General features: G+C 46.8%; 2 protein-coding genes and 1 pseudogene across 2 annotated transcripts; 2 read left to right on the forward strand and 1 right to left on the reverse strand.

The window, feature by feature from the left end:
* Positions 1 to 30,795: 30,795 nt before the first annotated feature.
* LOC125519124 lies at positions 30,796 to 41,725 on the forward strand. The gene is made up of 4 exons (XM_048684000.1): positions 30,796 to 30,947; positions 31,137 to 31,230; positions 32,406 to 32,944; positions 41,623 to 41,725. Exons 1-4 carry the CDS (start codon positions 30,796 to 30,798, stop codon positions 41,723 to 41,725), a joined length of 888 nt encoding a protein of 295 aa, XP_048539957.1.
* A 427-nt stretch (positions 41,726 to 42,152) lies between these two features.
* LOC125525282 lies at positions 42,153 to 45,787 on the forward strand (annotated as a pseudogene).
* Positions 45,788 to 49,496: 3,709 nt separating this feature from the next.
* LOC125521186 (protein NRT1/ PTR FAMILY 8.3-like) lies at positions 49,497 to 51,863 on the reverse strand. The gene is made up of 5 exons (XM_048686239.1): positions 51,628 to 51,863; positions 51,410 to 51,509; positions 51,048 to 51,265; positions 50,429 to 50,967; positions 49,497 to 50,339 (listed from the first exon to the last, which is right to left on the reverse strand). Exons 1-5 carry the CDS (start codon positions 51,709 to 51,711, stop codon positions 49,535 to 49,537), a joined length of 1,746 nt encoding a protein of 581 aa, XP_048542196.1. The 5' UTR covers positions 51,712 to 51,863; the 3' UTR covers positions 49,497 to 49,534.
* Positions 51,864 to 72,089: the final 20,226 nt, after the last annotated feature.

A 72,089-nucleotide genomic window follows, 5' to 3' on the forward strand; every position in this document is an offset into this window, starting at 1 on the left:
CTCAAGGTCCGACTACGGAACCAAAATGAAGATAAACCCCAAATGCAACATAGTCCCCGATCGCCCCAACTGGGCACCACTACTGATCATCTGGGAAAGACACGTAGTAACGACGAGAGTCTTCATCGAACTCCCACTTGAGCTCGGTCATATCATCTGGAGCGGTATCATCGGTCCCTGCATCTGGTTTTGGAAGTAATCTGTGAGTCACGGGGACTCAGCAATCTCACACCCTCGCGATCAAGACTATTTAAGCTTATAGGTAAGGCAAAGGTATGAGGTGGAGCTGCAGCAAGCGACTAGCATATATGGTGGCTAACATACGTAAATGAGAGCAAGAAGAGAAGGCAAAAGCACGGTCGAACAACTATGATCAAGAAGTGATCCTAGAACAACCTACGTCAATCATTAATCCAACACCGTGTTCACTTCCCGGACTCCGCCGAGAAGAGACCATCACGGTTACACACGCGATTGGTGCATTTTAATTAAGTTAAGTTTCAGGTTATCTACAACCGGACATTAACAAATTCCCATCTGCCCATAACCGCGGGCACGACTTTCGAAAGTTCAAATCCCTGCAGGGGAGTCCCAACTTAGCCCATCACAAGCTCTCACGGTCAACGAAGGATATTCCTTCTCCCAAGACAATTCGATCAGACTCGGCATCCCGGTTACAAGACATCTCGACAATGGTAAAACAAGTCCAGCAACACCGCCCGAATGTGCCGACAAATCCCGATAGGAACTGCACATATCTCGTTCTCAGGGCACACTCAGATGAGACTAGCTACGAGTAAAACCAACCCTCAAGTTTCCCCGAGGTGGCCCCGCAGGCAGCTTAGTTTGCACCAACACTCAGAGGAGCACTGGCCCGGGGGGTTTAAATAAAGATGACCCTTGGGCTCCGGAAACCCAAGGGAAAAAGAGGCTAGGTGGCGAATGGTAAAACCAAGGTTGGGCATTGTTGGAGGAGTTTTATTCAAGGCGAACTGTCAAGGGGTTCCCATTATAACCCAACCGTGCAAGGAACGCAAAATCCGGGAACATAACACCGATATGACGGAAACTAGGGCGGCAAGAGTGGAACAAAACACCAGGCATAAGGCCGAGCCTTCCACCCTTTACCAAGTATGTCGTGGTTTTGTCACGGCAGATGTCCTAGAGAAAGGACTTAGTCGTGGAGCCATCACGACGGGTTAGCTTGAAGGGGTTAAAGCGGACACAGGGACGCAAGAGAGTTTATACTAGTTCGGCCCCTTCGATGAAGGTAAAAGCCTACGTCTAGTTGTGATGGTATTGATGTTGGGGAACGTAGTAATTTCAAAAAAATTCCTACGCACACGCAAGATCATGTGATGCATAGCAACGAGAGGGGAGAGTGTTGTCTACGTACCCAACGTAGACCGACTGCGGAAGCACTGACACGACGTAGAGGAAGTAGTCGTACGTCTTCACGATCCAACCGATCAAGCACCGAAACTACGGCACCTCCGAGTTCGAGCACACGTTCAGCTCGATGACGATCCCCGGACTCCGATCCAGCAAAGTGTCGGGGAGGAGTTCCGTCAGCACGACGGCGTGGTGACGATCTTGATGTACTACAGCAGCAGGGCTTCGCCTAAACTCCGCTACAGTATTATCGAGGAATATGGTGGCAGGGGGCACCGCACACGGCTAAGGAATAGATCACGTGGATCAACTTGTGTGTCTAGGGGTGCCCCCTGCCCCCGTATATAAAGGATCCAAGGGGGAGGGCTGGCCGGCCAAGGAGGAGGGCGCAGGAGAGTCCTACTCCCTCTGGGAGTAGGATTCCCCCCCCCCCAATCCTAGTCGGAATAGGATTCGTGGAGGGGGAAAAGAGGAGGAGGGGGCCGGCCACCTCTCCTAGTCCTAATAGGACTAGGGGAAGGGGGAGGCGCGCAGCCCATCTAGGGCAGCCCCTTCTCTTTTCCACTAAGGCCCACTATGGCCCATATAGCTCCCGGGGGGTTCCGGTAACCCTCCCGGTACTCCGGTAAAATCCCGATTTCACCCGGAACACTTCCGATATCCAAACATAGGCTTCCAATATATCAATCTTTATGTCTCGACCATTTCGAGACTCCTCGTCATGTCCGTGATCACATCCGGGACTCCGAACAACCTTCGGTACATCAAAATGCATAAACTCATAATATAACTGTCATCGTAACCTTAAGCGTGCGGACCCTACGAGTTCGAGAACAATGTAGACATGACCGAGACACGTCTCCGGTCAATAACCAATAGCGGGACCTAGATGCCCATATTGGCTCCTACATATTCTACGAAGATCTTTATCGGTCAGACCGCATAACAACATATGTTGTTCCCTTTGTCATCGGTATGTTACTTGCTCGAGATTCGATCGTCGGTATCCAATACCTAGTTCAATCTCGTTACCGGCAAGTCTCTTTACTCGTTCCGTAATACATCATCTCACAACTAACATATTAGTTGTAATGCTTGCAAGGCTTATGTGATGTGTATTACCGAGAGGGCCCAGAGATACCTCTCCGACAATCGGAGTGACAAAACCTAATCTCGAAATACGCCAACCCAACATGTACCATTGGAGACACCTGTAGTATTCCTTTATAATCACCCAGTTACGTTGTGACGTTTGGTAGTACCCAAAGTGTTCCTCCGGTAAACGGGAGTTGCATAATCTCATAGTTATAGGAACATGTATAAGTCATGAAGAAAGCAATAGCAACATACTAAACGATCGGGTGCTACGCTAATGGAATGGGTCATGTCAATCAGATCATTCAACTAATGATGTGACCTCGTTAATCAAAATAACAACTCATTGTTCATGGTTAGGAAACATAACCATCTTTGATTAACGAGCTTGTCAAGTAGAGGCATACTAGTGACACTTTGTTTGTCTATGTATTCACACATGTATTATGTTTCCGGTTAATACAATTCTAGCATGAATAATAAACATTTATCATGATTATAAGGAAATAAATAATAACTTTATTATTGCCTCTAGGGCATATTTCCTTCAATTGATGGGGTTTCGATGACTAGGGAGCAAACAAGCTTCACCTATGTCTTGAGTTGTTGTCTGTTGTCCTTGAACCGCCGCCGAGTCGTCCCATTATATACGCGGGTGACTCCCGTCGGTTCACAGAGTCCCGACACCGGTCGATATTCGTATCCGGGTTGGTCTCTCCTTATTCCTAACTTACAATACAAGTTTATATACAAATTCCGGTTTACAGGTACTAGTCTTGAACCGGCTACGGGCCTTAGGCCCTCATCTGCCTTCTTGGGCTTTATCACTTTTGGAGCTACTAATGAAGTTGACCCGGCCCAGATAGGCTGGTTTACGCCCAGCAGTAATATCCCCAACATTAGGCCCCAGATTGATTTGAACGGGTTCATGTCAATCCATTAACAAAAACTTCATCTTCAACGTCTTCTCTTAAATTGTTAAACCGCCATGATGTCATCTTCTCTGATTACTGCAAACTGGAGTGACGTCATCTGTCATAATGAAGCTATCCATTACGCTTCTTTGTTTAATAGATCGGCGGAAATCAAGGCGACAGCTCCATTTCGTGGCCCCTTGATTGTCGCGCCTGACTCATGTTCTTTCGCCTTATAAATAGGACCGAAGGGTCATTTCTTTTCTCCTTCCGTTCCTTCTTCATCTTCCTCGCGTCGCCCGCCTCGGAGCTCCGCCGCCGCCGTCGACCTCTGCCTCATCTTTGGCCGCTGCATCAACCTGAACGCACCAGAGCATCGCGGCAACCTTCCGCATCTTCCTCAGCTTCGGTAAATCTTCTATCCTTTCCCCCGCAGATCTGACCTAGGGTTTCGCAGTTCTTCAGTGTTCATCTTCTACCTCTTGCTCATACGATAGGTCTTTAGCTGAATCCGCAAATCTTTACTCTGTGCAATGGTAGTTGTTTGACCTTCGCCTTCACTTATGCATCTCAAAACCATAGATCTATATGAACGTTTTGCTCATTGGTTCGGTACTGCTCCTTTGAACCTCTAAGTATTTATCTCTTTTCTGAATTTGCTTCAGATCCAATGCCATAAGGAAATCTTGTGAAACCTGTTTCTGCGTACTTGTCCATCCGCAATGCCTAGATCAGGCGGTTTAACCTTATAGAAATTTTTTCCAAACTAGTATATGCCATTAGTCCCCTTATTGAACCTCCAGATGCTTCCATTCTTGCTGATTCTCCTAGCCCCCAAGGGCCGGTTTGTAATATTCTTTCAAACCGGGACTTACCAATATAAATCTTGATGCTTTGAAATTCGCTGATGTAGCCCCCAAGGGCCGGTTCAACTTAACGTAGTTAAACCGGTACTTCAAGTAATTGAAATTGCCGCATCAGAATATATACGAGCAAATAGCCATTAGCCCCCAAGTGCCAAGTTGAATACTTGTATTGATCTTGGGACTTTGTAAGCAATTGAAAGATGAAGATCGAATATGCATTAGCCCCCAAGTACTAAGTGCATAACTTGTTATGTGATTGGTACTTGAATCCTTATACCGAGTTGTTGAAGCATATATCTATATGCATGCAGGCGGAGCTGAAGACGAAAGAAAACCAAGTCATCGATCTCCAAGAAAACCTGAAAACCCAACAGGCTGAAACCTCCAAAGCAAAAGAGGAATTGGCCAGCGCTTTAAGCGCCATGGAACAGCTTAAGGAGAGCTTCAAGAAGAAGCGGGCGGATTGGGCCACTGAAAAGTCTGCTTTGATCAAACGAGCAGAGGATGCCGAGGCTGCACTAAAACCAGTGGCGGATGAACTGACCAGCATAAAGCGGCACGTGCATGCCATGACTACTGCTATCTTTGGTAAGCCACTTTGCCTTCTGAATTGGCTCTGCCTCCTTACAGAGTCGCCGGTTTATTAACCCTTTATGGTATTTCAGGGACACACATTGGTCACTTGGGGTCAGATGTGTGGAAGAAACTGAAAGCCGCCTATACATTGGTTGAACAATTGTGTACTGGTGCCCAACGGATCATCTGTACCGCATCTCATAACAAACCGGCGCCCACTTTGATTCAAGATACTCTGATGAAACTGTCGGTGCTTCCTGCCCGGGTTGAAGAGCTGAAGAAATCTGCTGCTCGAACCGGTGCAATCAATGCCTTAATCCGGGCAAAAGCCTGGGTGCCGGATTTTGATCCTATTGAAGCGGCTCAGGGCTATCCCAGCTTGAAGGAATACGGGTCAGAATTTGGTGAAGCGGATCTGCGAGCAATAAACCGGGAAGTACGTCCGCTAGCTTGTCAATTGGCTGAGGAAGCAGACTTGTCTCATTATCAAGCCCAATATGACAGCCAGAACAAGCGAATAGCCGCACCAATCCATGAATCGGGAAATCTGATCCCTCCAATCCGTAAGCATACTTACGATCTCGATATTGACCCGTCATTGCTGATCCATGATGAAGCTGTTTTTCAAGCATTAATGGGAATCGACTGGACAACTGTGGATTTCCAGCCATTGGGTAGAGAAACGGAGGCTGAAGCGGAGCAGGATGACCCACAACCATCAGGCCAGGCTGGTGACCAAGCTTGAACCGGAAGCCGGTTTGAAAACTGCCTCTCCTTTGCGAAAAACAATTATATTATTATGGGCACCATGTTGCCTTGTAATAGGCTAGCTGATACCTTTGATGTTGATATGCCTTCGTGCCTAATTTGTTCTTCCTGTGGTAATGAACCTTCCAAAACACTTTCTGAAATGAAAAATTCGTCAAGTGCCACCGCGGTTGTACCGTCAGGCGGAATATGATGTCTTCATATATGAAATCAAAACATCCAAATTTGAAGTGTATGATCAAATTTTTGAGATACATACTACCTGCCATCGTTGAGCGTGAAGTTGGCTTGGCCAATCTTGAAGCGGAGTTTTGCAAACCCACACTGTTGGAGGAGATAACAGCTCCTGTATATATATGATGCTGGTTTTACCATGTAAACCGTGCCGGATTATAATAAACACCGTGTTACTCCATAGGAGGATGTTAACAACAAGGATCAAACCGGGCAAATAGCCCCCAGATTGACGTGAACTGTGTTCCGTCAATTGATTGGTTAAAAAACTTTGTCGGTTTAAAAAACGCAATAAAAAGCAAAAAAAACCCTTCAAAGAAAAGTGTGAAGCAAAAGCAATGACAAAACCGTTTGCCAAAAAGGTTTATTTAAGCTGATCAAATGGTGTTACCATGGCCAAAACACGACCAAGCTCCCGTTAGGTGTAACTATGGTTCTAGTCAGCCAGGTCCCCAAATGAAACCGTGGCATTTATGCCGACCAAATGGCATGGTCATGGTTCGGGTTCGACCAAGCCCCCAAGTGATTTTGTGGCCTTAGGCCGATCAAGAGGCATGACTGGTTCAGACATGACCAAGTCCCCAAGTGATCTGGTGGCTCTCGCCTATCAAGAGGCATGGTATTGGTTCGGATACGACCAATCCTCCAAGTGATATAACACGATGCTTTTAGCAAAGCGGACTCAAGGGGTAAACCGGAAGCCGCTTTAGAATAACTCCGTGTAACCACACATGATGTAAAAGAACAGATACCCCACTTTTAGCTGAGGTTCCGGTTTATTATAGTTAATATATACATCGTTGTAATATGTACATAAGTAGAACCAATGGCTCAGGTATAATAAGGCCGAAGATGAGCTATGTTCCACGGCCTGTTGATCTCCTCCTCCGATGTACGTGAGTCCTTATGTTCTCGAATATCGATCAGATAGTATGACCCGTTGTGCAGATTCTTGCTGACCACGAAAGGCCCCTCCCAAGGTGGGGATAACTTATGCATATCAGTCTGATCTTGGATGAGCCGAAGCACCAAATTTCCCTCTTGAAAGGTTCTGGTTCTGACCCGGCGACTGTGATAACGACGAAGATCTTGCTGGTAAATCGCCGATCGGGCGGCTGCGATATCACGCTCTTCATCCAACCGGTCCAAAGCATCTTGCCGTGTTGTCTCGTTGTCCGCTTCAATATAAGCCGTTACACGAGGTGAGTCATGACGGATATCATTGGGGAGAACCACCTCCGCTCCATAAACCATGAAGAACGGTGTGTATCCTGTTGATCTGTTAGGCGTTGTATTGATGCTCCATAACACAGATGGTAATTCTTCTACCCAACAGCCCGGCGTTCTCTGCAAAGGAACCATGAGCCGGGGCTTGATGCCTCTCAAGATCTCTTGATTAGCTCTTTTTGCTTGACCATTGGACTGTGGATGTGCCACTGATGAAACGTCGAGCCGGATGTGCTCCCGTTCGCAGAACTCCTTCATAGCACCTTTGGAAAAATTGGTACCATTATCTGTGATGATACTGTGTGGAAAGCCAAACCAGAAAATCACTTTTTTAATAAATTGAACTGCCGTGGCCGCATCACACTTGCTGACAGGTTCTGCCTCCACCCACTTTGTAAACTTGTCAACCGCAACCAGGAGGTGGGTCTTCTTATCTTTGGACCTTTTGAAAGGCCCAACCATATCCAGCCCCCAAGTCGCAAACGGCCAAGTAATTGGAATCATTCTCAATTCTTGAGCCGGTACATGAGCACGTCTTGAAAACCTTTGGCAACCATCACATCGTCTGACCAGATCCTCCGCATCAGTATGAGCAGTTAACCAATAGAAGCCATGGCGAAACGCTTTAGCCACCAGAGACTTTGAATCGGCGTGGTGACCACAATCTCCTTCGTGGATCTCACGCAAAATTTCACGGCCTTCTTCAAGAGACACGCAGCGTTGAAAAGCTCCTGATACACTGCAATGACGCAACTCGCCGTTGATAATAGCCATGGACTTGGATCGCCGGATATCTGCCGGGCCAGAATCTCATCCTCTGGCAACTCGCCCCGGTTCTTGTACGCCAGGTAAGGAAGCGTCCAATCCGGAATAACATGAAGAGATGCCACCAATTGAGCCTCCGGATCAGGAATAGCCAAATCCTCTTCACCAGGGATCTTGACCGATGGGTTGTGCAGCACATCCAAAAAAACATTGGGCGGGACCGGTTTGTGCTGAGAGCCCAGCCGGCTTAAAGCGTCCGCCGCTTCATTTTTCCGCCGGTCCACGTGGTCCACCTGATAGCCTCTGAAATAACCTGCAACAATATCCACCTCACGACGATATGCTGCCATGAGTGGGTCCTTGGAGTCCCAAGTTCCAGACACCTGCTGAGCCACAAGGTCCGAGTCACCGAAGCACTTAACTCGACTTAGATTCATCTCCTTAGCCATCCGGAGACCATGGAGCAAGGCTTCATACTCAGCTGCATTGTTAGTGAAAGGGAACATTAAGCGGAGAACATAACAAAACTTATCACCTCGTGGGGAAGTTAATACGACTCCAGCCCCTGAGCCTTCCAATTGCCTGGATCCATCAAAATGGATGGTCCAATGCATATGATCCGGCTTTTCTTCAGGTGCTTGCATTTCCGTCCAATCATTGATGAAATCAACAAGTGCTTGAGACTTAACCGCTGTCCGAGGCACGTACTTCAAACCGTACGGCCCCAGCTCTATAGCCCACTTTGCAATCCGGCCAGTTGCTTCCCGGTTCTGGATGATATCTCCCAAAGGAGCAGAACTGACCATTGTAATTGGATGCCCTTGGAAGTATTGTTTAAGCTTCCGGCTTGCCATAAAAACTCCATACACCAGCTTCTGCCAATGTGGATACCTTTGCTTGGACTCAATGAGCACCTCGCTGATATAATAGACCGGACGTTGAACCGGATGCTCCTTACCTGCCTCCTTTCGCTCTACCACAATAGCCATGCTGACCGCCCGAGCATTACCAGCAACATATAGCAGCAACGGCTCCTTGTCAATGGGAGCAGCGAGCACAGGCGGATTGGCCAATTGCCGTTTTAAGTCCTCAAACGCTTCATCAGCAGCAGAACTCCAGACAAACTGATCCGTCTTCTTCAACATCTGATACAAAGGGATTGCCTTCTCACTGAGGCGACTGATAAACCGGCTTAACGCAGCAATCCGGCCTGCCAGGCGCTGAACATCATTGATACACTTCGGTTTGGCGAGGGAGGTGATTGTTGTGATCTTCTCCGGATTAGCCTCAATTCCCCTATTGGACACTAAAAAGCCTAATAACTTGCCCACCGGTACACCAAAGACACACTTGTCCGGATTAAGCATCATCTTGTATGTTCTCAAGTTATCAAAGGTTTCCTTCAAATCATCAATCAGAGTCTCCTTCTCCCTAGACTTAACCATGATATCATCCACGTAAGCATGTACATCACGGCCAATCTGCTTGTGAAGACAATTTTGTACACACCGTTGGTAAGTTGCTTGGGCACTCTTGAGCCCGAAGGGCATAGACACATAGCAGAAGGCTCCAAAGGGAGTTATAAATGTCGTCTTCTCCTAGTCCTTAACTGCCATTTTAATCTGATGATAGCCAGAATACGCATCCAAAAAACTTAAATGCTCACAGCCCGCCGTAGCATCAATAATTTGATCAATACAGGGGAGGGCAAAAGGATCTGCTGGACAAGCCTTATTAAGATCTGTGTAATCCACACACATGCGCCAGGTGCCCTTTTTCTTGAGGACCAGCACCGGATTGGCAAGCCACTCAGGGTTAAAAACTGCAACAATAAAGCCAGCTGCTAAGAGCCTGGCTACCTCTTCTCCAATTGCCTTGCGTCTTTCTTCGTTAAACCGGTGGAGGAACTATTTCACCGGTTTATACTTAGGATCCACATTAAGTGTGTGCTCAGCGAGTTGCCTCGGTACACCTGGCATGTCAGAGGGTTTCCATGCAAAAATGTCCCGATTCTCACGGATGAACTCGATGAGCATGCTTTCCTATTTCGGATCCAAGTTGGCACTCATGTTGAACTGCTTGGACGAATCACCAGGTACGAAGTCAACAAGCTTAGTTTCTGCTGCCGATTTGAACTTCAGGGCCAAATCATGCTCCGTAGTTGGCTTCTTCAATGGAGTCATGTCCGTCGGATCAACATTGTCTTTATAATACTTCAACTCCTCGGTGGCACAAACCGACTCTGCATAAGCCGCATCTCCTTCCTCGCATTCCAAAGAGATTTTGCGGCTTCTGTGAACTGTTATTGTCCCCTTGTGACCCAGCATCTTGAGCTGCAAATACACATAATAGGGCCGAGCCATAAACTTGGCGTAGGCCGGTCGCCCAAACAGGGCATGATATGGACTTTGGATTTTCACCACTTCAAACGTTAAAGTCTCCGACCTGGAATCATGATCATCCCCAAAGGCCACTTCCAGAGCTATCTTACCAATGGGATATGCTGATCTGCCAGGCACTACACCATGGAATACTGTATTAGACGGTTTGAGATTCTTATCTGTTAGTCCCATACGACGGAAGGTCTCATAGTACAGGATGTTAATGCTGCTCCCTCCATCCATGAGCACCTTGGTGAACTTATAACCTCCCACCTGAGGCGCCACGACCAAAGCCAATTGACCCGGATTATCGACCTAGGGTGGGTGATCCTCTCTGCTCCATATGATTGGCTGTTCAGACCAACACAGATAACGGGGTATGGCCGGTTCAACAGAGTTGACTGCCCGCCTCTAAACCTTCCGGTCTCGCTTGTCCAAGCTAGTGGTGAAGACATGGTACTGCCCACTACTCAACTGCTTTGGGTTGCTTTGGTAACCTGACTGTTGCTGATGTTGGTTGTAACCACCCTGGTTGTTCTGACTATTTTGACCATTATGTCCGCCCGGATTGCCATTGAATCCTGAACCGGAACTTCCTCCACCGTAACCCGGCCCGGATCCTGAGCCACCGCCGGATTTGTGATCATACCGGAAATTATTAGAATTCTTGAACTCCTGCATAATAAAGCAATCCTTCCAAAGGTGGTTTGCTGGCGCCTCCTTCGTCCCATGTCTTGGACAGGGCTGGCTTAGCAGATAGTTTAGGCGGTTTGGGTTAGGGTTGGGTGCTCCATTACGATTTTTCGGTCTACCCTTGCGTCGCTGGCCATCGTCCTGTGCGTTGGTATTAGCCACAAAGTCCATGTTACCATCTGCTTTACGCTTGCCTCCACCACCATTGCCTGCCCAGTGATGCTGCTGACCTTTGGAGCTTCTGTTCTTCTTCCCTTTCCCTGTCTTGTCATCATCAGATTCAGGATCCTTGGTACTATCAGAATCAGCATATTTCACCAAAGAGGCCATGAGGGTCCCCATGTTAGTGCAATGACGCTTCATCCGTCCCAATTTCAGCTTCAGGGGCCCAAACCGGCAGTTGCCTTCTAGGGTTAATACTGCGGTGTCAGCGTTGATGCGGTCTGAGGAATGCAACACTTGTGAAACCCGGCGCACCCAATGAGTCGTTGATTCTCCTTCTTCCTGGATGCATGCAGCTAAGTCCACTATCGACATAGGCTGTTTACAGGTATCCTTGAAATTGCTGATAAACCGGGCTCGTAATTGGGTCCATGAACTGATAGAATTAGCCGGCAAGCTTTTGAACCAAGTACGGCCGTTCCTTCAAGCATCATGGTGAAGTATTTCGCACACGCCGCGTCATCCACATCAAGCATCTCCATGGCCATCTCATAGCTCTCCACCCATGTCTCTAGAGGTTGATCCGCCGTGTAATTTGGTACCTTGCGCGGGCCTTTGAAATCCTTGGGCAGGCGTACATTGCGTAAAGCGGGGATAAGGCAAGGCACCCCCAAAGAACTAGAAGTAACACCAGGTTCAGTCGAGGTGGTTGGACGAACCGGCGTGAGCTGCCGAGCCTGATGCTGTGTGGCTAACTCGGCCTCCCTGCGCGTGCGGGCCCGGTCCACCACTCCCTGAGCGTTATCAGCACCACCCGCCGGGTTGTTGTCACGGGGTGCCCCACGTCGTTCATTACTCGACACTGCTGGTTCATCCATATGTCTGCTATAGCTCCGGCTTGGACGGGGGGTCGAGTGGATCCCGTCGCGGCTGTACGAGTACGCTTCCTATTGGGCCAAAGCTGTCCTCAGAAGTTCCTTGACCCATCGCGTCTCTACTGCCTGCGATGAGTTACCTTCAATTGGAATGGCCTCCAGCCGTGCAGCAGTGGCAACAAGATTGTCCATTGGGTTGGAGTAGTGACCCGGAGGTGTTAAGGCAGCCTGAGGTATAACGGTGTTTTGATGAGGCGGGTCCATCTGACGAGGATGAACCGGTGCACCGGCCGCAGGGGCTTCTGCCCGGTTTCCCTCCAGCGGATTGCCGGCTCTTGGTCCTGAGTGTTGAAAAGGTCTCTGGCCTCAAAAACCGGAGGTAAGCGGGATCGGTGCTTCCTCCTCATGACTTCATGCGACGCGCTCTGGTCCAACATAAGCCTGTAGGCCTGTGCGTCTAAAGCGGCCCGCTCTGCGGCCATCCTGGTGTCCTCAGCCGCCAGATCCGCCTTGGCCTGGGTGATCTGTTCCATTATCTTTGCAATCTCCGCGTTTTGAACGTCCTGATCCGGCGGATTGACCTCCGCCATAAGCACAGCCAACGCATCAAATAGTTCTGATAGAACCTGAGCCAGCGGGCACACAGGGCCTCCTGCCCCGGCAGCCGTTGCCGCTGCTGAACCGGAGGTCATTGCCGCAGCGGTCGAAGAATGAAGCGCTGCTTGTGTGCCAGTCATGAATATCCCAACCCGGTTGGGCAAATCAGAGGGGTCCAGAATACTGTCGCCATCGGAACAGCCCCAAATCCGACCGTCTTGAAGCTGATAAAGAGATTCGGTTTCTCCGGTCGATGACTCGTCATCGGAACAAACGGCGGCATCGCTGCGAGATTCCGATCCATCCTCATAACTTCCTCCATGGATGACTCCCACGAAGGCAAGCTTCATGGCCGGTTTAACCCGGGCGGATCGCGCACGCTGAGCCGTCTCGACGAGGTCGGTGCAGATGTCCGGCTCAGGGCCCGGTTCACCGATCTTGCCGATGAAAACGTGAATGCTACCAAAGGGGACCTGATATCCGTACTCAATTGAGCCGGCCTCGGGGCCCCAGCCTGCGTCGTCGATGTAGAGCTTGCCGCGACGACTCTTAGTCATCCGGCCTACAGCGTAGCCCTCGAGTCCTTCAAAGCGGCCCTCCAAGAACCGGAAACCATCGTGCGATAGCCCCACGGTGGGCGCCAACTGTCGTGGTTTTGTCACGGCAGATGTCCTAGAGAAAAGACTTAGTCGTGGAGCCATCGCGACGGGTGAGCTTGAAGGGGTTAAAGCGGACACAGGGACGCAAGAGAGTTTATACTAGTTCGGCCCCTTCGATGAAGGTAAAAGCCTACGTCTAGTTGTGATGGAATTGATGGGGTTTCGATGACTAGGGAGCAAACAAGCTTCGCCTATGTCTCGAGTTGTTGTCTGTTGTCCTTGAACCGCCGCCGGGTCGTCCCCTTATATACACGGGTGACTCCCGTCGGTTCACAGAGTCCCGACACCGGTCGATATTCGTATCCGGGTTGGTCTCTCCTTATTCCTAACTTACAATACAAGTTTATATACAAATTCCGGTTTACAGCTACCAGTCTTGAACCGGCTACGGGCCTTAGGCCCTCATCTGCCTTCTTGGGCTTTATCACTTTTGGAGCTACTGATGAAGTTGACCCGGCCCAGATAGGTCGGTTTACGCCCAGCAGTAATATCCCCAACAAAGTATATAGGTGCATTAAGATAAAAAAAGATAATATGATGATATCCCAACAATAAACAAGTTCCAATAAGGAACGATCTCCAATCTTCACCTGCAGCTAGCAACGCTATAAGAGGGGCTGAGCAAAGCGGTAACATAGCCAAACAACGGTTTGCTAGGACAAGGTGGGTTAGAGTTTTGACATGGCAATATAGGAGGCATGATAAGCAAGTGGTAGGTATTGTAGCACAGGCATAGCAAAAGAGCGAGCATCTAGCAAGCAAAGATAGAAGTGATTTCGAGGGTATGGTCATCTTGCCTGCAAAGTTCTCAAAGTTGTCTTGATCCTTGTAAGCGTACTCAACAGGCTCCTCGTTCACGTACTCATCTCCCGGCTCTACCCAAGCAAGAACAACAAGCAAAAGGAACACAATCAACCACGTGCAATGCATAAACAACATGATGCAAATATGGTATGATATGCGGGATGCAACATGTGATGCATATGCATGATTTGGAAAGGAATGATTGAACCTGGCCTCAACTTGAAAATCCAAGAGTTCCACTAGAAAGATGAGTTGATTTCGGTCGAAATCGGTATAAAGATCACCGGAATCGGATGCTTGGTTTGGAAATGACAAGCAAAACAAATATGGCACCGGTCTGCGATAATCAGCACGAGACCATCTAAAAGCATCAAGATAAATAAGCTACTGCACTCAAACATGACAACAAAATACATGGGAGGGATCCACTCATGATGCTTGAAAAAATATGAACACTGAGCTACGGCTAATTCACTCAAAAGCAGGTTCAAACAAGCATGGCAAAAGTGCAAAAGATAACAGGTTTCAGACTTAGTGAAATTAACAGCATGTCAGGAATTTATCATCAGGAAGCAATGTTTAGAGCACGATAACTATATGATACAGGAACATATCATGGCAACTCAAGGCATGGCATGAAGCTACTCAAAGCATACAACAAAAGTCCCTTAGTGACCATGAGCTAAAAGGGATCAGAAAATACAATTGCAACCATGTGAACATAGCAAAAACATAAACAGATTCAGACTTAGTGAAAAACTGGAGCATGCAAAACAGACATCAAGTAGGCATGTTTACGAGCTCGATGCACTCACTACAAGGCATTGCATGACAAACTAAGCATACACCCAGCAAATAGACATGGCATCGAAGCTAGACATGGCAAGAACAACATCATAGAATGCACAGATCAACTACAACAAGCTCGGCAAAATTGTTAAACATGTTAACAATCTGCCAGGAACATTTTATAGCAAAAGTAGAGCTTGATTGACTCAAGCTAGGGTGCTCCATAATTGCAAACAAAGACATGGATGGATAGAGCACAACATTATCTACAAAACATCCTTACTGATCATGCTCAAAAGAGGCACGAATCACTAGGAAACAACATAAACATATGGCATAAAAATAATGATAGGGCAAGGACTTAGTGAAATTCTAAGTCCCTGAAATCAGCATCATTGAGTAAGCTACTTTGCATGCTTGTGCTAGTCACCACAAAGATCACACAAATACATGGCATACACACCTGTAAAGATGGCATGGCATTCTTCAAAACACATGTAGAGTTCAGGATCATAGCATGCACACATTAATCATGGCAAAAATGACAAAAGTGCATTTGTTGAAAAAGATTTGAAACTATCATCACATAGCCCTCTTCCAACAGCATTTCAGGCATCAAGATGAGCTCAAATGAAAATGATTCAATGAGATGAAATGGTGTACTCTTCTAGACGGACATTTGATATGCTACACGCATGAATCGGAGCTACGATGAGAAAGTTATGGCATGTCAAAGTATGCAAAAAAAATAGGGTTAGGGACAAAAAAGTCAACCGAGATGGGATCTAGATCTCAGATCCAGATCGCACGGATTTTGAGGCGACGGCGCTCTCGCCGGAATTGACGACGACGGCGGCGGCTCGTGGAGCTTGGGCGCGGGAGAGTCGGGGTCTCGCGGGACGGCGCCGGCGCTCGGCGTTGGCGGCGTCGGGCGTCTCCGGGCAGAGCGGGCGGCGCGGCGATGGGCTCCGGCCCGAGAAGCGAACGGAGGCGAGGTCGGCGGCCACCAGCGACGAGGCAAGGCAGGGCGGCGCTGGCGGACTCGGGCGGCGCGCGGAGGAGAGGAGCGGCGTGGGGCGCAGTGGAGGAGAGGCCCGGGAGGCGGTGGAGGAGGGCCGGCCGCGGGCTTCCGCGGGCCGCGGCGGCGGCGGGCGCCGGGGTGCCACGTGGCACGCTGTGGCTGGCTGGGCGCGGCGGGTGGACGCGTCCGGTTGCGGCCGGACGTGTCCGATGGCGGCGGATCTGAATTTTTAGGGTTAGGGGGGAGAGGAGATCCGGGATTTTCGAGGGGAGACCTATTTATAGAGGTAGAGGGAGCTATGAAGCTCCAAATGAGGTGCGGTTTGTGGCCACGCGATTGTGATCGAACGGCCTAGGTGATGGAGGAGGTTTAGGTGGGTTTTGGGCCACTTTGGAGGGGTGTTGGGCTGCAACACACACGAGGCCTTCTCGGTCCCTTGGTTAACCGTTGGAGTATCAAACGAAGTCCAAATGGTACGAAACTTGACAGGCGGTCTACCGGTAGTAAACCAAGGCCGCATGGCAAGTCTCGATCCAATCCGGAAATTTTTAACGCCCACACACGAAAAGAGGTAGAAAGGACCGCCGGAGGACATAGGAGCGCCGAAATGCAAAACGGACAACGAGGAAAATGTTCGGATGCATGAGACGAACACGTATGCAAATGCAATGCACATGATGACAAGATATGAGATGCATGACAAAGACAAAACACACGGAGACAAAAACCTGACAACGAGGAAATGAAATAACTTAGTGCCGGAAACGGCAAGAGTTGGAATACAATTAAGGTAAATTACATCCGGGGTGTTACAACACTCCACCACTATGAAAGGATCTCGTCCCGAGATCTAGGACTGGAAAAACACCGGGTACTCAAAACGGAGGTGGTCCTCGCGTTCCCAGGTGGCTTCACGGTCGGAATGGTGTGACCACTTGACTTTCAGGAATTTGATTGACTTGTTGCGAGTCTTGCACTCAGTTTCTTCAAGAATAGCAATGGGGTGCTCACGATAAGACAAGTCTTCTTGGAGATCAATGTCTTCGAAGTTGACGGTGCGATCAGGGGTCTTGAAACACTTGCGGAGCTGAGAGACATGAAACACGTCGTGCACGTTTGCAAAATTGGATGGAAGCTCAAGTTGATAGGCGAGATCGCCTCTTTTGCTGACGATCTTGAAAGGACCCACGTATCTAGGGGCAAGCTTCCCTTTGATACCGAAGCGACGAGTACCTTTCATTGGAGAGACGCGGAGGTAAACATGGTCTCCGATCTCGAAAGCCAAGTCACGATGCTTGCTATCATAGTAACTCTTCTGGCGCGATTGCGCGGCTTTGATATTATCACGAATGACTTTGCACATCTCTTCTGCCTCTGTGATCAAGTCATTTCCAAGAAGTTGGCGTTCACCAGTCTCTGACCAGTTAAGAGGCGTACGACACTTCCTGCCATAGAGAATTTCAAATGGGGCCTTGCCCGAACTCGCTTGGAAGTTGTTGTTGTAGGAGAACTCGGCATATGGAAGACAATCTTCCCACTTCATATCGAAAGAGATGACGCAAGCCCTGAGCATATCTTCAAGAATCTGATTTACTCTCTCGACTTGGCCACTAGTTTGAGGATGAAAAGCTGTGCTGAAACGGATGTTGGTGCCCATGGCCTTCTGAAAAGAATCCCAAAACTTGGAGGTGAAGATGCTGCCACGATCTGAAGAAATCAACTGCGGAATGTTGTGCAGAGAGACAATCCAGGAGGTATATAGCTCTGCCAACTGAGCTGATGTGATAGATTCTTTCATAGGAAGGAAATGAGCCACTTTAGTGAGTTTGTCGATGACAACGAAGATAGCATCATTGCCACGCTTGGACTTTGGAAATCCAGTCATGAAGTCCATCTCAATATGGTCAAACTTCCATTCTAGAATGGCAAGAGGTTGGAGGAGACCAACTGGTCGTTGGTGTTCTGCCTTCACTCTTCTACGGACATCACATTCATTCACGAACTGAGCAATCTCGCGCTTCATTTGAGTCCACCAATACGACTGCTTGAGGTCATGGTACATCTTTGTACTACCAGGGTGAATGGAGAGGAGTGAATTGTGAGCTTCGTTCATAATGACTTTACGAAGGTCACCTTTAGGCACAACAATGTGATCCTCGAAGAATAGAGTATCCTTGTCATCAAGACGATAGCACTTGTACTTGGGTTGACTCTTGGCAATCCCAATCTTCAACTTCTTCACCATAGCATCAACAAGTTGAGCCTCGCTAATCTGATCTTCCAACGCAGGAGAGACTTGGAGGTTGGCCAGAAATCCTTGAGGAACAACTTGCAGATTGAGTTTGCGGAAAGCTTCACAAAGCTCGGGTTGGTAAGGCTTGAGAATCAAACTGTTGCAGTAAGCCTTCTACTCAATGCGTCAGCAATTACATTGGCCTTGCCTGGAGTATATTCGATACTCGGATTATACTCTTGAATCATTTCGACCCAACGAGTCTGCCTGAGGTTGAGATTTGGCTGAGTGAAGATGTACTTGAGACTCTTGTGGTCAGTGAAGATGTCCACTTTCCTTCCCAATAAGAGATGTCTCCAAGTTAAAAGAGCATGCACAACTGCCGCCAACTCGAGGTCATGAGTGGGGTAGTTCTTTTCATTGGGCTTCAACTGGCGAGAGGTATAGGCCACAACTTTCTTCTCTTGCATCAACACTGCACCAAGACCTTGAAGGGAAGCATCACAGAAGACCTCAAACGGTTTGGATTCATCAGGAGGAGTCAGAACTGGAGTAGTGACTAACTTCTCTTTCAGGGTGTTGAAAGCGATGTCACATTCAGGAGACCAGACGTACTTCACATGCTTCTGGAGAAGGTTAGAAAGAGGCTTCGCGATCTTAGAGAAGTTCTCAACGAACCTTCGACAATAGCTTGCGAGCCCAAGGAAGTTGCGGAGTTGCTTCACGTTCTGAGGTGGTTCCCAATTCACAATTGCAGACACCTTCTCAGGATTAACCGCTATGCCCTTGGCAGAGATGATATGCCCAAGGTAGAGAACCTCATCAAGCCAAAACTCGTACTTTGAAAACTAGGCATAGAACTGATGTTCTCTGAGCTTATCCAGCACCGAACGCAAGTGCTTGTCATGATCTTCCTTGTTCTTGGAAAAGACCAAAATGTCATTGAGGTAGACCAAGACGAAGTCATTTGTGCAGGCGTTGAATATGAAATTCATCATGCGAGAGAATGTCGGAGGAGCGTTGACGAGGCCGAAAGACATGACAGTGTATTCATATGAACCATAGCTTGTTCTGAATGCTGTCTTGGGGATATCTTGTTCACGAATGCGAATCTGATGATAGCCCATACGGAGATCAAGCTTGGAGAATACTTGAGCACCTTTGAGTTGTTCAAACAGCTCATTGATGTTGGGAAGTGGGTACTTGTTCTTTATGGTCTTCTTGTTCAACGGACGGTAGTCGACACAGAGTCGGTCTGTTCCATCCTTCTTCTTGACAAAAAGAACACCACAACCCCATGGAGAAGAACTTGGTCGGATGAGACCCATACACTCTTGAATATCGAGTTGTTTCTTCAGCTCCTTCAACTCTTCAGGTCCAAGCTTGTAAGGACGTTTGCAAACAGGTTCCGTGCCAGGCTAAAGATCGATGACGAATTCAACTGGCCGGTGCGGAGGCATTCCTGGAAGCTCTTATGGAAAAACGTCTTGATATTCGCAAACGACTGGAATCTGAGAGATGGCATCCAGCTCGCCCTTCTCATTGAGAGAAAACAGTCGGATGGTATTATCCCGAGCGGTAAAGACGATTACATCCTCAAACGAATGAGTCAATTGAATCTGTCTGGCAGCACAATCAAGCTGAGCCTTGTGCTTAGAAAGCCAGTCCATACCAAGAATAAGATCGATATCCGAGTTACCAAGGACCATTGGAGAAGCCAGAAACTTGAAATCACCCATCATGATAGAAATATCTGGGACCATCATGCTAGAACTCAAACGCTTCGCCGGAGAAACAACTTGCAATGCTTTAGGTAATGCCTTAGTGCCAAAGTTGTGCTCCGATGCAAATGGGAATGACATGAAAGAATGCGATGCACCAGAGTCAAAAAGAACTTTTGCTGGAATATCGTTAACAGGAAGGTTACCCATGATGACATCTGACAAGTCCTCTGCCTGAGCTGTATTCATCATGTTGACCTTGGCGTGCTTGGGATTATGCTTGACCACTGCATTGCTAGCAGATCTCACAGGAGGAGGAGGAGGAAGATGCCTTTGATTGAAGCATTTGTTGGCATAGTGACCCTTCTGCTGACATTTGTTGCACGTGACCTCCGAGAGCGGACGGTGATACAGAGCACTTGATCTTGGAGCTTGAGACGAAGTCTTGTTCTGAAAGTCTGGGTTGGGTGGGTGGGAAGATCCACTGCCACCTTTGCTCTTCTGCTAATAAGGCTGACGGAACAGAGGAGGAGGCAGCCAATACTTTTGCTGCTTAGCCACTTGAGTTGAGGAAGAAGGAGTTGCATCTCTGACTCGCTTCTTGGAAGCATCGCACTTGAGTTGAGCAGTCTCTTGCTTCATTGCCATGTTGTAGAACTCATCGTACTTCTTCGGCTCAAAAAGGAAGAGAGCTAGTTGGAGATCTTCTCTGAGGCCACCCCCGAACTGATAAATCATGCTCTTCTCGTCAGGGACGTCCTGCTTGGCGAAACGAGCGAGCCTCTGGAACAGAATGTTATACTGGTAAATAGACAAGCTGCATTGCTTTAGGTTGCGGAATTCCTCACGCTTGCTCTCAACCACACTCTGAGGAATGTGATGAGCTTTGAAGTCTTGACGTAATTCATCCCAGGTAATCGCACGGCCTCCTCTGGAATCTTTGTATTGCTGAAACCATTCTGCAGCTTGGTCTTTGAGTTGGAAGGAGGCAAACTTGACAAAATCCTCAGGCCTGACGTTACTGCACTCGAAATGCTTGCAGATATCCACGAGCCAATCATCAGCGTCTGAGGCCTCGACACAGTTGCTGAAGGTCTTTGGCTGGTTAGCAAGGAACTGGTTGAGTGTAGCAAACTGATTCTGATTGTTGCCATGGCCATGATTCCCTTGGTTGCGCTCTTGCAAGAGCTGCATGATCAGTTGCGTGTTTGCATTGGTAGAGGCCATCACAGCTTTCCATGCCTCCGGAGGTGGAGGTGGTGGTGGCGGATCAGGATCCGGAGTCGTCCGCGTTGGAGGAGCCATCCTGGAGAGGGTGACATCCGTTAGCATCTTGACAGACAAATATTGATGCTGAATCAAATGGATCGAAATTGTAACATATAGTCTTCTCCGAACAAAATGAACGAATGCATTCCAATTGAAATGGTCACATTTCCATAAATTGAGAAGCCACTTAGATAGAGGTAGAAGAATAAAACAAGGTACGGACATGAACAAATACCTGGTGAGGATTACCCAATCCCAAACCAAATATCCGTGGAAGAAGAACTAGAGCTACAAGAATTCCTACCTATGAAACTCCCGAACCTTTCCGGTTATGCAATCAGGTGTTGGGGATACAGGGGAAGCATAATATCTCACCCAAAGCTAGCAAATTCTACATCCAGCTGTATCCATCCTTCAACACATAACCAAGAAACCTTCGGAAATCATTTACCTCAACCTTTGAAAAGCATCCGTTATACGAGTTATGGCAATACTCCCGAACTCCCGCCCCAGTACTGGGTGGCGTCGAGGTTATCTCACCAACAACTGCATAAAAAAGATTTTCGATGTCGGCGAAACTCAGGTATTCTAGAATCTCAACGATAAAATTGTGACGACAACACCTCGGAGCTCAACTCCCCGGGACACTGCCACAACCCCTAAATGTCAGGAGGCACCAAGAACAATGTTCTCGTCACAAAACCATCGGAACGATTCCAAGATACCCGCGTGATCCTAAAAAAAATTTTAGTGAAATTTGAGAAGAGAAGAGTCAAAACTCTACGTCAGGATGCCTCACCAGAGCGACGAAGGGACTGAGGAGTAAAAAGAAGTCCTACTCTCCTATATATATAATCCTAAATGACTCAAAACATTTTTCTAGACTCAACAACGCCAACGATTCGATCAAGCAGGGAGCTCCTAAGGTCGGGGAAGGCTCCCACGTGTCGAAGCACGACTTAGAGGCATAACCGCATTGAAAGCTATGTCGCAAGTGAGGTAATCTTCACAATAACCCATGTAATATAATAAAGGGAAAAGGATACATAGTTGGCTTACACTCGCCACGTCAAACAAATATCATAAATAACATTACATTCATCAAAATACACTCAAGGTCCGACTACGGAACCAAAATGAAGATAAACCCCAAATGCAACATAGTCCCCGATCGCCCCAACTGGGCACCACTACTGATCATCTGGGAAAGACACGTAGTAACGACGAGAGTCTTCATCGAACTCCCACTTGAGCTCGGTCATATCATCTGGAGCGGTATCATCGGTCCCTGCATCTGGTTTTGGAAATAATCTGTGAGTCATGGGGACTCAGCAATCTCACACCCTCGCGATCAAGACTATTTAAGCTTATAGGTAAGGCAAAGGTAAGAGGTGGAGCTGCAGCAAGCGACTAGCATATATGGTGGCTAACATACGCAAATGAGAGCGAGAAGAGAAGGCAAAAGCACGGGCGAACAACTATGATCAAGAAGTGATCCTAGAACAACCTACGTCAATCATTACTCCAACACCATGTTCACTTCCCGGACTCCGCCGAGAAGAGACCATCACGGTTACACACGCGGTTGGTGCATTTTAATTAAGTTAAGTTTCAGGTTATCTACAACCGGACATTAACAAATTCCCATCTTCCCATAACCGCGGGCACGGCTTTTGAAAGTTCAAATCCCTGCAGGGGAGTCCCAACTTATCCCATCACAAGCTCTCACGGTCAATGAAGGATATTCGTTCTCCCAAGACAATCCAATCAGACTCGGCATCCCGGTTACAAGACATCTCGACAATGGTAAAATAAGTCTAGAAACACCGCCCGAATGTGCCAACAAATCCCGATAGGAGCTGCACATATCTTGTTCTTAAGGCACACTCAGATGAGACTAGCTACGAGTAAAACCAACCCTCAAGTTTTCCCGAGGTGGCACCGCAGGCAGCTCAGTTTGGACCAACACTCAGAGGAGCACTGGCCCGGGCGGGTTTAAATAAAGATGACCCTTGGGCTCCGGAAACCCAAGGGAAAAAGAGGCTAGGTGGAGAATGGTAAAACCAAGGTTGGGCATTGCTGGAGGAGTTTTATTCAAGGCGAACTGTCAAGGGGTTCCCATTATACCCAACCGTGTAAGGAACGCAAAATCCGGGAACATAACACCGATATGACGGAAACTAGGGCGGCAAGAGTGGAACAAAACACCAGGCATAAGGCCGAGCCTTCCACCCTTTACCAAGTATATAGGTGCACTAAGATAAACAAGATAATATGATGATATCCCAACAATAAACAAGTTCCAACAAGAAACGATCTCCAATCTTCACCTGCAGCTAGCAACGCTATAAGAGGGGCTGAGCAAAGCGGTAACATAGCCAAACAACGGTTTGCTAGGACAAGGTGGGTTAGAGGTTTGACATGGCAATATAGGAGGCATGATAAGCAAGTGGTAGGTATCGTAGCATAGGCATAGCAAAAGAGCGAGCATCTAGCAAGCAAAGATGGAAGTGATTTCGAGGGTATGGTCATCTTGCCTGCAAAGTTCTCAGAGTTGCCTTGATCCTCATAAGCGTACTCAACGGTCTCCTAGTTCACGTACTCGTCTCCCGGCTCTACCCAAGCAATAACAACAAGCAAAAGGAACACAATCAACCACGTTCAATGCACAAACAACATGATGCAAACATGGTATGATATGCGGGATGCAACATGTGATGCATATGCATGATTTGGAAAGGAATGATTAAAACTGGCCTCAACTTGGAAATCCAAGAGTGCCACTAGAAAGGTGAGTTGATTTCGGTCGAAACCGGTATAAAGATCACCGGAATTGGATGCACAGTTTGGAAATGGCAAGCAAAACAAATATGGCACCGGTCTGCGATAATCAGCATGAGACCATCTAAAAGCATCAAGATAAATAAGCTACTACACTCAAACATGACAACAAAATACATGGCAGGGATCCACTCATGATGCTTGACAAAAGATGAACACTGAGCTACGGCTAATTCACTCAAAAGCAGGTTCAAACAAGCATGGCAAAAGTGCAAAAGATAACAGGTTTCAGACTTAGTGAAATTAACAGCATGTCAGGAATTTATCATCAGGAAGCAATGTTTAGAGCATGATAACTATATGCTACAGGAACATATCATGGCAAAGAAAGGCATGTAATTAAGATACTCAAAGAATACAACAAAATTCCCTTAGTGACCATGAGCTAAAAGGATCAGAAAATAAAATTGCAACCATGTGAACATAGCAAAAACATAAACAGATTTAGACTTAGTGAAAAACTGGAGCATGCAAAACAGACATCAAGTAGGCGTGTTTACGAGCTCGATGCACTCACTACGAGGCATTGCATGACAAACTAAGCATACACCCAGCAAATAGACATGGAATCGAAGCTAGACATGGTAAGAACAACATCATAGCATGCAAAGATCAACTACAACAAGCTCGGCAAAATTGTTAAACATGTTAACAATCTGCCAAGAACATTTTATAGCAAAAGTAGAGCTCGATTGACTCAAGCTAGGGTGCTCCATAATTGCAAACAAAGACATGGATGGATAGAGCACAGCATTATCTATAAAACATCCTTACTGATCATGCTCAAAAGAGGCACGGATCACTAGAAAACAACATGAACATATGGCATAAAAATAATGACAGGGAAAGGACTTGGTGAAATTCTAAGTCCCTGAAATCAGCATCATTGAGTAAGCTACTTTGCATGCTTGCGCTAGTCACCACAAAGATCACAAAAATACATGGCATACACCCCTGTAAAGATGGCATGCCACTCTTCAAAACACATGTAGAGCTCAGGATCATAGCATGCACACATTAATCATGGCAAATATGAGAAAAGTGCATTTGCTGAAACAGATCTGAAACTATCATCAGATAGCCCTCTTCCAATAGCATTTCGGGCATCAAGATGAGCTCAAATGAAAATGATGCAATGAGATGAAATGATGTACTCTTCGAGGCGAATATTTTGATATGCTACACGCACGAGTCGGAGCTACGATGAGGAAGTTATGGCATGTCAAAGTATGCAAAAAAATTAGGATTAGGGATGAAAAAGTCAACCGAGAGGGGATCTAGATCTCAGATCCAGATCGCACGGATTTCGAGGCGGCGGCACTCTCGCCAGAATTGACGACGACGGCGGCGGCCGGTGGAGTTTGGGCGCGGGAAAGCCGGCGTCTCGCGGGACGGCACCGGCGTTGGGGGCGTCGGGCGGCTCCGGGCAGAGCGGGCGGCGCGGCGATGGGCTCCGGCCCGAGAAGCGAACGGCGGCGAGGTCGGCAGCCACCGGCGACGAGGCAAGGCAGGGCGGCGCCGGCGGACTCGGGCGGCGCGCGGAGGAGAGGAGCGGCGCGGGGTGCGGTGGAGGCGCGGCCCGGGAGGCGGTGGAGGAGGGTCGGCCGCGGGCTTCCGCGGGCCGCGACGGCGGCGGGCGCTGGGGTGCCACGTGGCACGCTGTGGTTGGCTGGGCGCGGCAGGCGGACTCGTCCGGTTGCGGCCGGACGTGTCCGATGGCGGCGGATCTGAATTTTTAGGGTTAGGGGGAGAGGAGATCTGGGATTTTCGAGGGGAGACCTATTTATAGAGGTAGAGGGAGATAGGAAGCTCCAAATGAGGTGCGGTTTGCGGCCACGCAATCGTGATCGAACGGCCTAGGTGATGGAGGAGGTTTAGGTGGGTTTTGGGCCACTTTGGAGGGGTGTTGGGCTGCAACACACACGAGGCCTTCTCGGTCCCTCGGTTAACTGTTGGAGTATCAAACGAAGTCCAAATGGTACCAAACTTGACAGGTGGTCTACCGGTAGTACAAGGCCGCATGGCAAGTCCAGAAATGTTTAACGCCCACACACGAAAAGAGGTAGAAAGGACCACCGGAGGACATAGGAGCGCTGGAATGCAAAACGGACAACGGGAAAAATGCTCGGATGCATGAGACGAACACGTATGCAAATGCAATGCACATGATGACATGATATGAGATGCATGACAAAGACAAAACACACGGAGACAAAAACCCGACAACGAGGAAATGAAATAACTTAGTGCCGAAAACGGCAAGAGTTGGAATACAATTAAGGTAAATTACATCCGGGGTGTTACACAGCCACCTTCGGGAGGTCTGCCTATGCCCTAGCCAGCACGGCCCTAACTAGTTCGGATTTGGCGTCTACACTGCCACGTAGCAGCACGAGCTCTCTGGCCAGCACGACATAAGCAACAAGCTGGGCCGCTCCACGACGGGAAGATGTCGGGCAAACATCAGATGAGCCTATCAGAGGACCAGAGGGGCAATAGCCGCGACGTATCTCATGGGGGTGGGGGTTCGGAGAGACACACCTCATTGGCGGGAACAAGTGCCATGTCGTCGCCTTCATTGGGATCGACCACAGCTGCTCTAGTGGACACCCTCCAATGATGTGAGACGAGGAGGGGCATGGGGATGTGGTGGCGGGAGCTTAGGGTTACTCCCCCGAGCTCGGGATCGTGACTTCGTGAGTAAAAAATCATTACATTTTAGTTTACCAAGGAATTTTCCGTGCCGCTCAAACCCTAGCCTAGAGTCACTATTATACCTAAGAGATTCATCCCCACTGTCTTATTTATCTTGACATGCAACTATCCACATCATCAAGTCATTGCATCATGTAAAAACATTTGCCACTAACTCTTCGTGTGCATGCTCCCACTACCGCTTTGTGCGCATGCACACTGCCACAAATAACCATTTATTGGTGCACTCTCAAGCAGCACACTATCCTAAAGTTTTTTTTACTATCCGTATATGTCTTGGCGTCATCCGATCACACTCCAAACCATGAGTCCTTGTCCAATCATTTGTTTAGACTTCACGCATTGTTAATGCGATGGTCTAATTCTACAATCCCAAACGCCGATATTTTTTCATTCCCATTCTCTTGCACTCCCTGTCCATGTTTCGTTTGCCTGCACATTTTTTTTTGAAAAGGAGGTTATCCTCCGGCCTCTACATAAGAAAGATGCATGCGGCCATTTATTAATAAGCAAATAGTCTAACAAAGTGTGTAGGTCTCAACAAGCAAAAGGGCTCTCAAAGAGCTAAAAATAGAAAAACGGGGTAGCCACAACCGGCGGAATAAAGATAGATAGAAAACTAAGCTATCCTATTACATCACCGTCATCCAAACCGGTTGAACATAGCCTGCGCTACCGTCTTCTAATGGATAGACCCAGTAACCATATGCTCCCTGACATCTGTTGGAGTGAGTAGCGACCACATACGGATCAGTGTAGTGGCCCAAAAAATAACCTACAAGAAATGAATATGTGTTGTTCAGTTAAAAACCAAATCGTTCCTGCAGTTCCATATAGCCCATAATAAAACACATACTCCTACACGGATATATTTCGCTGTTTCTGACTCAACTCCATCTAGCCACGTCCCAAATAACGTGTCGATGGTATTCGGAGGAGTAATGTTAAATGCTATGTGAACAGACCGCCATAAAATTTTGGCCACTGGACAATCAAGAAAGAGGTGTTTGATAGATTCATCATGATCGCAGAAGCTACATCTTCGAGATCCTATCCAGTTACATTTTGCCAAATTGTCCTTGGTGAGAATGACTTGTTTGTGGACAAACCACATAAACACTTTAATTTTTAAGGGCACTTTGACTTTCTAAATATGAATAGATTGAGGGATAGAGCCAGAGTTGATAGTATCCAAATACATGGATTTTACCGAAAACACTCCATTCTTGGTTAGTTTCCAGTGCAACTGGTATGGCTGTTGAGAAAGGTGAACATCCATCAATCTTCTCACGAGATGGAGCCAAGTTCCCAACGGTTTGCCGCTAAAGTCCTCCTGAATTGAATATTGAGAGGATTGGACTGTAATACTGTTGCAACGTACGCATCTCTATGCTGAACAATATTATAGAGATAAGGATACTGGATAGCTAGAGGCGTCTCCTCTAGCGATGTATCCTTCCAGAATCTCATGGAAGTACCATCACCAACGATAAATTTTGTCCTTTGGAAGAAGGCTGATTTCATTCTCAGCAGTCCTTCCCAAAACGACGAATCGGTTGGTCTAACCATCACTTGGGATAAGGTTCTAGAATGAAGGTACTTATTGCACAGAATCTGGACCCATGTGGCATCAGTCTCTACGGATAGCTTGTACAACCACTTGTTAAGAAGGCATCTGTTCTTCACCTTTAAATTTTCAATGCCAAGACCACCTTGTGTTAGATGCCTTCGTTCCCTCAAAGCAATCTTTAATCCCAATTTGATTTCATTGCAAACACAGAGGTAACTCATCAAGTTTTTTTTTTCATTTTAAGAATCCACTATTCCCGTGCCACTTTAATATCCCAATTTGGTTCCATTGCATATATCCATGTAGCTCATCGCGCTTTTTTATGGCGGAACTAAGATTTCACCCAATGGGGAAGCATGCATGGTTGTGCATCGGACAATATGACCAAAGGAAACAAGAGCTTCCTAGGTATATTGTGGTGAATGGTTGTAGTATGATGCATGTGGTTGATCCGATGAGAAGCATGATTTCCTCAACATTGGGCCTGATGATTTATTAGTGATACTCAATTTTTATATAAATCAAATTATGAGTGAACTTGTATTTTATTTTTATTTACGAATGTTTTTTTATGAATGCACATCTATAGTTGCTATCGTTGTTTCAGATTTAGCCAAGGGTTGAGATGTCTCTACTGTCTCCACTGTCTTTACTCAATGCCTTTTCCGTCTCATATCACCTCATCGATATATTGTGAAAGTAATAAATTAATAGAACAAAAATCACACCCATTTTCAGCCGTATGATTTGCATTGTTCTTTTTCCATTGATGGTGCGGTGCTTCGTAAACCATTCTGAAAGCGAATTCTCCATTTAACAGATACAAATCTTCGTCGTTGTGAAAATATCCTCGTGTAGTTTAAAACACGATTTACTAATTCTAACCTAGAAAAGCATTAACAAAATTTAACTCCCATGCCATTTGATTGTTCGTGAAAATGTATACAAATGTTTTCCATTTGATTGATTTATTTATTATTTTCAATTTTGAGGTTCATTTTATTTTATCCACACCCCGTGCAACAAGTCACTTGGGGTGAGCAACTGATGTTGCACGTTCGCATATTGACGCACAATTGCATGTCAATTTGTCACCCGTAACTAGAGTTGCACGCCCAACTGCTTTTCATTTTAAAAATACACGGTGACATTTTCTAAACACACATTGGACATTCTCTGAAGACATGTCAAATATTTTTCTAAGATACAAGCCGACATTTTTAAACTACATGGTGAAAATGTTATGAGCACACTTTTCTTTCAAAACATGTCAAACACAATCTAAAATCTAAATGCAATGTCCATATTTTTTTTAGATACGTTGAGCATTTCGTATGATATACAATGATTTTTTTTACATACATCATGATCATTTTTTAAACACATGGTGATTTTTAGTTTATTTACCAAAAAATAGAAACATTTTATGATACATATACAATCACATTATAATACACAACGGATAAACTTTTTATGCATGACGATTATTTTTTTATACAGTACAATGGATATATTTTAGCACATGATGTTTTCTAAATATATAGCATGCACATTTTCAATACAAGTACACGTTGAACATTTTTAATAGAGAATCAACACTTTTCAATATATGGTGAAATATTTTGAATTACACTATGAATATTTTCTAAAAACACAATGAAATTTGAAGTACATGAGAAACAATTTTAAATTTTCCAATGAACATTTTCTTAATACACGATGAAAACTTTTTAGAAAGTGTTGACACATTTAGGAAAAATGGCCATGTAATTGTAGAACTTTATAACGCATGATGACCATTTTTATGTTACATGATAAAAATGTTTGAATTACGCCATGAATAATTTTTATTGCACGACAAACAAGATTTTAAATACATGATGATTTTTTTTCAATATGTGTTGTTGTAACATGATGAACATTTTTAGCACACATATAATATTTATCGAATACATGTGAACATTTATATTTTTTAGCTCATGTATTTTACCCAAAAGAATAAAAAATTGAAAATAAAATAAAATGTCATTACAACCCAAAAGGAAAAAGAAAAGAATAAAATAATAGATCGTTCACTCCCCTAGCATTTTTACAAAGTGTGTTGCTAACATTTTCTGTTTTAGATGAAGTGCGTTACTAGCCCTCTTTACTGACGCAAAAATACCCATGAAAATAGCAGCGCCCACCAGACTGTATACCCCGTGATGTGCAGCCCACCGACATGTTCATTCCCGGCTTCGTCAGCTCTCCATTACTGACTAGTAAATGCCACCTCCAACATTGCGATGTTCCATTAGGATGAAAGTACTTTTCATGCACTTGTCATGTTGCCCAAAGGCTTTTGCACTGTGTATGGAAATAAGGGGCATTTGGGAATTATCGGCGGAGAAGATGTTTAGATACACATGTGTTGACTGGTTTCTTAGTCTTCTAAGTCATTTGAGCCATATTACGTGGGACCAAATTATTTTCATATTTTGGAGAGCCTGACATTTGAGAAATGATCTGATTTTTGGTAAAAGAAAGAAATCTATCTTAGCATCCGCTACCTTTGTGGATAATTATTGGTCATCATTTGTTGCTCATGCCGTACCTCTTGTGGACACAAAAAATAAAGAAAAAGGTCAAATGCATGGATTGAGAACTGTTCCTAATTTGGCGGTGACCAAGATGGATTGGAAGGCCCCGCCTCCAGGTTATATCAAGATTAATGTCGACGCAAGTCCCATGGAGAGCATCAGCGCCACAAGTGTGGATGTGGTGGCTAGAGATTCTTCTGGGTATGTCATTATATCGTCTTGGGATTTCATTGGGTGCTGTAAAAGTGTGGAGGAAGCGGAGCTAAGGGCGTGTATTGCCGGTCTTTATATAGGTGCTATTATTGTTTTTAGTACTCTCCACAATTCTATAATTTTAGAGACTGAATGTGCGTTTGTTGCTGCATCCCTTGCAAATGATCTTTTTGACAGGTCAAATTTGCTCGATTTGAAGAACAAAGCAAGAAGTATCACTAAGCTGATTAATAGCTTACAAATCAACAAGATTAGCCGCTCGGCCAATGGGGTAGCACATTTAATTGCAAAGTTTTGCTTTGATAATAGATCGGATGGTATTCTTATTAATAATGTACCACCTTGTATGGTGAATTCTGTAATGAACGATTGTAACTCTCTTTTGGTTAATTAATATTAGAGGTGGTGTTCAAAAAAAAACATTGCAATGTTCCATTGGTCCACGTAGCAGGAGCATGCGAGCTCGTCCAACATATCACCTCTCTCCTTTTACCACTTTATCACTATCTGGCTCAATTCCTTCTCTCACAATGTTTCTTCGAACTCACTTTTCTTCTCTCTCCTCTAACTCAATAAGAATATTAGCCTTTTTTCAATAACAATATAATTATTACATCCTTATAGCCCGCTTATATCGAGAGTGGATTTTGGAACTTGTGCTCTATGGGGCTTGTTTTTTGAAAAAATTGAAAATCACATTTTAAAGTTTCAAAAATTCTAAGAAACACACATGGACATATAAATGTATACTACATTACTGTAATATTTCATGATGAAATAGGCTTTGGTGTGAGATGCACAAAAAAAAATTATGGACTTGGATAGAGAATAGTGCATGTGCTAGAAATATATGATTTTTTTTGTGTAGCTCTCATCAAAACTTATTTCATCACATAGATGTAGTATAAATCCCTAAGGTTCATGTTTTTTTTCATATTTTTCAAAACTTTTTTTTTGCGGGTGATATTTTTCAAAAACTTTAACATATGATTTTTACTTTTTTTTGAAGAGAGAGCTCCATGTCGCTCGAGCTGAACAGTACCTTAGTTTACTTGCACTCATGAAGTGAATTAAACAGTGGACCTCGAAATAAACAAAGCAAATTAAATACGTACTCCTAATTGATGGGCCCAAGAGCATACAGTTGCCAACATTTGGCCCGCCCGAAGCAGACACCACCACCGACCAAACCCTACATCTCCTCTCCTCACCGTCGCCGCCACTCAGAGCATCTCCAACAGGCGCGGCAAAACGCGCGCCCGCGCGGTAAAAGCAGTTTTTCGCGCGTGTCGGTTGGTTCCGCGCGCTTCAGCGATGGCGGGAAGTAACCGTGCGCGGGAAGCGTTTGCGCGCGCGGGGGAGAAAGCGGCAGGCGGCCCGGTAGATTCGGCGCGCCGCTTCACGCGCGCCTATAAAGTCCCGCGCTTCGCCACGCGCACAGAATAGCCACGTGCCCTCCTCCTCGCAACCTCGCCGCTTCGCCACTTTCTGCGCCACCATCGCGCCACCATGTCGTCGCGCCGCCGGGGTGCTTCGGACTTCCGCGGCGTCCGCGAGCGCCCCAACGGCTGGTACTCCATCAAGATACGGGCCGGCGACGTCTGGCTCGGCCTCGGGACGTTCCGGAGCGCGCGCGAGGCGGCCCGCGCGTACGACGCGGCGGCGTGGCGCTTGGAGAGGCCCCGGTCGCAAATGAATTTCCGGGACGTCTTCACACGCGAGGAGGCGCAGCGCGTCGCCCCTCCGCCGCGTCTCATCACGGACATGGACCGTGCCGACCACTCTCGGCGGCAGCGCCGTCTCCTCGTTGCCGAGGAGGACGAGCGAGCCATGGCGGAGTGGCGCCGTCGCCACCCAGAGGACGTCGACGCCGAGCGTGCCTACTGGGTGGAGAGGACGGCAAGGCGCCGCTCGGAGCGGGCGGACCGGCGTCAGCGGAAGGCAGTGGCGAACGAGCAGTGCGACATCATCTCCGCAGGTGGGAGGTGAAGGAAATATACCCTAGAGGCAATAATAATGTTATTATTTTATTTCCTTATATCATGATAAATGTTTATTATTCATGCTAGAATTGTATTATCCGGAAACATAATACTTGTGTGAATACATAGACAAACCAAACGTCACTAGTATGCCTCTACTTGACTAGCTCGTTAATCGAAGATGGTTATGTTTTCTAACCATAGACATGTGTTGTTATTTGATTAATGGGATCACATCATTAGGAGAATGATGTGGTTGACATGACCCATTCCATTAGCTTAGCACCCGATCGTTTAGTATGTTGCTATTGCTTTCTTCATGACTTATACATGTTCCTATGACTATGAGATTATACAACTCCCATTTACCGGAGGAACACTTTGTGTGCTACCAAACGTCACAACGTAACTGGGTGATTATAAAGGAGCTCTACAGGTGTCTCTAAAGGTGAATGTTGGGTTGGCGTATTTCGATATTAGGATTTGTCACTCCGATTGTCGGAGAGGTATCTCTGGGCCCTCTCGGTAATGCACATCACATAAGCCTTGCAAGCATTACAACTAATGAGTTAGTTGCGAGATGATGTATTATGAAACAAGTAAAGAGACTTGCCGGTAACGAGATTGACTTAGGTATTGAGATACCGACGATCGAATCTCGGGCAAGTAACATACCGATGACAAAGGGAACAACGTATGTTGTTATGCGGTCTGACCGATAAAGATCTTCGTAGAATATGTAGGAGCCAATATGAGCATCCAGATTCCGCTATTGGTTATTGACCGGAGACGTGTCTCGGTCATGTCTACATTGTTCTCGAACCCGTAGGGTCCGCACGCTTAAGGTTTCGATGACAGTTATATTATGAGTTTATGAGTTTTGATGTACCGAAGTTAGTTCGGAGTCCCGGATGTGATCACGAACATGACGAGGAGTCTTGAAATGGTCGAGACATAAAGATTGATATATTGGACAGCTATATTCGGACACCGGAAGTGTTCCGGGTGATTTCGGAGAAAACCGGAGAGCCGGAGGGTTACCGGAACCCCCCCCCCCCCCGGGGGAGAAGTAATGGGCCATATGGGCCTTAGTGGAGAGAGAGAGGGGCAGCCAAAGGTGGGCCGCGCGCCTCCTCCCCCCTGGTCCGAATTGGACTAGGAGAGGGGGGCGGCGCCCCCCTTTCCTTCTCCCTCCCCACTTCATTCCCCCTCCTAGTAGGAGTCCTACTCCTACTAGGAGGAGGACTCCTCCTTGGCGCGCCATAGGGGCCGGCCGGCCTCCTCCCCTTGCTCCTTGATATAACGGGGCAGGGGGCACCCCTAGACACATAAGTTGATCCACGTGATCATATTCTTAACCCTGTGCGGTGCCCCCTTCCACCATAATCCTCGATAATATTGTAGCGGTGCTTAGGCGAAGCCCTGCGACGGTAGTACATCAAGATCGTCACCACGCCGTCGTGCTGACGGAACTCTTCCCCGACACTTTGCTGGATCGGAGTCCGGGGGTCGTCATCGAGCTGAACGTGTGCTAGAACTCGAAGGTGCCGTAGTTTTGGTGCTTGATCGGTCGAGCCGTGAAGACGTACGACTACATCAACCGCGTTGTCATAACGCTTCCGCTGTCGGTCTACAAGGGTACGTAGATCACACTCTCCCCTCGTTGCTATGCATCACCATGATCTTGCGTGTGCGTAGGAAATTTTTTGAAATTACTACGTTCCCCAACAGTGGCATCCGAGCGTAGTTTTTATGTGTTGATGTTATTTGCACGAGTAGAACACAAGTGAGTTGTGGGCGATATAAGTCATACTGCTTACCAGCATGTCATACTTTGGTTCCGCGGTATTGTTGGATGAAGCGGCCCGGACCGACATTACGCGTACACTTACGCGAGACCGGTTCTCCCGACGTGCTTTGCACAAAGGTGGCTAGCGGGTGACAGTTTCTCCAACTTTAGTTGAACCGAGTGTGGCTACGCCCGGTCCTTGCGAAGGTTAAAACAGCACCAACTTGACAAACTATCGTTGTGGTTTTGATGCGTAGGTAAGATTGGTTCTTGCTTAAGCCCGTAGCAGCCACGCAAAACTTGCAACAACAAAGTAGAGGACGTCTAACTTGTTTTTGCAGGGCATGTTGTGATGTGATATGGTCAAGACATGATGCTAAATTTTATTGTATGAGATGATCATGTTTTGTAACCAAGTTATCAGCAACTGGCAGGAGCCATATGGTTGTCGCTTTATTGTATGCAATGCAATTGCGCTGTAATGCTTTACTTTATCACTAAGCGGTAGCGATAGTCGTGGAAGCATAAGATTGGCGAGACGACAACGATGCTACGATGGTGATCAAGGTGTCGCGCCGGTGACGATGGTGATCACGACGGTGCTTCGAAGATGGAGATCACAAGCACAAGATGATGATGGCCATATCATATCACTTATATTGATTGCATGTGATGTTTATCTTTTATGCATCTTATCTTGCTTTGATTGACGGTAGCATTTTAAGATGATCTCTCACTAATTATCAAGAAGTTTTCTCCCTGAGTATGCACCGTTGCGAAAGTTCTTCGTGCTGAGACACCACTGATGATCGGGTGTGATAGGCTCTACGTTCAAATACAACGGGTGCAAAACAGTTGCACACGCAGAATACTCAGGTTATACTTGACGAGCCAAGCATATACAGATATGGCCTCGGAACACAGAGACCGAAAGGTTGAGCGTGAATCATATAGTAGATATGATCAACATAGCGATGTTCACCAATGAAACTACTCCATCTCACGTGATGATCGGACATGGTTTAGTTGATTTGGATCACGTAATCACTTAGAGGATTAGAGGGATGTCTATCTAAGTGGGAGTTCTTTAGTAATATGATTAATTGAACCTAAATTTATCATGAACTTAGTACCTGATAGTATCTTGCTTGTTTATGTTTGATTGTAGATAGATGGCCCGTGCTGTTGTTCCGTTGAATTTTAATGCGTTCCTTGAGAAAGCAAAGTTGAAAGATGATGGTAAAAATTACACGGACTGGGTCCGTAACTTGAGGATTATCCTCATTGCTGCACAGAAGAATTACGTCCTAGAAGCACCGCTGGGTGCCAGGCCTGCTGCTGGAGCAACACCAGATGTTATGAATGTCTGGCAGAGCAAAGCTGATGACTACTCGATAGTTCAGTGTGCCATGCTTTACAGCTTAGAATCGGGACTTCAACGACGTTTTGAACGTCATGGAGTATATGAGATGTTCCAGGAGTTGAAGTTAATATTTCAAGAAAATGCCCGGATTGAGAGATATGAAGTCTCCAATAAGTTCTATAGCTGCAAGATGGAGGAGAACAGTTCTGTCAGTGAGCATATACTCAAAATGTCTGGGTATAATAATCACTTGATTCAATTGGGAGTTAATCTTCCAGATGATTGCGTCATTGACAGAATTCTCCAATCACTGCCACCAAGCTACAAGAGCTTTGTGATAAACTATAATATGCAAGGGATGAATAAGACTATTCCCGAGCTCTTCGCAATGCTGAAAGCTGCGGAGGTAGAAATCAAGAAGGAGCATCAAGTGTTGATGGTCAACAAGACCACTAGTTTCAAGAAAAAGGGCAAAGGGAAGAAGAAGGGGAACTTCAAAAAGAACAACAAGCAAGTTGCTACTCAAGAGAAGAAACCCAAACCTGGACCTAAGCCTGAAACTGAGTGCTTCTACTACAAGCAGACTGGTCACTGGAAGCGGAACTGCCCTAAGTATTTGGCGGATAAGAAGGATGGCAAGGTGAACAAAGGTATATGTGATATACATGTTATTGATGTGTATCTTACTAATTCTCGCAGTAGCACCTAGGTATTTGATACTGGTTCTGTTGCTAATATTTACAACTCGAAACAGGGACTACGTATTAAGCGAAGATTGGCTAAGGACGGGGTGACGATGCGCGTGGGAAATGGTTCCAAAGTTGATGTGATCGCAGTCGACACGCTACCTCTACATCTACCTTCGGGATTAGTATTAGACCTAAATAATTGTTATTTGGTGCCAGCGTTAAGCATGAACATTATATCTGGATCTTGTTTGATGCGAGATGGTTATTCATTTAAATCAGAGAATAATGGTTGTTCTATTTATATGAGTAATATCTTTTATGGTCTTGCACCCTTAAAGAGTGGTCTATTCTTATTAAATCTCGATAGTAGTGACACACATATTCATAATGTTGAAGCCAAAAGATGCAGAGTTGATAATGATAGTGCAACTTATTTGTGGCACTGCCGTTTGGGTCATATCGGTGTAAAGCGCATGAAGAAACTCCATACTGATGGGCTTTTGGAACCACTTGATTATGAATCACTTGGTACTTGCGAATGGTGCCTTATGGGTAAGATGACAAAAACACCGTTCTCCAGTACTATGGAGAGAGCAACAGATTTGTTGGAAATCATACATACAGATGTATGTGGTCCGATGAATGTTGAGGCTCGTGGCGGATATCGTTATTTTCTCATCTTCACAGATGACTTAAGCAGATATGGGTATATCTACTTCATGAAACATAAGTCTGAAACGTTTGAAAAGTTCAAAAAATTTCAGAGTGAAGTTGAAAATCATCGTAACAAGAAAATAAAATTCCTACGATCTGATCGTGGAGGAGAATATTTGAGTTACGAGTTTGGTGTACATTTGAAACAATGTGGAATAGTTTCGCAACTCACGCCACCTGGAACACCACAGCGTAATGGTGTGTCCGAACATCGTAATCGTACTTTACTAGATATGGTGCGATCTATGATGCCTCTTACTGATTTACCGCTATCGTTTTGGGGATATGCTCTAGAGACGGACGCATTCACGTTAAATAGGGCACCATCAAAATCCGTTGAGACGACGCCTTATGAACTATGGTTTGGCAAGAAACCAAAGTTGTTGTTTCTGAAAGTTTGGGGCTGCGATGCTTATGTGAAAAAGCTTCAACCTGATAAGCTCGAACCCAAATCGGAGAAATGTGTCTTCATAGGATATCCAAAGGAAACTATTGGATACACCTTCTATCACAGATCCGAAGGCAAGACTTTTGTTGCTAAATTTGGAAACTTTCTAGAGAAGGAGTTTCTCTCAAAAGAAGTGAGTGGGAGGAAAGTAGAACTTGACGAGGTAACTGTACCTGCTCCCTTATTGGAAAGTAGTACATCACAGAAACCAGTTTCTGTGACAACTACACCAATTAGTGAGGAAGCTAATGATAATGATCATGAAACTTCATAACAAGATACTACTGAACCTCGTAGATCAACCAGAGTAGGATCCGCGCCAGAGTGGTACGGTAATCCTGTTCTGGAAGTCATGCTACTAGATCATGATGAACCTACGAACTATGAAGAAGCGATGGTGAGCCCAGATTCCGCAAAATGGCTTGAAGCCATGAAATCTGAGATGGGATCCATGTATGAGAACAAAGTATGGACTTTGGTTGACTTGCCTAATGATCAGAAAGCAATGGATCTTCAAGAAGAAGACTGACGCTGAAAGTAATGTTACTGTCTACAAAGCTCGACTTGTCGCAAAAGGTTTTCGGCAAGTTCAAGGGATTGACTACGATGAGACCTTCTCACCCGTAGCGATGCTTAAGTCTGTCTGAATCATGTTAGCAATTGCCGCATTTTATGATTATGAAATTTGGCAAATGGATGTCAAAACTGCATTCCTGAATGGATTTCTGCAAGAAGAGTTGTATATGATGCAGCCGGAAGGTTTTGTCAATCCAAAGGGAGCTAACAAAGTGCGCAAGCTCCAGCGATCCATTTATGGACTGGTGCAAGCCTCTCGGAGTTGGAATAAACGCTTTGATAGTGTGATCAAAGCATTTGGTTTTATACAGAATTTTGGAGAAGCCTGTATTTACAAGAAAGTGAGTGGGAGCTCTGTAGCATTTCTGATATTATATGTAGATGACATATTACTAATCGGAAATGATATAGAATTTCTGGATAGCATAAAAGGATACTTGAATAAAAGTTTTTCAATGAAAGACCTTGGTGAAGCTGCCTACATATTGGGCATCAACATCTATAGAGACAGATCTAGACGCTTAATTGGACTTTCACAAAGCACATACCTTGACAAAGTTTTGAAAAAGTTCAAAATGGATCAAGAAAAGAAAGGATTCTTACCTGTGTTACAAGGTGTGAAATTGAGTAAGACTCAAAGTCCGACCAATGCAGAAGATAGAGAGAAAATGAAAGATGTTCCCTATGCTTCAGCCATAGGCTCTATCATGTATGCAATGCTGTGTACCAGACCTGATGTGTGTCTTGCTATAAGTCTAGCAGGGAGGTACCAAAGTAATCCAGGAGTGGATCACTGGACATCGGTCAAGAACATCCTGAAATACCTGAAAAGGACTAAGGATATGTTTCTCATATATGGAGGTGACAAAGAGCTCATCATAAATGTTTACGTTGATGCAAGCTTTGACACTGATCCGGACAATTCTAAATCGCAAACCGGATACGTGTTTACATTAAACGGTGGAGCTGTTAGTTGGTGCAGCTCTAAACAAAGCGTTGTGGCGGGATCTACATGTGAAGCGGAGTACATAGCTGCTTCGGAAGCAGCAAACGAAGGAGTCTGGATGAAGGAGTTCATATCTGATCTAGATGTCATACCTAGTGCATCGGGTCCAATGAAAATCTTTTGTAACAATACTGGTGCAATTGCCTTGGCAAAGGAATCCAGATTTCACAAGAGAACCAAGCACATCAAGAGACGCTTCAATTCCATCCGGGATCTAGTCCAGGTGGGAGACATAGAGATTTGCAAGATACATACGGATCTGAATGTAGCAGACCCGTTGACTAAGCCTCTTCCACGAGCAAAACATGATCAACACCAAAGCTCCATGGGTGTTAGAATCATTACTGTGTAATCTAGATTATTGACTCTAGTGCAAGTGGGACACTAAAGAAAATATGCCCTAGAGGCAATAATAATGTTATTATTTTATTTCCTTGTACCATGATAAATGTTTATGATTCATGCTAGAATTGTATTATCCGGAAACATAATACTTGTGTGAATACATAGACAAACCAAACGTCACTAGTATGCCTCTACTTGACTAGCTCGTTAATCAAAGATGGTTATGTTTCCTAACCATAGACATGTGTTGTCATTTGATTAATGGGATCACATCATTAGGAGAATGATGTCGTTGACATGACCCATTCTATTAGCTTAGCACCCGATCGTTTAGTATGTTGCTATTGCTTTCTTCATGACTTATACATGTTCCTATGACTATGAGATTATGCAACTCCCGTTTACCGGAGGAACACTTTGTGTGCTACCAAACATCACAACGTAACTGGGTGATTATAAAGGAGCTCTACAGGTGTCTCCAAAGGTGAATGTTGGGTTAGCGTATTTCGAGATTAGTATTTGTCACTCCGATTGTCGGAGAGGTATCTCTGGGCCCTCTCGGTAATGCACATCACATAAGCCTTGCAAGCATTAGAACTAATGAGTTAGTTGCGAGATGATGTATTACGAAACGAGTAAAGATACTTGCCGGTAACGAGATTGAACTAGGTATTGAGATACCGACGATCGAATCTTGGGCAAGTAACATACCGATGACAAAGGGAACAACGTATGTTGTTATGCGGTCTGTCCGATAAAGATCTTCTAGAATATGTAGGAGCCAATATGAGCATCCAGGTTCCGCTATTGGTTATTAACCGGAGACGTGTCTCGGTCATGTCTACATTGTTCTCGAACCCGTAGGGTCCGCACGCTTAAGGTTTCGATGACAGTTATATTATGAGTTTTGATGTACCGAAGTTAGTTCGGAGTCCCGGATGTGATCACAGACATAACGAGGAGTCTCGAAATGGTCGAGACATAAAGATTGATATATTGGACGGCTATATTCGGACACCGGAAGTGTTCCGGGTGATTTTGGAGAAAACCGGAGAGCCGGAGGGTTACCGGAACCCCCGGGGAGAAGTAATGGGCCATATGGGCCTTAGTGGAGAGAGAAAGGGGCAGCCAAAGGTGGGCCGCACGCCTCCTCCCCCCTGGTCCAAATTGGACTAGGAGAGGGGGGGCGGCGCCCCCCTTTCCTTCTCCCTCCCCACTTCTTTCCCCTCCTAGTAGGAGTCCTACTCCTACTAGGAGGAGGACTCCTCCTTGGCGCGCCATAGGGGTCGGCCGGCCTCCTCCCCTTGCTCCTTGATATACGGGGGCAGGGGGCACCCTTAGACACATAAGTTGATCCACGTGATCATATCCTTAGCCGTGTGCGGTGCCCCCTTCCACCATAATCCTCGATAATATTGTAGCGGTGCTTAGGCGAAGCCCTGCGACGGTAGTACATCAAGATCGTCATCACGTCGTCATGCTGACGGAACTCTTCCCCGACACTTTGCTGGATCGGAGTCCGGGGATCGTCATCGAGCTGAACGTGTGCTAGAACTCGAAGGTGCCGTAGTTTCGGTGCTTGATCGGCCGGGCCGTGAAGACGTACGACTACATCAACCGCGTTGTCATAACGCTTCCGCTGTCGGTCTACAAGGGTACGTAGATCACACTCTCCCCTCGTTGCTATGCATCACCATGATCTTGCGTGTGCGTAGGAATTTTTTTGAAATTACTACGTTCCCCAACAGGAGGTCGTTCTTCACCTCGGACGATGAACGTTGGGACGACATATGGCTCTCAACCTCGGACGACACCGACGAGAATGATGATGGTGATGGTAGCGACTTGGAGTAGTTTTCTATCTATGTATGCCGTAGTAGTTTGTATCTATCTATCTATGCTGTAGTAGTATCTATCTATCTATGTATGTCGAACTATCTATCTATCTATGCCGTAGTAGTTGCACCGATGTAAAATATCTTTGTATCGTTTTTTTATCTATGTAATTTTAATTTAAAAAATATTGTAGAATGAGTGCGCGCTGCATTTTACCGCGCCTGCTGAAGCTGCGCGTGCGCGCGGCTTTTCAGCGCGGCTGCTGGAGCAAACGCTGCGCGCCGCGCCAAACCAGGCGATGGGCGCGCGCCAAATCCGTTTTTACCACGCGGCGCGTTGGGCGCCTGTTGGAGATGCTCTCATTCACAGACACCTCCTTGCTCCTCACTCGTCGCTCGCCTCTTCGCCCGAAACCTTAGCCGGGCTCCTCGTGCTCTGCTCTCCTCCCGCCGCCGGCGGCCATGGACGCGGAGCAGCTCCTGCCGTACATCTACACCTGCCTCCCCGAGCCGCCAGTCTCCCACACCGCCCGCCTCGCCGCCCGCCGTACCGCCCCCTACCACGGCGTCGACCGCATTAGCGGCCTCTCCGACGCGCTCCTCCACGACATCGTCTCCCGCCTCTCCTTCAAGGAAGCAGCGCGCACCGCCGTGCTCGCCACGCGCTGGCGCCGGGTCTGGCTCTCCGCGCCGCTCGTCCTCGTTGATACCCACCTCCTGGAGTAAATGGCACCGGCGGTCCGAGAACTTGCGCTGCGGATGCACTTAAGTCACGGTACTTGCAAAGCGAAGAAACCCGTCATAGAACTTGCATTACGGGTGCAGATAGGTCACACAGGTCATCTGAACCGGCCAGCTGTCCGGTTTTCTCCCTCTAACGGTCAAGCGCGATAAATTTGTTCACGACTTTAAAAATATATGTGATTCGTGACTTTAAAAAAATGTTCGTGAACGATAAATTTGAAAACTATTTGTTCACGACTTTAAAAAAATGTCCGCGAACATTTCAAAAAATATATTCGTGACCCACGACTTTAAGAAAATGTTCGTGAACCATAAATTTGAAAACTATTTGTTCACGACTTTAAAAAAATGTTCGCGAACGTTTAAAAAAATATATTTGTGATCCGCGACTTTAAAAAATTGTCCGCGAACGATAAATTAAAAATAATTGTGATTAGTGACTTTAAAAAGATGTCCAGGAACGAAAAATTTGAAAATGTTTTTGAATGATAAATTTAAAAATGTTCGTGAATGATTAATTTGAAAACTATTTATTGACGGCATTAAAAAAAGGTCGAGAACGATAAATTTGAAAAATATTTTTGATTCGTGAACAATTTTTTTAAGTTGTGAGCATTAAAAAAATTGTGATTCACGACTTTAAAAAAATTCGCGAACGATAAATTAAAAAAAATTATGATTCGTGACTTTAAGAAAATGTCCATGATTTTTTTTGAAAATGCTTGCGAATGATAAATTTGAAAATTTGGTGAATGATTAATTTGAAAACTATTTGTCCACGACTTTAAAAAAATTTGAGAACGATAAATTTGAAAAATATTTGTGATTTGTGAACATTTTTTTAAGTTGTGAACAGTTAAAAAAATATTTGTGATTCGCCACTTTAAAAAAAGTTCGCAAACATTAAATTTGAAAAGATTTATTAAAAACATTTGTGACTCGTGATTTTAATAAATGTCCATGAATGAAAATTTTGAAAATGTTTGCGAACAATAAATTTGAAAATGTTCATGAAGGATTAATTTGAAAAATATTTGTTCACGACTTTAAAAAATGTTCGCGAATGATAAATTTGAAAAATATTTGTGATTTGCGAACATTTGTTTTAAGTGGTGAACATTTAAAAAAATGGTTGTGATTCGCGAATTTAGAAAAAAATTCTCGGACGATAAATTAGAAAATATTTATTAAAAATATTTGTGATTCGTGACTTTATAAAAATGTCCAGGAACGAAAAATTTGAAATGTGACCTATCTGCACCCGCAACGCAAGTTTTATGACGGGTTTTTCTCGAAAATAGAACAGGCCGGTTCAAATGGCATATGTGACCTATCTGCACCCGCAATGCAAGTTTTATGACGGGTTTTTTCAGTTACAAATACCGTGACTTAAGTGCACCCGCAGCGTAAGTTCTCGGACCGCCAGTGCCATCTACTCCTCCTGGACCACTGGCCCCCGACCCGCGCCGACGCGCTGGCCGTCTCGGCCGCGGTGTCGCGCGCCCTCGCCGCTCACCCCGGGCCCTTCCGCTGCGTCTACCTCCTCTGCACCCCCATGGACGCGTGCCACGCCAAGCTCAAGCGCTGGCTCCGTCTCATGGCCGCCAAGGGCGTCCAGGAGCTCGTCCTCGTCAACCGCCCCTGCCCGCGCGAGGTGAATCTCCCCGGCACGCTCTTCCGCATCGCCACCCTCACCCGCCTCTACGTCGGCGTCTGGAAGTTCCCTGATGTGGCCTGCCTCGGCGACGCCTCCTTCCCCAACCTCCGCGAGCTCGGCATCTTCGGCGTCGTCATGGAGGATGGGGACGTCGAAGCCATCGTCGCCAGCAGCCCCGTTCTGGAGATCCTCAACATTCAAGGGAGCGTGAAGGGGTTGGGCCTCCGCCTCGTCAGCCAGAGCCTCCTGTGCGTGCAGATCTTCGATTCCGTGATGGAGAGCGTCGTCATGGCGGACACCCCGCGCCTCAAGCGGCTCATCCTGTACAAGGTTCGGCGATCTCTAAACCCTGCCAGTGGCTTGCGCACCGGGATCAACATTGGCAATGCCCCCAACCTGAAATCGTTCGGGTACCTGGAGCCAGGAAAGTGCGCCCTTGAGGCCGGCGGCACCATCATCATGGTAGATCACCTATCTAAACTTTCCATTTGTTCAATTGGCAAAGATGTTCAATTCAATGTCTGATCTTTCTTTGTTGAATAATTGGGCGCATTCCATTCCAGCCTGGGATGAAGCCAAGCGCAAGCACTATGTTCACAAGCGTGACTACGCTGAGCCTGAATGTGCGTTTTGGAGTCCATGATGATGCCAAGATGGTGGCCACTTTCCTGAAGTGCTTTCCTAATGCGTCGAGTCTGCATATCAGGGTACTCATCTTCATCACCACCTACTATAAGCTCCTAGCATTATATACAATGAAAGAAATAGTGTGCCATTGCAAAACAGCGCCGTCCTTAAAATACACTATTAGCATTCTATATTGCGTTCTCGCTTCATTCACTTGCTATTAGTGAGACATCGTACATTGGTTTATTTAGCAAGACATTGCTTAGAATGGTTTAGCATGCTATTAGCAGCGCTACTATCTTTTCAGTTATTATCCATCATCTTTTTAGTGTTGCTGCTGCAATGCATAATTCATCAGTAGTTAACTGTTCACTGACTTAACCAATCTGCAGTGTGAAAGATGTGATGAACCCACTGGCAAGCTCGAACTTAATAAGTTCTGGGATGAGGTTGGCCCTATCGTGAGCATTATGTTGCGCGTCGAGATTATGACTATCCGTGAATTCAGAGGGGAGGAAGGCAAGATGGCTTTTCTCAAGTACTTCCTGCAGAACGCAAGGGTGCTGAGGCATGCGGTGTTCATCTTCCGCAATCCTGATTTATCTTCAATTTCAAGGGCGAAAGGGCGCTCCATAGCGGGGAATCTGACTAATTTGACATGGGGCAGTACTAAAGACTGCGGATTCATGGCGTATGGGAGTTCAGATCCTGAAGGAGGCAGACCATGTTGCTTCAAAACCGGAGCAGATTTTTCTTGTGACCCTTTTTGCTGGTGAAGTTAAAAGCACCAACATGTTTCATCATCCAAGCTTAATGTCCGTTGGAGTGGTCAGTGTTCTTTTGCAACATCGTACAAGCGATCGTTTTGGGCAGTGTTCTTGGTTCTAGCATGGTGTTTTGGGCAGTGTTCTTGGTTCTAGCATGGTTAGCTTGAAGTGTTGAGGTCAGTGGCGCTACTATTCATGGACTATTACTCCTATGCATATGTCAGCATGTGTTTTCTTTAAGTAGATGAATGCTGCTTTAGCTTCTGCTGGGCTTATCTTGGTAGTGATGGTTGCCTGATAAAACCAGACTGTAAAACTGGATGTTGTTTGGCTTGAATGAAATGGGGTATGGTGAAAAGCCCTGACGTTCGCATGCATGAGCCTTGTTGAAACTAATCCCTTTGGCTTAAGTAGTGGGTATGGTTTGATAGAACTTACATATACCTATATAATAGGTACTTCCTCCGTTCCAAAATAGATGACTCAACTTTGTACAAGAGGGAGTACGTGCTAAGCTAGCGTGATGGACTATCAATACTCCTTATGCATGCCAGTATGTGTTTTGTTTAAGTAGATGGTGAAAGTTGATTTAGCTCTGCTGGTTTTATCTTGGTAGTGATGGTCTGATGGTTGCCTGATAAAACTAGATGGTAAAACTGGATGTTGTTTGGCTTCAATGAATTGGGACATCCATATTTCAACATTATCAATGTTTGACTACAGTACTTTCAAAACGATAAATCCTGGAGCTACCCATGTAAACCCTTTTCCCACATCCACGACTTGTCACTTGGCTGTGAAATCTTCCTCTAGCTGCTAGTACTACACAAGAGTTAATGCTAGAGCAATGCTACAGTGGAGCATGCATCATCCGTTCAAAGACTGCAAGTTTGTTGCATCATATCATCACACAAAACTATTGCTGATCTTTTTTGAGGCATTTCTCTATTATTGATGAATTGTTGATTGTCTTGGGCACCATAAACCGCGGGCTGCAAGAAAAATCTCGGCCCACGGTGATGAACAAAAAAGGAATTTTATGAATCATTGAGCGTTTTTACACATTGACGAACATTTTTTTATTTTGCTACAAAAAAATGTTCACGGATTTGGGAAGAAAAGAAAAAAAGAAAAAAGAGAACTCAAGAAAAACAAAAGGAAACTAAACGGGACATGGGCCGGCCCATACGAACGCCCACCGCACCAGGGGGGTGCGCGCCAGGTCGCTCAGCGGCGCCCTATGCGCCATATAGGAACCCGCGCGCAAGAGCTATGTCTCGCCTGTGGCACTTCCACTTATGGGCCGCTTCCTGGAAGCGGTTTTGAGAAGATTCTATAGACCGGTTTTAGAAGCTTCCGCGTGGGCTTTTTCCCTTCTTTGTTTCTGTGAGATGGTTTTCCACTTATTTTCATTGTGTTTTTTGGGGGGTTTCGTGTTTGTTTGTTTTTACTATTTTTTTTCAAATACATGTTGATTTTTCTAATACAGGTTGAACAATTCTCGTATGAACCCTGAATAGTTTTTAGGAATGCGCTAAAAAAATCAAGTACATGTTGAACATTTTTGAAATGCACACTGAATAATTTGTATACATGTTAAACATTTTATAGATACACAATGAACATTTTCCAAATACACGTTGAGCATTTTTTTGAATGCATATTAAACACTTGTCAAATGCACATTGAACATTTTTTAAATACGCGGTAAATATTTTTTTAACACACATTGAATATTTTTTATAAATGGCATGAATATTTTTTTAAACGTGTGAAACTTCTTTAAGTGTTACGATTTCCGTGAAAGCTATGAAGCATTTTTCCACAATCACACGAACAAATTTGTACATTGTACAAATATATATATTTAATATGTCACAAATACAATTTTGTAACGCATGAATATATTTTAAATGTGATGATTTCTATGAATGTTATGAACATTTTAAAAAGACTAGATAATTGCCACTGCCTTACGACGAGGGCATAAATATTCCCACTTAACGGAACGAGGCGGAGCGCGCGGATGCCGCTGCCATTGATGCCCTCCTACAGGTGGAACCGGACGTCTTGGACTTGAACCGGGCGGCAGAGGCTCAACTCGATGTGGAGCGCGCGGATGCCGCTCTCATCGAATCACTACGTCGTTGTGATACACACCCTCTACGGGCCAACGTTGTTGAGCCCGGCCACCGCCGTGATGCTACTATCTGCTGAAGCAAGGCCGGGGAAGCACTTGGAGGAGCCCCGATAGGTCTGCAGGGTCGTCGGGCTCGCGGACCACCACCCCTCTATACTCCGCCAGCAGTGATGGCTCCGACTCCGACTTGGGCTTGAGTAGGGGGCCGCCAGAGCCTGTCCCAGGCTCGGGCTTGGGCACGAGTAGGGGCGCGCGCAAGCTCGTCCTGGGCTCGGGCTTTGGGACTAGCAGGGGCGTCGTGGGAGCTCGACCTCGGTCCGGCTTTGGGATGCTCAGGCCGGCGTCGCGGACTGTAGAGCTCGTCCCCGGCGTCCCTGGCTCCGGCTTAGGAACGCTGAGGCCCCTCCTGCTGCTGGCACCATCGCCGCCTCCTGCAGATGTGGGTGTGGCCCGCGGTGTGGATCGAGCCGTGGTCCGCGGCGGCGAAACCCGGTCACCATCGTCCAGACCGAGCTGCTCGCGGCACACGGCCATGAAATCAGGGAAGGATTGTGACCGGGTTGGCGTCGGACTGTAGAGCCCGTCCCAGAAGGCGTACCTCTCATCGATGTTGTTCTGTGACGCTGGGTAGCAGCCGTCGTAGTGCTGGATGCGGGCGGCGTTCTCCTCCATCAGGATCTCCGACCACCGCTGGTTGTTAGGCGCGTAGCGCTGCTTGGACCGCTCCTTCGGCGGCAGGCTTTGGCAAAATTCACGTAGTGCGCGCAGAATGGTCGGCGTGCCGACGCTGGGGACATGCTCCACCGTAAGGCCCTCTATGCACAAGTGCTATCCGACCGGCAGGTGCGTGTCCGGCGGCACCATGATGCCGCGGCAGCCGAGGAGCGACGTCTCGTCGACCTGGAGGGTGCGCTGCATGCCGAGAATGAAGAGCGTGTGTCGTCGTTCCAGGCCGCTACTTCCCACCCCACCATCGTGCCTGGCAATTTTTTGCGGCTACGAAAGGGGAGACATCTAGGGTTCAGTGGACGTGGCTAGGGTTTGGTGGAGGCACACGACGAAGAAGGCTGTGGGGCAGCGATGGGAGGGGAGGGGATTGTGACAGGAGTGGGTGAACACCGTTGTGCCGTGTGGCTATAAAGTGCATTAATAGGCGTGTTGCGGGCACGCCGGTGACGCTGCTCCTCGCATGGGAAACCGCATGGTGCGTACTCGCCGGTGTGAAACTGCCGACGTGACCACGATGTGACTACTCATGCATGCGAGCAAGCACACGGTCAATTGTAGAGCGCCACCTGGCACGATGTGTCAACCCACACGTCAGTAATAGCGCCGGCTAGCAGTCAACTCCCTTTGACCAACGACAAACCCCCGTTTGGGCATTGGTGAGGATGGGTGGTGCGGTGGACGGGAAAAGTGAGAAAAAGAGTTTGCTTGGGCAAAACCGAGCAGGACTAAGCAATGAGGGGCACAGAAACAGAAATTCCTTGTGCTTATGTGCTTCTCACAAAAGCGAAATTATACTTCCTAAAAAGGGAAAACACTGCCTATGCTATTGCGAGAAGCAAAACTATGCTTTTCGAAAAGGCAAAAACTTAGTTGTGCTTCTAAAATTAAATGAAAAAGCATGACTGTGTTGGGGCCCCGCATCAATAATTATCGAGCTGAATTGGGGCTGCCAAATGCTCATCGAACGGTCCTAAGGTCGTTTGGATCTAAAACTAATATCCGAACGTTCGGAAATTAGAAATTTCGTTTTTTTGAAATGGTTCACTATTCTTGATCTTTCTTCAGGCATTTCTCTTTCGCTGATGAATCGTGCATTTGTCTTGACCTCTTGGCATCATGCACCGTGGGCTGCAAAAAATCTCTGCCCACGGTGAAGCAAAATTATCAACCTTTCCTGGATTTGTACTTCCTGGCGCAGCTCCCGAACGCTATTAGATTGAGGCAACCAAGTCCGGCCATCATCCAGAAGAAGCGATCCAGGTGACCCTCATTCAGGTCGTCGGGGATCCACCCCGGCGCGCCGCCAGTCGCCGTCGCCCACTGCACGGTCGTCAGTAGGAACGAGCTAAGGTAGCCGCCGGCCGCTATTGCAAGGAGCCCGAGCGCCGTGCACACGGTCTTCATCGCGGCCGGCGCCTGGCCGTAGAAGAAGTCGAGCTGCCCGATGGTGGTGAGCACCTCGCCCACGCCCATCAGCGCGTACTGCGGCGCCTGCCATAGCACGCTCGTCGAGTTTGGCGCAGCACGGAGGCGCGCCGTCTCTAGAAGCGCTGCAGAGGCCATCGCGAGCACGGGCATGGCGAGTCCGGCACCGATCCTCTGCAGCTCCGAGATGCCTTTCTCCCTCCCGGTGAGCCTCCTGGCAGCCGGAACGAAAGCCCGGTCGTAGAGCGGGACCAGGAGGATGATGGTGAGTATATCGAAGGTGGACATGGATGCCGGCGGGACGCGCACGGAGCCGACGGTGGCGTCCATCGCCATGCCTTGCTCGACGAATGTCGACGTGACCTGCGCCGACACGGCATAGAAGAACACGACGGACGCCCAGAGCGGCAGCATCCTCACGAGAATCTTGAACTCCTCGACCTGCGTGACGACGCAGAGTCTCCACGGGCTGGTCCGCGCTGGCGCGGCTGCCGCCTCCACCTCCTTGTCCGAAGCCACGAGAATGGCGGCCTTGTCGAAGAATCTGATCAAGCAAGCAGCATATCAGTCATTCAGTCTAGTGGTAACCAAGCACGCGACGCGAGGTAAACTCAGAGGATTGTAGTAACTGACTGGAGATCGGTGGTGTGGTCGATCCTCGGAACTCCGGCGAGGCCGTCCTCCAGCATGCCGTAGAGCAGAGAGCTATCGGCCGGAAGCTCGATGCCGCACTTTCTCACGGCAGCGACGACGACCTGGCACACTCGGATGAGCGGGCTGCCGCGGGTACGCTGAAATCTATACGTCCGCAACGCCGCAACCAGGCAAGACAGGCCGGCGGCCAGGACGACCGCTGGGATGGTGAGGCCCAGTGCCCAGCCGCAGTGATCCTGCACCCACACGATGGCCGTGCTGGATATGAGCGACGCGCAGTTCATGTTGAATATGTACCAGTTGAAGAAGGAGCCCTTGGTGGCGCGCTCCGACGGATCGCCGTCGTCGAACTGGTCGGCGCCGAAGGACATGAGGCACGGCCGGAGGCCGCCCAAGCCAATGGCGATCATGTAGAGGCCGAGAAACAAGACGAATTCCTGAGACGGCACAATGTTGGACGACACGATGTTCTTGACGAGCAGCGGCAGGTACGCTGAGAGAGCTGTCATCAGCATCCCCTGCAAGCGAAAACAGAGAGCTGTCAAAGTCTAATAATCTTGCAGAATTCAATTCAAGTCAGGATCAGGCAAAAACTTACTGCGACGCCGATGAAGCAGGAGACGACCATGGTGCGGTACCTTCCGCAGTAGGAGTCTGCGACGACGGCGCCGCCGAGAGGCATGAGGAAGCAGGTGGCCTGCCAGGTGGACACGTTCCTCGCCGCCGCGACGTTGCTCTGGCCCAGGACGCCGGTGAGGTACGTGATGAGGTTGAAGGAGATGCCGTGGAAGGCCAGGCAGTAGCAGAACTCGGTGCCTGCGTGGCACACCATCGATCAAACTAAATTAACCATCACGCAGAGACACCATCGATCCAAGATTAAAACTGAACTAATCATCATCACACAAAGAATTTTATTACTAGTACCGAGAACAGGTGAATAAAGAAGAAATAAATTACCAAGAATTGAGCGGCACGCGCGCCATCCACCCGTGCGATTCTTGAGCGCCGGGTTCCCGTCGAAATCAAGGGACCCGTCGGTGGTGTACGCCTCCGCCGCCTGCAACGGCGATCCCCACCAAAGTTAACAGCGAGACATCATCCATCTCAGGGGTTGAAATAATACACAGGCGAAAGGGAGAAAGAAAATGAAGGAGGCAAGGCTAGGGGGACCAGACCTCGGCGGGAAGGCCGGCAAGCAGGGCCACCGTGTGCTCGCCGGTGGAGGCCATGGCGGGAGCTTGGGAGCGTACACCTGTCATTTGTAAGATGCTGCAATTGGGCCGTGCAGGCAGCCTCGTCCTCTAAGCTGGCCCCATGTTGTTGGCATAGAGAAAATTTCCGCAGACTATAATTAAAACAGCAAGAGCATCTCCAATGGGACAAGGGGAAGCGTTTGTGTAGACTCTTAGGCCTCTTTTGGTTCATAGGATAGGATTATCATAGGAATAGGAATCTTGTAGGAAATGGGATGACGTGTATCTCAAATCCTATAAATAGGAATAGGAAACAAGATGTCATTTGGTTGACACCAAAGGAATTTTTCCCATTGAGTCTAGGCTCTTTTTTATTTTCCTATGAAATGTGGAGGATACGAACCAATCCTATATACGAATAGGAATCCATTCCTATGAACCAAAAGGCTCTAAAGGAAAAAATCTTATAAGAATCCTATCCTCTAAAATTCCTATGAAATTCCTCTAAACCAAAGGAGGCCTAGGAAAGATTAAATATCACAAAACTGCTCCTGGACTCGGTCCAGGGCCAGGGCAAGAGGGTGCTGTGGACCAGCATAGGCGCGATGCTATGGTCCCTGTGGCTGACATGCAACGAACTTACCATTGAAGGACAGCTCCCGACGCATCCGGCTAATATTATCTATAAATGCTCTTTCCTCTTGCAGCAATGGAGTCCGTTGGTGAAGCCGAAGGACGCTGATCTCATGAAGCATGCCCAAGTCTGTATTCACCAGGTTTACGTTGCGGCTAGGGAGCCGGTGGTGCCAGCCTGAGGGTGGGCACTTGTTTTTGTTTTGGCGAGTCAGCGTACTCAAGGCCATGGACTTCGGCCTTGTAATAATTCGCGCAGTCAGGCTCTGAACCTTAAGCTTCCTGTTTCTCGCGTAGCTCTGGCTTTTGTCTCGAACTTGTAATGTCCGTGGTTAGCTACTCTGCCTGTTCCGATGTGGGCTTTATTAATTTAAGGCCGGACGCTCCCAGCGTCTACGTTCTAAAAAGAATCACAAAACTAGAAAATATCTAAGCGGCCTAGCTTTTAGCACCAGACAAATAACTTCAACAGCTCCTGTAAAAAAAATTCCGTAAAAGTTGGAAGTTGGCAGACATCAACTTTTCCCAGTTTGTGTAAACTTCTTTCCATAAAATCTGTTTTTATTTCTAATTTTGTTAAATAAACCTAGCTAATGGTGTAAAACCCGCATGTCATTGGCACGAGAGAGAGAGAGAGAGTGTGTGTGTGTTTGCGTGTGTGTGTGTGTGACAGTGAACTGCATGGTGCGGTGGAGGGTGGTGGCGCGGCGGTGCACCGGCGTGGAAGCGTCAGGAGAGCATCGAGGCGGTGGCCCGTGCATGCGGGCAACGTGACAGCGATACAGGGTGGCCATGCGAGGGCGACAGTGGTGGTATCGCAGCTGTCCTACCGCGGTGACCGGCACGGGGTGGCACAGTATGGGAGGCACGACGGTGGCCCCAGGCCTTGTTGGGGCGGCGACGACAGAGGGACGACGTAACAAAGCGGGCAGCGGAGGGGCGGCGGCCAAGTGGCGGTAGTGGCGGTTGATAGACTCTTAGATCTTCCCGAAAAAAAAGATAGACTCTTGGAACACTAGGCTAGATTAGATCCAGTAAACCAACCTTCTCCTAGTGTTGATGAACTCGGGCCGGTGCCGGCCATGGTGAAGTAGCGGCCGGTGATGGCAGAGAGATAGCGACGGTGGTGTGCTTCCCGTGAGCACCGCGCTAACCCTAGATCGATAAGGAGTGTTGGTGGGGTTTATGATAGCGATTAACCTCGTAACTCGTGCCCCGGCCCTCATCTCCGTTTATATAGCGCGGGTCACAGGGGTCCACCAACCATGGTTTGGTTGAGCGCCCCCAATCAGGGCGCGATGCAAGGGCCCATTCGACCTGTTGGGCTCGAACGGGAGAGAGATCAACCTAACAGCGGTATCGCAGCCGTCCTACCACGGCAGACGGCACGGGTAGCGCAGTATGGGAGGCATGACGGCGGCCCAGGCCTTGCTGGGGCGGCGGCGACAGAGGGACGACGCGACAAAGCGGGCAGCGGAGGGGCGGCGGCAAAGTGGCGGCATGACAAGATGACGTCAGGCGACATGCCGGAGTGACGACGCACGGCGCTCATCATGAACTTGTCATCTTCTACCCGTCAAATTATATGGGAAGGGCTAATCTTTCCTTAAACTTAACGGACGGATGAGGTGATTATACAGGATTCCGTAATGTTTTTCTGGATCAACGGAACTGGTGGAGGCCTTTTTTTTCGCTCAAACTTTTCTTGAATGATAAGTAGTAGGAGTAGTTCTTTTAGGGATACGGGGTCTATTGTAGTTGTTCACGACATACGCTAATTAAACAGCCAAGCTGCCTCGTGCGGGGAAGAAAACGATATGTGAATGTGGGCTCTGCAACCGCCAAGGCACCAACGGAAAGTATTAGAGCAACACCAACACCATTCATCAAAACGGACATCATTAAATATCCACAAACACGTCACGGCGTCCGACCATATCCATCAAATATCCGTCATTTGGACAACGGAGAGAGAAAGAGAAGAGCATACAAAATAGGTTTGTGGTGGGGCTTCTGCAGTAGCGAACAAGCATCGCTCGGGTACTACTGCCGCGGGGCGAGTCAGGCGGCTGGTGCGGAGTGAGTCGTGCAGAGACGCCACATGGATTGAACCCGCGCTTACGAGACTACGAGAGCACACCACTGCATTCCCACCACCGGGCTAGGAGCTCACTTCAAAAAAAAAAACCACCGGGCTAGGAGCCCATCCACAAAACACAAAATTAATAAGTAAGAACAAAATGAAAAAGGAAATAAAAAAGGAAGAACAATAAAACCAAAGATGAAACCGGACAATCAAAAATAATAAATAAATAAACGGAAAGTCAAGACATACAAAAAATGAAAAATGAAAAAATAAAAAAGAAGAGAAAGATGAAGCAAAGAAAGACAACTTCTTTCAAAAAAAAAAGAGAAGCCACCGTGGCCCCAACCACTACATGCAAACTCGCTTGTGCAAGGGAAATAAAAAGGTAGAACAAATCCTATATATTCTATATTTAAGAAGTTGATCCTCAGCTGTTTATCTCAACATGCACACATGCCACATCATCATACATCCCATCTCACCAACTCCACTATCTTTATTTCTCTTAACATGCATGCATGAAAATGTTACCTATAATAACTCCCTCAACATGCACACATCCCAATTTATTAACCCCGCTAATTTTATTTCTCTCAACATACATGAGAAATACTATTCAATAAAGATTTCATCACTATACAAGAATCAAATATAGCAAATCAGATGTATTTTTAATCTTTTGTCTCATATTCAAATTCATGGCAACCAAATATCCTCAAAATGATATATCGTAACCAATTTTCGCATGTCTTCGCATGTCTTCACCACAACACGAAAGATATCATCTAGTTGTACAAAACACGACTCAGAAACACGGTAGAAACTCGGGCTAGAGGAGCAAAAAGTACAAAGCCCATAAGCAAGAAAAGGCCTCGTCTCAACCCGCCCCTCCTACCAGCGCAGAGGCAAAGAAAAACTCATGTTCGAGCCAGCCTACCCATGCACACAAATATTCACACTTCTATATCCTACAGTCCAAGACATCGGCTGAGACTTTGCTAAATCTTAGTTAACTGAAATTTAGCAAAACCCACAAGGAAAACTATACGGGCCGTCGCACATGCCGTTAACACACGAGAAACAAAAACATGCTCGAGCCTTCATGTGCGCTTGCGTGAATCATAAAGGAACTTCAGTCTAACGGTGAAACATGCAACCAAGTCTCAGTCGATTCTATATTTATGGGATCTTACGTCGAGATCCATGCAAATTTTTCATTTTAGTTTTACGTCAAGATCAGTCGATGTTATGTTACCTGATTTAGACTTGATTAAGTCCCGAGACCTAGCCACACCCATTTAGTAAAACCGTTCTTTTAGCCCCACCAAGACAAGTGCCGCTCAAGCCCAACCTGGATGTGAAGCAACTTATTGCGATCGGAGGATGGTATCTTTGGTGGATTCGGCGTGAGACCACTCATAACGGATCTCCCCCACCCCCTTGCAAATGGCCAATGTCAATTCTTGCTATAGCTAATAATTTTCAGCAAGCAAATGCAAAGAATATGGCACCAGCGCAAGATAGATGGAAGAAGCCGGAGTTCAGGTTTGTAAAACTAAATGTTGATGCAACATTTTATATGGCAGAAGGAGTCACTAGTAGAAAAAGGGTCAAATGTGAAGCACATTAGTGCCGGTTTGAATTTGAGCCGGCACTAATGTGTGCATTAATGCCGGTTCCAACGGCTAGCCGACCGCTTTCATTAGTACCGGTTCGTGGCGAACCTTTAGCACTGGTTCGTGCCACGAACCGGTACTAAAGTGAGTGGTGGCAGGATGTTGTCAGTCCGGGGCCCCTCCAGCACCTTTAGTACCGGGTCATATCACGAACCGGTACTAAAGGTCGTCCTACATAGACCCTTCGTCCACCCGAGCTCGCTCTGTTCTTCCCCTTTCCCCTTTCCTCTTTGTTCTTTTCCCTCTTCCTCTCAAGCTCATCACACATTTTGCCCAAAATTTGTCAAGATTTGAAGGCCCCCATCCATTCACATGATCACAAAGGTTAGCAACTTTGTCCTTTCATCTCTCATTGCTAGATTAGCTCGTGCAATGCTTTGTATAGTGATTGATTTTTGAGTTTAGTAATTTGGGAGGAATTATATATATGTGCTAGTATTTGATTTATATGCAATTTGAGGTCAAAAATAACACTTAGTTTGCATATGTAGGTGTGGTTTACTTAGTACCTTCTAAATCTCCATCGTAACCACCGTCGATCGCTCGCAACGTCCCGTCGCTGGCACCACCTTATGGTGAGCCTCTTGTTCATGAAGTTCTATATAAAAAATTGATGTTTGCGTGATTTGGATATATAGTTACTCATATAATTATCTTACCCATACGTTGTTTGTTATACATAGTGCCATGGTTTTGATATCCGTCCCCGTCGGCCCTCGTCCGGGTTATGATTCGGATGTGGTATATTCTCTTTTAAAACTATTCATTGCATTTCGTGTTTATGACAAATTATGCCCATCAAGTTGATATAGATATTTGTATGTAGGAGGTAGTTGAACCGGAAATTCCAACCGACCCTATTGTCGAGAGGTTAAATTTAGTTGAAAGAGAAAACGAGGATTTGAAGGAAAAATTGAAAAGAATTGAGGGGGAGAAGATGGAATTGGAGTTGCATGTTGCCGATGTCGTCGATGATCACAAGATTAAGATGGAGAAAATGCGCTTGAAGATTAGAAAGATTAGAAAATATGCCATTCATAGTGAGGCTTGGTATCATTATGCTGTTGGATCAATTGTTACCTTAGTTGCGATCTTGATCGCATTTGTTGTTGCATTTAAATTCTTTAGCTAGAGAGTTATTTGTTTGTTGCATTTAAGTGTTGTATGATATTTATGTATGAACTTTATGTATTGTATTAATTTGGTGTTTTCGGTGCTATGTATTGAAGATGAGCCGGCAATGGATGTACGATGACCGATGCTCTCCCGACTTCATTAATGGTGTGCGTACTTTTCTGCTTGCGGCTGAGGCAAACAAGCGGGCGGATGGTTTTATGTCTTCATGTGCTGGCTGTAAGAATGGTCACAATTACTCTATGTCAAGAACCATTCACGTCCACCTGTTTGAGTCCGGTTTCATGCCCCACTATAATGTTTGGACCAAGCATGGAGAAAGAGGGGTTATGATGGAAGACAATGAAGAAGAAGAGGACGACGACAACTATCCTGGCCATGGGTTCCCTGAATATGATGATACAACAATGAGGGAAGAAGCTGAGCCGGTAATGCGGGAAGAAGCTGAGCTGGCAATACGGGAAGAAGCTGAAGAAGAGGCATCGGATGAGCCCGTTGATGATCTAGGTCGGGCCATTGCCGATGCAAAGAGAAACTGCGCAAGTGATTTGGAGAAGAAGTTGCAGCGCATGTTAGAGGATCACAAAAAATTGTTGTACCCGAATTGCGTAGGTGACAAGAAAAAGCTGGGCACCACACTGGAATTGCTACAATGGAAGACAGAGAATGGTGTATCTGACAAGAGATTTGGAAAGTTGCTGGTAATGATAAAGAATATGCTTCCAAAGGACAACGAATTGCCCGAGAGTACGTACGAAGCAAAGAAGGCTGTCTGCCCTCTAGGGTTAGAGGTGCAGAAGATACATGCATGCCCTAATGATTGCATCCTCTACCGCGGTGAGTATGAGGATTTGAACGCTTGCCCAGTATGCGGTGCATTGCGCTATAAGATCAGCCGCGATGACCCTGGTGATGTCGAGGGCGAGCGCCCCAGGAAGAAGATTCCTGCCAAGGTGATGTGGTATGCTCCTATAATACCACGGTTGAAACGTTTGTTCCAAAACAAAGAGCATGCCAAGGCGATGTGATGGCACAGAGAAGACCGTAAGAAACACGGAAAGTTGAGAGTACCCGCTGACGGGTCGCAGTGGAGAAAAATTGAAAGAAAATACGGGAAGGAGTTTGCAGATGACGCAAGGAACGTATGGTTTGGTCTAAGCGCAGATGGCATTAATCCTTTTGGGGAGCAGAGCAGCAACCATATCACCTGGCCTGTGAGTCTATGTTTGTATAACCTTCCTCCTTGGTTGTGCATGAAGCAGAAGTTCATTATGATGCCAGTGCTCATCCAAGGCCCTAAGCAACCCGGCAACGACATTGATGTGTACCTAAGGCCATTAGTTGAAGAACTCTTACAACTGTGGAATGGAACAGGTGTACGTGCGTGGGATGAGCACATGGGGGAAGAATTTGACCTAAAGGCATTGTTGTTCGTGACCATCAATGATTGGCCTGCTCTCAGTAACCTTTCAGGACAGACAAACAAGGGATACCGCGCATGCACGCACTGTTTGGACGATACCGATAGTATATATTTGGCTAATTGTAAGAAGAATGTGTACCTGGGACATCGTCGATTTCTTCCGAGCAGGCATCCCGTAAGAAAGAAAGGCAAGCATTTCAAAGGCGAGGCGGATCACCGGACGAAGCCTCGCCACCGTACTAGTGCTGATGTACATGATATGGTCAAGGATTTGAAGGTGGTCTTTGGAAAGGGTCCTGGTGGACAACCTGTTCCGAATGACGTTGACGGATGCGCACCCATATGGAAGAAAAAATCTATATTTTGGGACCTGCCCTACTGGAAAGACCTAGAGGCCCGCTCCGCAATCGACGTGATGCACGTGACGAAGAATCTTTGTGTGACCCTGCTTGGCTTCTTGGGCGTGTATGGGAAGACAAAAGATACACCTGAGGCACGGGAGGACTAGCAACGTATGCACGGAAAAGACGGCATACATCAAGGTCATGCAAGCTACGCTCTTACCAAAGAAGAGAAGGAAATCTTCTTTGAATGCTTGCTCAGTATTAAGGTACCGTCTGGCTTCTCGTCGAATATAAAGGGAATAATAAACATGGCAGAGAAAAAAATTCCAGAACCTAAAGTCTCATGACTGCCACGTGATTATGACGCAACTGCTTCCGGTTGCATTGAGGGGGCTTCTACCGAAAAATGTTCGATTAGCCATTGTGAAGCTATGTGCATTCCTCAATGCAATCTCTCAGAAGGTAATCGATCCAGAAATCATACCAAGGTTAGAGAATGATTTGGTGCAATGTCTTGTCAGTTTCGAGTTGGTGTTCCCACCATCCTTCTTCAACATCATGACGCACGTCTTAGTTCATCTATGTGAAGGGATTAACGTTTTGGGTCATGTATTTCTACACAATATGTTCCCCTTTGAGAGGTTCATGGGAGTCTTAAAGAAATATGTTCATAACCGTGCTAGGCCAGAAGGAAGCATCTCCAAGGGCCATAAAAATGAGGAGGTCATTGAGTTTTGTATTGACTTTATTCCTGACCTTAAGCCGATTGGTGTTCCTGAATCGCGGCATAAGGGCAGACTGGATGGAAAAGGCACGCTAGGAGGGGAACAAATAATATGTATGGATGAACATTCTCTCACTGAAGCACACTACACAGTTCTACAGAATTCCGCCTTGGTGGCTCCATATATGGATGAACACAAGAATTTGCTACGCTCCAAACACCCAGAGCGGTCTGATGACTGGATTACACGTGAACAAACCAGGAGTTTCGCCAGCTGGTTGCAGACACGTACCATGCATGACGCCTCTATTGAAGATGACCTGTACTTGCTGTCCCAGTTACCATCTTCGAATATAATGACTTTCAAAGGGTACGAGATAAATGGTAATACATTTTACACGATCGCCCAAGATAAGAAGAGCACCAACCAAAACAATGGTGTCTTCTTTGATGCAGAAACCAAGACGGGAAAGGAAACATATTATGGTTATATACAGGACATATGGGAACTTGACTATCGACGTGGTTTGAAGGTCCCTTTGTTTCGGTGCAAATGGGTCAATATGACACGAGGCGGGGTAACGGAAGACCCGCAGTACGGAATGACAACAGTGGATCTCAACAATCTTGCGTATGCATACGAATCATTTGTCCTAGCCAATGATGTGGCACAGGTTTTCTATGTGAAGGACATGTCTACCAAGCCGAGAAAAAGAAAAGATAAGGAAGTGAATGCATCGTACGATGAGCCAAAGCGGCACATAGTTCTTTCTGGGAAGAGAAACATCGTGGGAGTGGATGACAAGACAGACATGTCAGGAGATTATGAAAAGTTTGATGAAATTGCTCTATTCATAGTGAATATTGACCCGAGCATCCAGTTAAATGATGAAGATTTTCCATGGCTACGGCGCAAAGGGACACACGCGAAGAAAAAGTTTCACACCCAAAGATCTGGGATGTGATCGGCTTCGCTATCATCAATTTCTTCTGTGTTTCACACCCAGGAGGGAATCTCTGTAATAGTTAGGGTAGCTAGTTATGTGTTTTGGCATTTGAAACGCGAAGAAATTTTATGTGCAAGCAAATTCTTTCATGCATTTACTGATTTTTTTCAGCTAAATGACCCTGAAATTGAAAAGCATTTCAAATGAACTCAGAAAAGGTTGAAAGTTGGCATGGTATCATAATTTCACCCACATAGCATGTGCAAAAAAGTAGATAGGGTTACCGCAAAAACTAGATGCACTTCGTGTACAAAATGGACAATCTCTTTCGAAGTATCAAGGTTTCGGACAAAAACTCATCCGTTACAAAGGCATTTCATTTTTTAAATAACCTAAGCATTACCAAATTGAATATAATGATAAAACACACTAATATTAAACATAAGAAAAAAGAATCACTGAAAAATCTATTTTCAAAGTTAAGTTATTCACAAACTAGTGATTCACACAAATTTCAAATAATTCAAAATTTAAACTATTCAAATTTGTAAACTACCGGTACTAACAGAAAGTTTGTAATTTTTTGTACCTAAGGCAAAAATATTCACAAAGAAACTCTAAATACAGCAAAAAACAACTCAAAAATAAATAAAGCAAAAAAAGAAAAAAAAAGCCCACCTACTGGGCCACAGCGGCCTGCATACGACTAGAAACCCAAATTCTAGTTGGGCCAGGATGCAGGCCCGCTAGCCCAGTAGGACCAACAGGGCATCGCAGCAGAGGTAGGCCCAGAAGGCTTGCTTAAGAGAGGAGCTCGAGAGAGCAGCGACGGCGGGGCTTATAAGCAGATGCGAGTGCCCCTCGGCTAGCGAGGTGGGACTAAACTTCTGCGCCCCTCGCCTGGCAGTGCACACCCTTTAGTACCGGGTCGTGGCTCCAACCGATACTAAAGGGGGGGCCTTTAGTACCGGTTGGTGCCACGACCCGGTACTAAAGGGGGTGCGGTTCCCGCCGCTTCGCCTGGCCAAAACAGACCTTTAGTACCGATTGGTGGCTCCTACCAATACTAAAGGTGGGTTCTATATAAGAAAACACTTCAAAAACTTGTCAGTTTCTCGTCTTCTTTCTCCTCTGCCCCGTCGCCGCCGCCCCCATCGCCGTCCCTGTCCCCGTCCCCGTCGCTGCGCCGCGCCCCGTCGCCACGCCCGCCCCGTCCTCCCGTCGTCCCCTCCCGGCCCGTCCCCGTCCCCGTCGTCGCTGCCCCGTCCCCGTCGCCGTCTCCGTCTCCGTCCCTGTCGCCGTCTCCGTCCCCGTCGTCGCTGCCCCGTCCCCGTCGCCGTCTCCGTCTCCGTCCCTGTCGCCGTCTCCGTCCCCGTCCTCGTCCCCGTCGCCGTCTCCGTCCCCGTCCCCGTCGCCGCCCCCGTCGTCGCGCATCGCCGGTGAGCTCCTGCCCCGGCCGCCAACTACACACACACACATTGTTATAGAATTGTTAGCAATCTTTCTATTTTTCAGTTATAGAATTATTAGAAATGTTAGTTTTAGTTATAGAAATGTTAGTTATATAGAAATGTTAGTTATATAGAAATATTAGAAATGTTAGTTCTATTTTTTAGTTATAGAATTATTAGAAATGTTAGTTTTAGTTATAGAAATGTTAGTTATATAGAAATTTAGTTAGTTATAGAAATATTAGAAATGTTAGTTTTAGTTATAGAAATATTATAAATGTTAGTTTTAGTTATAAAATTTAGAATTTGCATATATGAAATCACAATCCATCATTTAAAAAATGTTACTTTACTTTTGCGGCATATAGTATTTGTTGTCGACGATGCCCGGCCCGCATCCTCGCCGTCGACCCGTTCGCGACGACGTTCTGCTTCAGAGGACCCATGTCCGGGACTGGGCTCCGCCGGGCTGGCACTGGGAGGTGCTACCTTCAGGGGCGCGACGCTTGGTGAGGAACCCGGCCCCGGGTCCCGTCGTCGACCCTCATCTCCTTTGGTGGCGTTCGCATGGGCCACTTTCGGTGCGGAGGGAGCCGGCCCCGCCGGAGGTGGTACGTCGCCGTGTCAGGGAGGAGGACGAGCACGTCCATTGCTACATGGCTGCTATGGACGTCAGGTTCTCCAATACCTGGCAGGTTCTTTGGGGAGATCACCCGAGCTATGATCCAGTGATGGTTCCTTCACTTTGGTTGTCCACCGCCTAGATTACTCTCTAGTATTCGATCTTTATTAGCTAGCTAGCTAGTGATGTATTCGATATATAATATTCGAGATGATTTATTCGAGATTATATATATTATTCGAGACGATGTATTCGAGATTATGTCTATTATTCGAGACGACGTATTCAAGATTATATTCGATGATGCTTATTATGTACTATGATTGATTTAGTTTTTCCTTATTAATTGATTGCATCCATGCATTGTAATTTGAATATATTTCTTTTGGATTAGTTAAACAAAACCTATGGCGGACAATACCGGCAGAGTGGGAGAAGAGGCCCTGTTCAATATCATACGCAATCCTCGCGGGCCAGATGATGATCAGAATGAAGAAGATTATGACGGCTCCCAATATCTAAACAACACCGAGGAGGGTGATATGATTCGATCGCGACGACCGAATTGATGAAGTCATGAACTATGAACATGACGAAGAAAATGTTGATCTTGAAACAACAAAGACCGGCGAGGTATATATATTTATATAAGCAGGCATCTGGTGATCATCACATGTTTTAAATGACTTGAAGATATATTAACGAATTGATCTTTCTTCTTTCAGCCATCCGGATCGAGCAAATCTTCAGGCAACAGGAAACGAGGCCCGAACAAAAAGTTGAAGGAGGGCGTAAAGTACAATATCAAGGCCATCAAACCTAATGGCGAACCATTAGCGCTAAGAAGATTGCGGACAAGTTCATTCGTCAGTGCGGAGTTCTTGTGAAGGACCAACTCCCGATCTCCCTTCAAGAATGGAGAGAGCCAGCAAAGCCACGTCCAGGAGTTACTTTTGTCGACGACAGACAAAAACTTCTGCTTTGGGAAATGCTCATGGAACATTTCACCCTACCAGATCATTTCACAGATGCAGATGTGGAGAAAGTCAAGGACGCTGCTCTTAGGAAGATGGCGGTTGCATTCAAAAACCACAAGAATCGTGAATGGGCCAAGTACGTCAAGGAAGGAAGGAAGACTCCAGTATTCAAGGGAACACTAGAGAAGCAAAGTGCTCATTGGGACGATTTCGTAAAATTCAAGGATTCAGAATTATCTAAGGAACGGTCGAGAATAAACAAGGCCAATGCTGCAAAAAAGGATAAGTTTCATAAGTTGGGGCCAGGTGGCTATGCGGTGGGAATGCCTAAGTGGGATAAGTCTGAGAAAGAGATGGAGGATGCAGGTGTCACTCCAGAAACATTGAGCTGGCCCCCAGGTGCAGGGCTTGGTTCTATGCGCATGGGGGGGGGGAGTTGGACCCGAAGACAGGCAAAGTTTCGAAGAAGTCATGTCTGGACGGAGCCGAAGATAAGCTACTTGTTGCAATAGAAGAGGCTCGATCAGGGGTGTTCCATCCCAACAGAGAGAACGACGAGCTTACACGTGCCCTGGGAAATCCTGAACACCCAGGAAGAACACGAGGCATGGGCGCTATTCCGTGGTATGAGGGGTTTTCGGACTGGAACACCGACTACAGAACCCGTGCAAGAAAGAAGATTGCGGAGAAGAAGAGGAAGATGGAGGAGGAGCAGGAAGCTAGACTTTGAACGCCTTCAAGACCTAGAATCAGCGCACGCGGACTTGGCAGTCAAATTCCAGCGGCAGCAGGAGCAGATCGACTCACTTAGCCAACAAAGGGGGTCTCAGCAGCTGCAGCAGCTAGCGGATGATCCAGCATTGGATAGCACCGTCCCATCCATGCCGAGAAGCAGCGTGGGTTCCGCCCCGGGCAACGCATTGCTGGATAGCTACCCAGTGGATGACAACATGGAGAACACTAACTGCGAGCTACACTTCAAAATGAAGAACATATCCATGAAGGTGGCGGACGCCCTTGCTTTTACAAATCCCCCCAGGCAACCTTCCATTGCAACCCGATTCCAGCGGGCTATGCTTGTGTCTTGGTTGATGAGGTGGTGGACCAATATTCGGGGCTAGAGCTTGACATCCCTGGAGGTGACGATGAGCACACACTGGGAGAGGCCAACCATTGTATCATCCTACTGAGAAAGGATTGCAGCATCTTTCGAAGGCCACCGACACCGCGTCATCCGACTCCTCGTCGAAGTCCGCCACCGAGTCAGTAGACTCCTGCTCCTCCAAGTCCACCAACGCGTCAGTCCACTCCTCCTCCAAGTCCGGCACAGCTTCAGGCCACTCCAAGTTTGGCAAAGCGTTAGGCCACTCCTTCTCCAAGTCCGGCACAACTTCAGGCCACTCCTCCTCCAAGTCCGGCACTGTTTCAGGCCACTCCTCCTCCAACTCAGCCACGTCAGCCATCTTCACCGCCTCAGCAATCACGGAAGAGAGCCGCCTCAGCTATGGTGCGTAGCGGTACAAGTCGAGGTAGTACTGGAGGTACAGGCGGAGGGAAGCGATTTCAATATGGTCCAAGCCTCACGCCTCTTCCGCAGAGGCCTTACGACAAGTCCGAGGAGGAAAACGTAGCCTATCCAAGGCCGAGGTGGAAGCCCATTTTGCACCGAAATCGCCACCGCCGCCAAGGGAGAAAGTGCCTGAGGAAAAGATTGACGACTTCATTCGTATGGCTAGATCACCAGCTCCCAAGCCTGTTGACACAGACTATGAGCGCCACATCAAGAAGTTAAATCGAGCACGTCTACAGAAAGAGGCGACCTCGAGCTCGAGCAAATCAGCTGGCAAAAGGAGCGGTAAAACCATTCCCCAGCTGGGAGAACAGGCGGCGCAATCAATCCCCCCGCTTGTTGTGCCAACAACACATGAGAGTAGGCACGCCCAATATTATTGTGGGCAAATCGTTAACGTTCCCGGGCTGGGCGATGTGGTAATAACCGAGGAGCATATTGAGCAGGCTGAAACGCTCATGATCACTGTTGGACAACTCCTCGATATCGAGCCCATGTCTCCGACTAGAGAGGAGGAAATAAAACGGAAATATGTCCGGGGCCAACCTTTGGTCAATCCAGACGAGGTCAAGAAGTTCCCAACAAGAATGTATGAATTGCATCAATGGTACATGGACATTACCAAGATTTCCAATCGAGAGTCCCTCATGGTGAATGTCAAGAAGGATCATTACTACCATGAGAAAGCTGTGACCGTTGAGTATTCAGAACTATTTCAGCTATACAATTAAGGTGCACTCGACAAATCTATCGTCAGTTGCTATTGTCCGTAAGTGATTTCTTTCTGTAATTTAAGTCTCAAGCTAGCTGTAGTGATCATTTTGATCAATCATTACCTGTAATTATCCTCACTATATTCTTTTCTGTGGTATTATGCAGGATGAAGATTTATGAAATGAAAAAAGGTGGACGCTATGGCATTGGGTTCGTTGACCCAAATACCATTAATGAATACACATGGAAATTAGATCCATATTACGAAAAAATTGTAGAGGAAAGCATGCTAGAGTTCTTCAAGCGCCTCAAATACAATGAAGATATACTACTTCCTTACAACTTCGAGTGAGTCACACTGTCTTGTACTACAAATTCTGTTTTTGCCTACTAGCTAGCTACATGTTTTTGCTTACATATGCCCGCTTAATTAAGACATGCAAACGTGTGTGCATGCAGATTTCACTGGATCTTGTTAATCATTAAAGTTGATGAAGGAACAGTTGAAGTACTAGACTCACTACTTAAGAAAGCAAGTGACTACACCATCGTGAAGGGGATAGCCAACAGGTAATTTCAATTATTATTAACTATATCTCGGCCTATTTAATTAGTTCGTCATTTCCTAATAACAACTATTTAAGAACCCATTTATTCATTTTCTTTGTCGGCGGGCAGGGCTTGGGCAAAGTTCATCAAGGCCACTCCAGGCCCATGGAAACAAAATCTAAAATGGTATCGACCCCAAGTAAGTAATTAAGTAGTACTAGCTAGCTGCCATCTCTTTAATTATCATGCTTGATTAAATATTATCCGATCAAATTCCATTCTCATAAAGGCCCTGAAGCAGGCGCCGGGGAATAATCTGTGTGCATACTACGTTTGCGAGAACATTCGCATGATGACGTCCGAAAGGAGCAGATCTCAAAGACAGGAGTGGGTACGTTTGTCAGAACACTATTCACAATTTTTACACCATTATCGATATCTAGTCACACAACTAATACACATGCATATTGATCTCCTTCTTAACAGTTCAAAGAGGTGCGGGAGAAGCTCCTAACAAAGGACCGCATAGAAGCAATTCAAGAGGAAATAGCGGGATTTTTGCTCGACCAGGTCATAGATCCCAAAGGAGAATACTATTACCCGCTACCGCCCCCATGAACCACTTCCAATTGTTATCGTGCTCCGAAGGCACCAATTAGCCTAATGCCACTGGCTCCGAAGGCACCAATTAGGATGTGTGTATATATGTGTCACATCCCTAGTTCTGGTATGACCTAGACCAGCTAGCCATTTGTGCATCATATTTAAATTCCATTTAAATTTGAAATGGGGATTTGTGAATACCTCAGAATCATTTCTGGAAATAATCCAGATAAAAATTTCTCCAAAAAGGTCCAAGAAAATGTTCATGTTACTCTCTGAAAATATTGGTTAGAGGTAAAAATCAAACCAATATTTTAAGGAACTCATAAATATTTATTTTGGACAATTGGAGTTAATCCAGTAATTATTTACATTGGATAAATATTTTTATATATATGAAATATTGTCCAATAATTCTGAATTTTGGTGAGGGGCTTTGGAATAATCCCTTAGGCCCCTGCAAAAATTGTCAGAATTAAATAAAATGATTTGGTATTTTTATCAAATCAAAACAAATGTCAGAAAAATAGAAAAGAAAACAAATAAAGGAAAAAGCCTACCTGGACCTTACCTGCAGCCTCGCAGCCCAGTGGCCAACAGGCTGGCCCAGCTGACTGGCGCTGCCAGTCGTCATCTCCACCGCGCCAGAAGGACGCCGAGCGCGTGCTCGCCGCGCGCGAGCACACGCCGGCCACCTCCTGCTTCCCCGCTCGCTGCTGGAGGCCCCTGACGGCGCCACGCACCCCCTCGGCCCTCTCTCACTCCCTCGAGCTCTCTCCTCCCCCTGGTGCTCCCTCTTCCGTTTTCCCGAGCGCGCCCGCCGCCGCCGCTTGCTGCTGCCGCAGCCATCGCCTCCCACTCGCTTCTCCGACGTGCCCAAGAGCTTCGCCCCGGCTCCGTCTTCCTCTCCACCGAGCCGCGCCTCGCCGGAGGCCCTGCATCATCGTCATCTTCATCATCTTCGTCGCCGGCCGCCGGAGATCCCCCTTGCCGCTGCGCTTGCCCCGGTGCATCCCCGAGCCCGCTAACCATCCCTACGGATCCTAGTGAGCTCCTCCGTCTTTCCGCTCACCCCCCGTGCCATAATTTGCGCGCTAGCCACCGCCCTGCGTGTCCCGAGCGCCGCCGTTTGCCATGACCGATGAGGTCCTCGCTCCTGAGCGTCTCCGCTCGATGCAGTGGCACCAGCGTGCTCCTGGAGCTCCCAGGAGTCCGCCCCACTGCTTAGCTCGCTCGTTAGCCAAGCGTAGCACCTCGCCCGCGCTAGGCCGAGCTCCGGCTGCCGCCTCACTCGCCGCCGACGCGTCTCCGGCCACCCAACGGTCCGGCCGTCGTGCTCAGCTCCCTCCCCGCGCCGCGTAGAGCACGTAGGTGCCCCGCACGAGCCACCCTACCCACCGCCAAGGTCGGCCCCGAGCTCACCCGAGCCACCCTACCCATCCCAGGCCCAACTGCTGCCACAAATCGACGCAGACGAGTGCTCGTGTCCCGCAGATGCCCTCGGCCGGCCATTTGGTCGCCGGAGGAGGAATTCCGCAGCCCTCCGCCGCATTCGGCCTCGCCGGCGGCTAAACGCCGGTGGGGTTGACCGGGTCAACCCCCCCAGTTGACCTGGTGTTTCACCACCCAGGGTCAATGACATGTGGGGCCCGGCTCTGCTAAATTTAGTTTAGGATTAGTTTAAAAATTAATTAACTCTCCTAATTAACTATGGCACTGACGTGTGGCCCCCACACGTCAGATTTGACCTGGACAGCCACGTTGACTCGCTGACGTAGTGATGACGTCATGCTGACGCAGTTATTCTTTTCTGGAATTATTTTAAACTGGAAATTCCAGAAATTGATTTAAACTTCAAAAATTCATAGAAATTCAACCGTAGCTCAGATTGAAATAATTTATATATGAAAAATTATCAGAAAAATTTCAATCTATCCATCTGTACCACTTTCATGCATGACAAACCATCTATACATGCTGTATATATGAAAACACACTTATGGCATATTTAAGAGCTTAATTTGGAGTTGTATTTGAACCCTTGGTTCAAATGGACTTCAACCAAATAAATGCTAGATGCATTAACTCAAACAACATCACATACTCATGCCATGTTCATGCATCATAATGTTGCATATGCTTGTGTTTGATTTCCGACACCGTTCCTTCTCGATAGGTCCTGCTCCGGAAAGTGTTCGAGAGTACCTGTCTGAGGAGCAGTGCCCCCCTGTTGATCTACCAGGCAGGAAACCTCCCCTTGTTCATTCCGATACAATCCCACTCTCTCGCTCCTGCTCTCATTTATTGCATTAGGACAACAACGATTCAACCGCTACTTTATGCTGCGGTAGTTGAACCCATTCCTCTGCATGACCTGTCATTGCCACAGTATATAGTTAAAACCCACTAGCATGTGTAGGAGTTGTTTGAGCCATGTTGTGTTCCTACCATGCCATGCCTGCTATTGCTTAGAGTTGTGTCAGGTCTGATTCATCAGGAATGAATTGGAGTGTTATGATATGTTCTGGTGTTGAGAGTTAAGCGTGTGAACACGATTTGGTAAAGGTAGCGGTGAGAGGCCATGTAGGAGTACATGGTGGGTTGTCTCATTGGGACCGTCCTTAAGAACTAAGTTCTGTGTAAGTTGTACAATGACTAGCTACTACCACACATTGGGCTCCGGGCGCTCCAAGCTTTCTCGACTTATTAACCGCCTTGATCTTGTCCAGGAGTTACAAATAGTTTCTGGTGTTTGTAGGTAGTGCTATTTTTCTACCGAGTGGCACCCGACAGGGTGGGCTCGGGACAGACTAGGCACAGGTGGCACGGTGTACGAAGTGGCACCCGGATGGTTGGCTTGGGAACCCTGCTCACATCGTTTGGGGCCGTGAGCGACACCCCGGCCGGATCTCCTTGCGGATGGAACCCAAATAGGCGATAAACCTTGACTAGAGTTTTGCATGGTTAGTTAGGTCATGGACGACACCCTTGCCAGGCTTCCGCTTGAAGGTTGCCGAGATACATGACGTGTACATGATGATAAGTGGTGAGAGCATGTGTGAGGAAGTACACCCCTGCAGGGTTATCATGATCTATTCGAATAGCCGTGTCCTCGGTTATGGACTTCTTGGATGCTTACGTGGTACATAGACAACTTAAAGTGGATACTCTAAAATGCTCAAGACAAGTGTGAGTGCTATGGATGGCCTTCTCGTAGGAGAGACAGGGATGAATCCATAGTAGTGTATTGATGTGGTGATTAGTGGACTCGTGTGCGCTGCCTCATCTCAAAGAAGTTTCTCATTGTCGTAGAACAGGATAGCCACCGAGTCAAAGCTGGCTTGCTGCAACTAGACCCCCCATTACCTTCTTGATACAAATGCATGTATGATAGGATCTGATGTAAGTCTTGCTGAGTACCTTTGTACTCACGTTTGCTTTATTTATGTTTTGCAGATGAGACATCTGTCTCACTAGTAGTACCGCTTGGACTTCGACGAGTAGCTTGTTACCTGAGCTACGATCTTGTACCTTGGAGGGACATGTAGATAGTCAGGCTTCTCAGCCTTTTTCTTTTGTAGTTGTCTGTACTCAGACATGTAATGCTTCCGTTGCTTGTATGCTTTGAATGATGGGTCATGTGACCCATGTTTGTATTTTTGCTATGTGGCTCTTCTGAGCCTTTATCTATATGAGTTGCGTTATGTTGTGATGCCATGTTGTACATCACATACTTGCATGTTATGCGTACGTGTGACGTGTATTGCTATGTGTGGGATCCGACAATCTAGTTGTTTGTCCTTGGCAGCCTCTCTTATGGGGAAATGTAGTCTAGTGCTTCCTTGAGCCATAGTAGTCTGCTACAGCCCGGTTCACCAGAGTCCTGCTAGCCCAGCACTACTACTCAGAACACTTGACTGGACGGCATGTGTTCCACTTCGTTCCTATGTCTGTCCCTTCGGGGAAATGTCACGCGGTGACTTCCGGAGTCCTATTAGCCCAGTGCTACAGCCCAGATTCATACGCTGTTGACCGACATGCTCGATGTGATTCATGTATGCCTGTCTCCATAGGTCTGTGCCGCTTTGGGTTCACGACTAGCCATGTTGGCCCGAGTTCTCTGTCATATGGATGCTAGAGACACTATCATATACGTGAGCCAAAAGGCGCAAACGGTTCCGGGCCATGGTAAGGCGACACCCGTGGGGATACCGTGCGTGAGGCCGCAAAGTGATAAGAGGTGTTACATGCTAGATCGGTGTGACTTAGAATCGGGGTCCCGGCAGCTTTGGTATCAGAGCCTGACTGCCTGTAGGATTTCCAAGCCAACCTGGTCGAAGTTGAGTTTAGAAATTCTTTAGTTATGTAAGGGAATTGATTGTGGAAGGGAACATAAGGCTCTCTTTACTCCTTATACCTCATGTCCTTCTGATCTGAGTCATCCTATCCTTCCTAAGGGGTTAAGGAACTAGGCTTTCTCTTCCGTCTTTCAGGGTCACGTGTTACTACTCCGTAGTCTCTAAGGTTTGGTTGATCTGAGTCATATCCCAGTTTGAGTACCTCCGGTGTAGCCTGTTTAGTAATATCTCAGAACCTTGAGTAATGATGTTGAGTATGGTGCTACCCCATCTTTTGCAGAATGTCTCATTTCAAGCATTTTACTGCCGTTATGCTGCCGGAATTTCCCTAGGAGTTCAAGAGATAGTATTTTTCTCGTACTATATTCTACATCCTTATGATGATGCTGAATCCATCCTTGTTTCCTTGGTTGGTTCTTCAGGATGTTGCCGGTTAACCGAAGTTCTGTTGCTCGTATCCGGAACCACGGAGATGGTAGGGATGAGGATCCTCCCGACTAGTCTTCGTTGGCAGAGTTCATGTTAGAGGCTAAGAGGAACAAGTGTGAGTCTAACCGCTTGCTAGCACGTATTGAGGAGAACACCTCCCATCAGCACAAAGAGTCAGCGTCCATCTATGATTTCATTGGTCTG

The sequence above is a fragment of the Triticum urartu genome, chromosome 7 (assembly GCF_003073215.2).
Source record: "Triticum urartu cultivar G1812 chromosome 7, Tu2.1, whole genome shotgun sequence".
Taxonomy (NCBI): Eukaryota; Viridiplantae; Streptophyta; class Magnoliopsida; order Poales; family Poaceae; genus Triticum; species Triticum urartu.

What these genes read in the sequence shown, in the direction of transcription:
- LOC125519124 (XM_048684000.1), top strand. Translation starts at nt 30,796, where the DNA reads ATGCATGGATTGAGAACTGTTCCTAATTTGGCGGTGACCAAGATGGAT. An exon ending in GTGGCTAGAGATTCTTCTGG is followed by an intron (nt 30,948 to 31,136) that starts GTATGTCATTAT and finishes TCTTTTTGACAG; the next exon opens with GTCAAATTTGCTCGATTTGA. An exon ending in ATCATCTCCGCAGGTGGGAG is followed by an intron (nt 32,945 to 41,622) that starts GTGAAGGAAATA and finishes CCCCAACAGGAG; the next exon opens with GTCGTTCTTCACCTCGGACG.
- LOC125521186 (XM_048686239.1), bottom strand. Translation starts at nt 51,711, where the DNA reads ATGACAGGTGTACGCTCCCAAGCTCCCGCCATGGCCTCCACCGGCGAG. An exon ending in CCTGCTTCATCGGCGTCGCA is followed by an intron (nt 50,968 to 51,047) that starts GTAAGTTTTTGC and finishes TTTCGCTTGCAG; the next exon opens with GGGATGCTGATGACAGCTCT. An exon ending in GACCACACCACCGATCTCCA is followed by an intron (nt 50,340 to 50,428) that starts GTCAGTTACTAC and finishes TTGCTTGATCAG; the next exon opens with ATTCTTCGACAAGGCCGCCA.